We start from the raw sequence: 72,089 nt of genomic DNA on the forward strand, positions 1-72,089 counted from the left end.
AGAGGTTAAGAGCACTGCCTGTTCTTCCAAAGGTCCTGAGTTCAATTCCCAGCAACCACATGGTGGCTCACAACCATCTCATAATGGGGTCTGGTGCCCTCTTCTGGCCGCAGGTATACACACAGACAGACTATTGTATACATAATAAATAAATAAAAGAAAGAAAGAAAGAAAGAAAGAAAATGCTTCCAGAAGAAACCATCAGACAAGGATGTGATGGCCCAATAATTATACAGTTTTGCTGGGACCTTGACTAACTTTGAAAACCTATTCCCAAAGTTGCTCTATTGCTAGAGATGCCTATGGTTACTGTAATCAGAATAGGTAGGCATTTGGGGGTGGGTGGGTGGTGTTTGCTAAATAAGAGGCAGCTGGAACAGCCTTCGCTTTTAAACGTCTGTGTTAATTAGGCTACAGGGAACTTCTTGGTAAGCTCCTTCCAACCATTCCAGTACATCGGCAAGGAGGAAATAAAGGCAAACGGAGACTATTGTACTGATTTGATAAATGGAGAGAATTGTACTGATTTCATAGATAGCACAGTGTTTCTGTTTTTCCTCTTGACCAGTGCCATAGCACATTAAGAAGCATTCAGAGAAGTAAAAAATATACCTCAGTGGCAGGTTTTTCCAATCAAGGTTAAGGGTTTTTGTTACTGGAACACGTGACTGTCATCGTTGGCCTGGTTTGGAGCATTGCAAATTCCTGCTATGTGATTTGTCCCTGCCAAGCTCCAGAGAGACTTCTGGAAGCTAAATAACATGCTCCTCTGCAGAAACGAGCTTCGCACTTCAAGATTCATTCGCTACGGAGACACTGGACTTGTCTACAGGCTCTTATTAAGTTGCACAGATGCACAGACACACACTGGTCTGAAATTCCTGGTGCTCCTTGAAAGAAGGCTTCTTGTTGTACAGACGTGGGAAACATCAGAAACACCAAAACCCCTGCAGCTCTGATAGAACCTTTAAGCTGCTTCCCAAGTTGCTTCAGTAGCTTTTGATCCCTGGAACAATGTAAGCTCCACTCTGCTCAAAGAATCTAATCAAGGACTAATAGCTGCATGAATCCTAGAGCTTCTTCACACATCTGTCCACAAAGCGAGGAAGGAGGGGCGTGTGTGGAGTTTTGCACAGGTTCTGAGAGCCATCAACAAAGTTACAGTACCAAGATTCTCAGGGTAGAAAACCAAAGGTTTTGCTGGCAATGGCAACAGCCCAGTCAATAGTTGACAGGAGTGGGAACATATGTTTTCCTGCTTCAAGTATTCCTGTAGATAAGACCACTTACTGATTGTAACTGAAAATATCAATCATGCATGCTGGATAGAGATGCCAGCAGGGTTATATAGTGAGTCTCTCTCCAACATATATACTGCCCAAATAACATATATTTATAATATGTACAATTATGTATTACTTAATAGATAGCTGTATATCCATATATATTATTTGCACAGTAATTCCTCAGAAATTAACCAGTGCTCCCTCATACTTTTCCATATTTTACTCTTGATTTGAACATTGTAACTTCAGAGAGTCTACTTTAATTCAGTATGGAGATGATTTACTGTTTAGTTCTTCCTCTAAGAAGGCCTCGGCATTTGATTCTGTTCTGTTACAATTGGCTTCTCAGGGTTTAAGACTAACTGTGACAAACTTTACTTCTGAGGAGAAATGGGGCCTTATCTAGGCCATGACATCAACCAAGGAAACCTTTCTGTCTTCTGAAAAATATGAATATCATTCAACTTTCTCTTCAGACTGAGATGGAAGGCGGCACAGAAGATTCCCTGGACTTCCATGCATTGAGGGCTTCCTGTCCCCAAGTTTGCACTGACCAGTCCACAAACTAAAGAGAACCCACAGGCAACTTCTCTTCAGGAAAGAAGACACAGGAAGGTCCTTGATAAACTTAAATGAGCATTGCAAAGTCCTCCTGGGTTGGAACTCCCCAACTCTAACTCCTTTGTTCTGCCTGCTAATGAAGCAAACCAGCGGAGGAGTCACCACTTTCAAACACGTGCAGGAGACACACCCAGCCTCACATCTGAGAGATCTAAAGGATCAGATTCCAGGCTTCCAGGGAGCCAGGAAGGCACAATCACTTATCTCTTCAGTTGGCTAAATATTGGCTTTGGGATCTTGGTTTGCGATACTGTCAGACTCTTGGTCTTATCTACCAATTGATTTTTGTGATAACATTTGTTGAGCACCAAGATTTGTCTCTTCAGAGTCTTAAATGCTGGCCAGTAGCCATTGACTCAGCAAAGGATGCCCCCAGAGCACCAATAAACAAAAGCTACAGGGAGTAGCAATTTGGGAAGGCCTGTTAACATTCCCCTTTGTTGTCTGCTAAGGCCTGAAGCACGTGGTGGTGACAGAACTGGTAATAATCTGGTCACATTCTCAGATCAGCCCAGAGCGGGGACTTTATAATATAGTAACAATGGGGGGACCACAGTTTGTTACACCCCTAGGCCATGCCAACCCCTAGGTATAGGCGCAGAACAGAAACTGTGCCATCTTAACTTCCTTGGACTGCAAGCTCTAACGAAACATACTTAAGCTTCTTCTTGCCACCGTGACAATTTGAAACAGCTAGGTTTGGGCAGATGAGCTTGTAAAGCTCCACTTGCTTCAAAAGGATACAGATTTTTAGGGCCAGTCCCAAGAGGCATCAGCGAATTGCTTGCTTTAAGCCTTAGAAACTGCGCAGAAACTCTTGAGAGCCAAACTTTGTTTCTCATCGTCACAAATTGTTCTATGTGTGCACAACGCACTCTGGTCTTCTTTAGGCCTGAAGTGGTTTTTCATCTGGGCGTTCCTCACGGCAGGGAGGGTCTCAGGGTAACTCCGCTTCACCTGGCAGCTCTCCTCAAAGGGAAAAGAAGTGCGAGTGCTTGTGACTTAGATCAGAAGGCTCCTGTGTGTGAAGTCGGTCAGGGGTTCAGCTCAAAAGAGAAGACCCGCCCACCATCCTCTCATTCACCACCCCAAGAGAACACTGAAACATTTGTGGCTACATTTCATTTATCAGGCATGGAGAGGACAAGTCTAAATCGAAAGGCCAGAAAAGCTGTGCGGAGAAATTAGTCCACTATTAGGCTGTAAAAGATACCAAATGTTTGAAAACGTGTAATGGAGACAAGGCCAAACCAGAATATACCTAATTATAAAATTGTATAAAATTGTATAAAATTAACAAAGGTGCACGGAGTCTCCAAACGCTTAGCGAAACAAGAATTATGTGTCTTTCTCGACTTCTTTTGCTCAAAGGACAGAAAAAGACCACAGGCATTAACCTTGGGTTTCGCAAGTCACTGCTGCCTGTTGGTAAACGGACAGACTCGATGAAACGAAAATGTTCTCTTTGCTGGGGTCAGCTCATGTGAAGGAAGGTGAATTTGAGAGTTTTGTGGGACTAATTGAGAGAGGTCAGTTGAGGTCAGGGCTGGGAAGGGCTTGCAATTAACTGCTCCCCAGGTACAGGGAAGCACCTGCAGTTAGCACCGCTGGGCAGCTGATTGGTGTGAATTGGCCATCACTGCTCAGGAAATTTGGGTTTAGCTAGTACACCTCAGGCCCTGGGAAGGTCGTAGTGTGTAAGGTACAGGCCTCCGGGTCTTCATAAAACCTGAAGAGGGTGGCTTAGTTATTATAAATGTACCTTTTCTGACAGTAAATTTATTCGTCCTTTCAGGAAATAATGAATACTCTTGTGTGAATACCCTTGGGCTAACAGACTATGGAAAGTGTCATCAAGTAATTGGAATTTTCCTGGGATTCTCACACTAGGAGAAGAAACTTGTCTCCTGGAAAGAGATTTTACTGTTTTGACAGCTGGTCAAACCACCTTGCAGGAGATACTGGAGCTGAGTCGAAAGGATTGGGACTTAAGTCCCTTAAAGGGTCTGCTTAATTATGCATACCTCCTGCCCTTTATTTAACCTTAAATCTCAAATCAGAACCTGAAGATGTACATGGGTTGGTCACTGGACCTCTTTGTTTCTCAGAGCAGGAGGCCGGGGCTGCCTTTATCGGTGCCACCAGGGCCCAGGTTCTGACTGTTAGTCTGATGACAGGAAGAGTCCGTGTATTTGTAGTCCACAGGCAAATGGCTGTGTAAGTCAGTTATTGTGTGTGTTACTTATTTTATGTGCAGTCCCTTTTAAACACAGCCCCTGGCACTTAGCAGATATGTCTTAATATTGTTAATATTGCTGAATGAGCTGTTTCATTCATGTTCTTTTTTTCTTTTTTGAGACAGGGTTTCTCTGTCGCTTTGGAACCTGTCTTGGAACTACTTCTTGTAGACCAGGCTGGCCTCAAACTCACAAAGATCCATCTGCCTCTGCCGTCTAAGTGCTGGGGTTAAAGGTGTGTGCCACCACCGCACGACTGTAAGCCATATTCTTTCCTGGACTTTTCTTAAGTAAGATTAACTCAGAAATATGGATATTTTATATGGATTACCAATTAAAAATTAACAGTGGCTCCCTGGAGTAAGCATAGTCTCTTGTTCAGTAGTTCAGGCTATGAGACACACTTCTTTCTGTCCTTTTTGGGAAATCTTTTGTCCTAATCTGCATTGAATTTATGATTATCAAACCTAGCTTTATTTTTGAATAATAAGGGGGCGTGGCTCTGGAGAGCTGGCTCAAGGGTTCAGATGACTTGCTGCTCTTCCGGAGGACTAGGGTTTGAGTCTCAGGATCAACATGACAGCTACAACCATCTGTAACTCCAGTTCCAGGGGATCCATTACACTCTTCTGGCCTCCATGGGCACTGGGAACACACATGGTTCAGACATATATTCAGGCAAAACACCTATACACAAAATAAAAATAATAAAAAGATCAAAGAGGGGAGGAACACAGTTACACAGACACACACACACACACACACACACACACATTGTTTCTGAGACAGGATTTTTCTGTGTACCCCTGACTGTCCTGGAACTCACTCTGTAGACCAGGCTGGCCTCGAACTCACAGATATTCTCTTGCCTCTGCCTGCCGAGTGCTGGGATTAAAGTTGTGAGCCACTACCACCAAGCTACCTGAGAAATATCTTAAACACACACACACACACACACACACACACACACACTTGTTATGGTTGCCGTGCCATGGTGGGAGGCTGACATAGAGGGATTGCTTGAGGCCGGGGACTGGAGGAAAGGCCTCAGCTCTAGAGGCAGGTGAGAACAAACCAACAAAAAAGATCCTAAAACAATTGTTTTTTGTTTTGTTTTGTTTTCTGTAATCTTTACTGGGTCATAATATCCCACAAAGTCTTAGGGGGCCAAGGGTAGGAAGACAGAGAAAATTAGGGAGACAAAGGAAGAAACTTTCACTTGGAGTCTGAGGAAGCCTCTCTCCGTCTAAGAGTCAAGAACTCATCTCAACTAACATTTGCTGAGAAGACTGTCTACACAGAGAAAATATTGCTTTCATATACTGAAGAAATCCCCATGCACAGCGAGCCCTGAGTTAAGCATAAACAGTACCCAAACACCTGTCTTCACAAAGATTTTTTATTAAACAGAAAGGAAAATTAGAGTGGAGACCTTTGGAGCCAGGGAGAAAACAGCAGCAAATGACCTTGCAGGCGTAGCTTTTGACAAGAGAAAAAGGAGAGGTCAATGTTAGGATGGGCCAGGATGGCATATTTTGATTGTGCATGCCAATTAGGTGAGCCGAAGGAGACTTTTGATGGCTGGATGTCATTTCTTTGATAGCTGCATCTTGGTAGTCAGCTTCAGGAGGAGGAATTGGCCAAGTAAGGGAATAGACCTTGGGAGCTTGCTTTAGGGTTATAATCTCTGGTTTACAAAGGAGAGGGAAGGAGGAAGGGCAAGGGCTGCTGGAGCCCTGTTTGCCAGGCCTGGGCCTGCCTGGGTCCTTCATACACCTTACATGAAACTGTAAAAAGAGCAGCTAGTTACCTTTCTTGCCCCACTGTATATGGCCTTTCTCATTTCCATGTGTAAACCTTCCGTCTTCCAGGAATTTCACATGAAACCCCATTTACCATAAAAAAGAGCATCCTAACTATCCAGTGGACTGCTTGCAGCCCCTGCTTTGATCTTATCACATTGAAATTCCACCTAAGGCGCCATTGGAGTCACCCTATAATTTCATCTAACAAAAAAGGGGAATAAAAGAAAAAAAAGTTTCTCATCAGTCCTTTGAGTTGTAACTTGTTAGGCACCAAAATGGTATGTACGGTACTGGCCAGACACGGCTCTGAAACACACACACGTGCTTCGTATTAATCCTCATATTTAAATCTACCTCGAGAAAAATGCCTTTTTAATACACTCCACCGGGGCTTCACACCGTCCTATTCTCAAATTCCTTCCTGCAGTGTTACCCCAGTGGAGGTCCCTAAAGGACAAAGGCCTGCTAAGTAAGGCTTTTGCGTTAGAACACAGGATCCTTCTCTCCTGACCAGCAAAACAATCGTTTTTAATTATCTTCATTTATTTGGTGTGAGAGCAAAAAATTCCAACCTCAGGCCCCTCATGGATAAGAGATAACATTGTATTCCACAACGTTTAACAAAGGTGAGCGGCCTTCTGCCGTTTACATAGTATTCCCTTTACTTAGTTTTTTGTTTTTGAGCTCTTTGGCGCCAGGAAAACTGTTGCGGCAAGCAAACAAAAGGAGACACACTGTGGGGCCTTGGGACTCTGATACCTTAATCCGGAGGGAACTATCTAAACCTTCGGAGATTGGGTTGGGGGAGGGCATGCATGACTGATAGGAAACTCTGAGGAACACTAAGTACCGGGCTCAGGGCCACTGGATAGCGCCTCTGGTCTGGCAAAAACAAACCTTGGTAGATTTAAGATGCATTGGAGCAGAAGTATCCTATCTTATTCACCTGTCTCCTTAAAGTAAATAAGCGAACCCATCCAATGGACGCAAAGTACAGTCTGTAGGGAGTTGCAACACGTCCCGGAGGTGATGGGCTAGACATCACCTGGCTGACTCGATTAGCTAGCTGCCACCCCAACCTGGGCAAGTCGAGAGAGTGGAGGCGGGAGAGGATGCGGCGCCGGGGTTGCACAGCACATCCGGGCGAGCCAGCAGCGGGCTGCGGACTGCATAATTGATGAGGGCCGGCGCAAAGCTGGGCTGGCCTCGGGTGCGCCGGGAGCGTCTCGGGGGAGGAGGCCAGGGCGGCCGGCCCCTCCCACTCCGCTTTTTCTCGCGTGTCCTGTCCCCGGGACTGGCAGTGGGCGCCCGGTTACCAGCAAGTGTGCGTAGGGAATAAACGGAGACGGATCGCAGCAAGCCGAGGGCGCAGCAGCGACCAGGACCGACCCGCCCGCGCCATGCGCTCGCTCACTGGCCCGAGGGCGTTCGTGGCGCCCGGCTGCCCGCTGGTGCTTCTGTGCCTTCTGGTGGCGACGTGCCCGTATCGGGCAGAAGGCGATCCCACAGGTGCCTGGGGTACAGGGACCGGACCGGGGAGGGCTCTGGGCGCACGAGTAGGGGCGCAGTGGTCCCGACCCTCCAGCCGGAGGACATCCCTTGCAGCCCGCGCAGGGACCGAGGGGGATGCGGGCGCTGGCGGCAGCGGAGCGGAGGTGGCCTCTCATTGGCTGGGTGAGGGTTATCCTAGGAGGAAACGTGGGAGAAGGGGCGGCTCCAGGTCCGCCCGCTCTGGGGGTGATTCCGGTTCCAATATATCCCAGTTTGATCCCGGGAGCTGGTAGTGGGATAGGATCGGGTTTTTCCGACGAAGTGGGCTAATAGAGTGCGTGGGTTCGTGCGGGGGATGCTGGGGGTTTGGCTTCTGCTACTGTGGCTTTAGGAGTCCACATTCCCCGAGGCCAACTCCCTTCACTAGAGGCCACAACGAGGCCCTCGTATCACCTTTCCTCCTGGCAGGTGCTGGCTTTGAGGATGTTTTTTAGAGCAGATGGTTAAAAAAAAAAAAAAAGTCACCACACCCAGCCAACGCAATCAAGCCCAGATAAGAAAATTATCTGTGTGCATCTTGTCTTTACATCGTGGTCTTTATCAAAACAAAACTTTTTTCCCCTAGGGTGTTGGGTTGCGCGTTTAAGGCATGTCAACAGAAGGATTTATGTGAAAAACATTACCTAAAGTCAAGATCGAGTTTGCCGAATTAGCTCACCTGTTTATACTTTTCTGTGTCGCAAGCGGTCCTTGTAACCCGCTTTTCAGTGCAAGTTCTGTGTCTGTGAAGGGTTAGCTCCCATTTAAATCACCGCTAACCGCTCAAGCAATTGAGAGACTGGCCCACTGGGAACTAAGCCCAGACATTCTTCTACAGAAGGGTTTCAGCCATTATAGATTGTTTTCATGAGCTTGTAGATTGGTTCAATATACTATTAAAAATGATCAAAGGGACACACACATACACACACACAACTTGCATAAAACCTTTTGAATTCCTCCAGCTTCTGAATTTCTTGCTTCACATCTGTTTTCCATCATAAGACTTAAAAATAATTGTCCAGGGCATGACCCCCTTCCCTGCGCCCCTCCTAGAGTACACCTGATTCTTCTGTCTTCATCCATTCTAAATATTGTTTTCTTTTTTTCCAACCCACTTCCATTCCCTCTTCCCGTTTTCTCACCTTCCCTCCTCCCTCTCTTTTCCCTCCTTCTTTCCCTTCCCCCTTCCCCTTTCTTCCCTCTCCACTTCTTTCTCCTCTTCCTCAGTTCTGAGTGTGTAACTCTGGGCCTCCTTCGTGGAAGGAAGCAGCTCCATCAGGGAGCCACAAATCCAGCCTCAACTGTTGTTTTGAGAACCAGAGTATTTTGGGTTAGCCCTAGAAGTTTGGTTTTCCACTTGTCAGTGTGTGGGAATTATAGAAGAGCTTTCAAAAGATTGATACCCAGGTCTTGTTTTAGAAAAATCTGATTTATTTAGCATAGATGGCAGTCTGCCTTAATATCTTTGGAAACTCCGTATATGAGGCAAAGCAGGCAAAAATCACATAAGAGGACCCTGAGGGTGTATTGTTAGATACTCTGCTGGCATTTCCTTGAACTTAATGCACACACCTGGCTTCTAAAAGGAGGTTGAAGCTGTTAATAAATGTGCCCAGTGACAGAGGGGATCATGGGACTTCCTTACAGTCTCCACTCAGGTGAAAGTTCTGAAACAATGGGGAATTTGAAAAGCACGGCATCTGTGTCTACTTTGAAGCGGACCTTCAAAGTGGTTATACTTTCAGCGATGGAAGAGCACTGGCTACTCTTCCAGAGGATCCAGGCTCAATTCTCAATACCCACATGGTAGGGCATAGCCATTTGTAATTGCAGTCCCAAGGAGATCCTATTTGATGCCTTCTTTTTTTTTTAAGATTTATTTATTATGTATAGTGTTCTGTATGCATGCATGTACACCTGCAGGCCAGAAGAGGGCTCTATATATTATTGTGAATAGTTGTGAGCCACCATATGGTTGCTGGGAACTGAACTCAGGACCTCTGGAAGAGCAGCCAGTGCTCTTACCCTCTCCTGCCCCCATTGATGCCCTCTTCTGGCCTTTCTGGGGCACAGACATAGATCACACACACACACACACAAATAGATAAAGTAGTCAGGTCTACAAAGCTTTCTAGATTTAGTATTTTAATGAGATTCATCTTATTTGCTAAAACTACTGCAAGTTTTAATGGATGCCTTTTGTATTTATACTTTGAACTACTTAGAGATAGGTGTTCTGCTCAAAGAAGACCTTGGGGACGAATTTCATTAACAAACTGGGTACAAGTCCCTCTACTTCCGTTCTGTAAGAGATGTGTGCCAGCCCCTGTACGCTGCCGTGGGTAGCCTGATAAGTTAGATTTTATTTTCTCCAATTTTCAAAAGAGGAAGTTGGGGCTACCGTTAAGCAATTGCCCGAGTACACATAGTTAGTTTGGTGGTTAAGCAGAAAGTTTAAAGCTAGTCTGACTCCACAGCCTGTCTTTTTAAACACAGTTTTCTCTGAGATAACCGGAAGCATTGACCAAGAGTGTAGTGTGAGAGTCTGCATGCATGTTAGGAGCTGAGGGACACATGCAGTTTTGAGTCCTGGAATGAAGTCAGGGGTAAGGCACAGAGAGTGAGTTACTGGCTTTTTCAAGTTTTCTTTTCTTATTTTTTTAATTGTTTTATTTATTTTGTGTATGTATGTACGTACACGTGTGCTCATGCATGGGTACTACAGTCTGCTCCTGAACATCAGAGGCCAACTTGAAAGTCATCTTTCTTCTACCACGTGGGCTCTAGGAACTGAACCCAGGTTGTCAAGCTTGACATTGGGGTGCCCTGGTCTGCTGAGTCATCTCAGCAGCCTACCCCCTCTTTTTAAATTAAATAATAGATATAAAACTACCTTTGTGAAAGAAACATTATAACACAGGAATATTTTGCCATCATTATTATTATTATCACATGGAGCAAACTGAGGGAATGGGTTATTTTTGAAACCTTTTCAATGCTATAGTTTGGAACTTGCATCTTAACTTCCAAAGAAATAGCTTATACGCTATTTTGATTTGCTCCCTTCCCTGTTAGTCCCTATATTTTCTAGTAATAAATATTTGTGAGAATGTATCATATTTAAATGCCCACATTTGCCTGATAACGTGTTTGCAGAAAACACTAGCAGTTTTTGTCTTTAAAAGTATTTAAACTTCGGCTGGAGAGATGGCTCAGCAGTCAAGAGCACTGACAGTTTTTCTAGAGAAGACTCAGGTTCAGTTCCCAGCAACTACATGACCGCTCCCAATTGTCTGTAACTACATAGTTCCAGGGAACCCCAACACCCTTACACAAGCAAAAATACCAATGCACATAAAAGTATAAAAATAATTTTAAAAGATGCTCTTAAGAATGATATTTAAATTGCTTAAATGAACAGACTTATTATAAGCCCATCTTTATATTGGGGTATTTTAAATTGGGATGTTTCCACATTTTAGTCATGTTAATGTTTGTTAAGAACATGTTCAACCAACTTTCATCCTGGTCCTTCGTCACCCGGCCTCAGTTCCTTTCTCTTCGTGGTTTCCGGAGTGGGCCTATAGCCATTGGAAGAGCAGGAGCAGGAGGGATCTTGATTTGGTCTGGTAGGTGGGGCTGGCATCACAGAGAACCTGGTGAGGATGACTTCCAGGGAAGAGAGCAGATCAGGGAGGGAGGTTAGGCTCTGCACAGTGAAGGAGATGCTTCCACAAAAGTTTAGCTCACCCCTGGTTTCAGAGTTGAGCAAAGTGACAGAGGCTACTGAGCAGGGGCAAGGAGACTGGTAATATCTGACCCACGCTCCAGAGCAGACAAACACAGAAGGTCGAGTCTGAGTGAGAAAGGAGAGTGACTCTGGGGGGACGGATGTGGCAATTGCAGAGGGATGTTGTATACACGGGAATTGATCAAATATGGAAATCTATCAGGGGAAGCAGGATGCAGGTTTTCCATTAGGGTAGGAGGAAATAAAGAGGAGTGGGGGAGGGGAAAACCTTTGGTATCAGTATGAACTTATGACTACAAATTTGTCTCTTCTTGTCACAAATGTACAAATATGTGTATCATGTATAATGTACATGTTATATATGTGTATATTTCATGTTACAAGTATGTTGCTGTGTGTTTGAGTTTGCATACACATGTTGGTAGCTCTGCCCACTGACTTCTAGGTGTTGGCATCCAGCCCTATTCTTTTTAATAATATTGGAAAAATGGCTGATTTCTCCAACGTGTGGAGCAGTGTGTAAACCTGGGACATCCTCCACCAGAAAACAGGAAAGTATTCAAAGAATGATGAGCCATGTCTCAAAGAGTAAGGAGCCAGTTTAAGGGGTTCACACAGAACAGTTCTGGAAAAAACTGCGCATTCAAATAAATAAGAGTCCTAAATGATGATGGCATTTCACTGAGAAGGGTCTTGCTATGTAGCCTAGGCTATCCTTGTGTTTATGATCCTCTTGCATTAATCTTCTGCGTACTGTTATTAATGGATTATAGCTAAACGAGAGAGAAATTCATGAGTACAGATTGATTAAAAATTAATCAAATTGGTCGACTGTTTTCTGAAGAACAAAGGATTTCCTAGTTTTTCCTATAAAAATCTTACAAGTACGGCTGGAGAGATGGCTCAGTGGTAAAATTTTAAAATTATTTAAAAAGCTCACAAATAGCAAATATTGAAAAAATAACTTAATGTTAGGGAACTACATTTAAAGTAGTACTGGCAGTACTACTTTAATCAAACAAAGTGAAAGTCACTACAATATTTTATTAAGGAGTTTTCTTTTAGGGGCTGGAGAGATGGCTTAGAGCTCAAGAGCACTGGCTATTCTTCCAGAGGTCCTGAGTTCAATTCCTAGCAACCACATGGTGGCTCATAACCATCTATAGTGCGATCTGATGCCCTTTTCTGGCATAAAGTCAATAGGGTGCTCATATACATAAAATAAATAAATAAATAAAATTTTTAGAGAGTTTTTTTTTCTTTTTTCATTTTTTTTGTTTGTTTTTTTCCTTATGTCATCTGGTCTGATAGGATATGGTAAGAAACAACACAGTATTATCTTTGACATTACTGCCAAGAGTGCCTATCCCAAATTTAATCATGTTATAATAGCCTGGATAGTCCTGAGGGTCAAGGTTGAAGATGTCAAGATGAGAGCTGTTGCCAGGAAGGGGAATGGAGGGACGGGAAGCTGATGGCAGCGTGTGCTCCTGAGCCTTCTGTAGAAATGCCCACAGGAGAGAGACCTAGCAGGGGCTTGGCATGAGCTGGCCGTGCAGGCATGGCAGCATCCCTATTTCAGTGCAGCCTGGGATGATGTGGGATCTCTCTGATGCAGGAAACACTCAAGTAATATCTCAGAGAGGCCCGTTTCATCATGTCAGTAACGTTCCTTTCACGACGATCGGGGGAAGAAATGCCAGTTTTTGACATTTCCTATAAACCTGAGCTTGTCTGAAGAGAAACAAAATTTGCTCAGCTTTTTCGAAGGAAGCTTGACTAACCACAGTCATTCCATTCAAACAGTAGTTGAGAACTGGTCACCCGTGTGTTTGGTTCCATTTTTAAATTTATGTGTACATATGTACCTGTGTGTGTTTATATGTGCCATTAGGTGTTGGGGGAAGCTAGAAGTGTATTCCTTGGAACTTTAGTTACAGGTGGCTGTGAGCCACTTGGTGGGTGTGCATGCTAGCAGCTGAGCCCAGGTCCTCTGCAGGAATAGTAAGTGGCCTTAACTGCTGAACTGTCCCTCCAACTCCTGGAACTATTTTCTAGAGAACATGCCCTTAAACAGTAACAGTTAGATGTGTGCTGAGCCTGACTGCCTCCCTCCCTCTGTCCCTCCCTCCCTCCCTTTGTCCTCCCTTCCTTCGTCCGTCCTCCCTTCCTTAACTTCGTCCTCCCTCCTTCCCTCTCCCTCCTCCCCTCTCTCTCCTCCCCCTCCCCCCTTTCCCCTTGCAATTCCTAGGAACTACTCTTGGCTGCCGGCATCTCATATTTCATATTTCGCAATGATAAGGACAACCTCGCGACTAAACCACTTTGCACACATACATTAACATAGACGGGAAAGAAAAGACTCCTTTGCAATGTTTTGTTAAAAATAAACTCCGCAAGGTACCATCCTCATTCAGGCATAGCGGAATACCTCTGTAATGTTGTTTTAGGAACGAGAGACATTGTCTTTAAAGATGGTGCTGTTTGTTTTATTGAATACATTTTTTTCCTGTTTTTAAAGTTATTGAGGTTAGTGTAGCTAATGGATCCCTCCTAATCTCCAAACAGTCTTTTTTGAGGGAGGGTTTTATCTATCTGTGGTTGGCCTTAGACTCACTGCGTAGCCAAGGATGAATTTGAATTCTTCATTTCCTTGCCACCACCTCCCAAGTGCTGAGGTTACAGGCGTGTACCATCACATCCAGGCCAAGATAAAATCTTTTTTGGCCTTTGAGTTGCACAAGTTAAGAACCCGAAAGGGAATTTTGATTGATCTTAACACTCCAAGTGCCTCTGTCATATATCTAGGGGCAAGGAGCAAGCCATAGCTGGTTTCTTGTTCCACACTTCAGTCCCTCACCCAGCAATGGGGTTTCTTCCTAAAGCGATCCTCAGAGTAGACCCAGGGCAGGGGCAGGAGGCTGTTTGTCACCTGTGAATGCCAACTTGATATTTATGCTTTAAAATATTTATGTGTAAACTATGCAGAACAGGAACATGGGGTTACAGGAGTGTTTGTAGATTCTAAAAAGTAGCCGTACTGAATCAGGAACGGGGAACGGGGGTTGAGGATGTAGGTACTCAGAGCCAAGCTTTCTCGGTCTTTGCGTCATTTATTTTTTGGTCTGAGTAACGCTTGGTTGTCGTTGGTGTTATTATGGAATGCTTTCGGAGGTCATGTAAAAGTACACATTGTGCTTGTCAGAGTTTTATTTTTTAAAGCTCAATGATAGATGGCCTTTCTGTCCAGTAATTCCCTTATTATCTGAACCATACTAGTTACCTGCCTGGAATGTTCTTTGTCTGGAACTGTTAAAGGTTGACTTGTACCCTTGGCAGCTCATAATTTCCTCAACAGACTCTGGAATATGCCCACAACTCTGAGTATCCTGACACACCACCCCTGCTTTTTTCCCTTGTACTACAGTTATGAAAGAGGATAGAAATACTAGATGCCTAGAGATGCAATTCCAAATGCATTGTTCGTGAGCAGGATTTTACATGGTAATAAGATGTTTTAAAGCTGTAGGTAAGCCATAATACTGCAGTCCTATTCTTACATATGTTGTTTCCTTCATGAAGAAATATACTGATTTTTCATATTTTAGATTTTTCAGTAGTATATTTTACCTGTTCCTAAGTTGTAGTTCTTATAATTGTGTGTTTATACTATTGTGTGTCAGAATTTTAAAATAAAGATTTATCAAAATAATCTTAAGTATGCATATTTATAATAATAGATATGCAAATTATGCATAAAGAATAATATATTTAATTTAATAATAACTTAGAACTTCTTTTTTGCAATCCTGTAGATTGAACAGTACATGCTAGGCAAATGCTCAACCCCTGAGTTATGCCATTTTAAACAAAAAGTATTAAATCCAAAATATTAAACTGTAACGAGAAGGACCTAGAGAGATGGCTCTGTGGTTAAAGGTACTGCTCTTGCAGATTAACTGGCTTTGTTCCCAGCACCCACACAGCAGCTCATGACCATCTATACGCTCCATAGGGCCTGATGCCTCCTCCTTCTACTCTACATAGACTCCTGCATGCATGTGGCACACATAGTCACACAAGCACACATACATGCAAATAAACTTTAAAAAAAATCTAGAGAAGATGCAATAATAGAGAAATATTAGAGAGTACAGTCTTTAAAACAATTTTTTAGTAGTGGGGGTGAAACCCAGGGTTTTTCACATGTATGGGAAGTAATATCTACCACGGTATCTCAGCCCTCTTTTCATTGAATCTCTTGAAGCAGTAACTAATGGAGCTGCCCAGGCAGGCCTTACATTTGCAATCCTCCTGCCTCAGCCTTGTGAGTAATGGCAAAGATTACAGGCCTGCACTAGCAAGCCCGGCTTAGAGGAAGTAGTTATTCTTACAGGAGATGCACTTGAAGATTTCCTTCCAGAAATAAAAACAGTTCTTAAGACTCCTCCCCGTTTTTCTAGCATTTCTTCCTTGTTTCACCCTCTTCCATCTGCTTCTTTTAAACAAAGTTCATAGTTAAATATGTGAAACAACGGAAGACACTGTAACCTCTAGTCCACTCCATGGTGGTACTACTGTAAATTTTAAGCCCCTCTAGCAAGACCTGTTTTTCTTTTTTTCAAGACAGGGTTTCTCTGTAGCTTTGAAGCCTGTCCCGGAACTAGCTCTCGTAGACCAGGCTGGCCTCGGACTCACAGAAATCTGCCTGCCTCTGCCACCAGAGTGCTGGGATTAAAGGCGTGTGCCACCACTGCCTGGTACAAGGCTTGTTTTAAGACGTAATATAAAACCGTTTTTTTTTTTTTTGCATCAAGTAAAAATGGGTTGAAAATTAGGTTGCCACTCAGTTCTTTGATGCAGTATCTTTATGCACCATCTCCCCTCAGAGGGAGGAAGAAAAGTCCTCTAATCTCTGCAACAAGCGCTAGTTGTCATTCTTTTAGGTTGGCGTTTCATCAGTTACCTGGGAGAGAAAGCCAGGTGGAAAGTGTCCAGAAATGATTAAGAAAAGGGTGATTGTAATACCTTGAAGAATGCATGTTTTGAACTTGGCACCATCACTCGGGATTTGTGTGACTTTTCCTAATTCTCTCCCCGCCGCTTTCTCTAAGAATTGAGGTTTATGGTGGAGACTTTGTCATTAAAGTACTGAGCTATTATCAACCACATTTTGATACTTTAGGTCCCCATCTACTGGCCTGTCTCAGCTTGGGACGTGCGGTTCCTACCTCTTCATTTTTATTTCCTTTTGTGAATCAGCCTAATCCTTTTAGGGATGCATCCGGGCCACATCTGTCTAAGCCCTCCCCGCTGAGATTTTGGTGAACTTCAGCCTTTGAAGCCCCTTCCTCTCTTTGTTTTCTTGTAGATCTAGATAGGTTCTTCCAGAGTTGGTCCCTGGAGGTGAGGCGAGGAAAGCCGTCCCAGCCCTGATCTCCTGCAGTAACCTTGACCTTCATGCCCTTTCCAAAGTGAGGCTTACCTTCTGTACCCTCTGTAGATCCTGTGCTAACTTGTATGAAAGACGCAAGCTCATGACACTAATACCAGGAATAAATGTTTCAGAAATGTTAAGGACTCAACCACTCGGGGCTCAAACAGTTACTTTACCATCCACTAGCTTTTAGGGATCCAGTTTGCCCCACGTCCTGCTCCTTGCCCGCACACACTGTATATCAGGTACTTTTATCCTGACTTAAGTGGAGTCAGGATAAATGTGACACATGGCATTTTTTCCTGACTGCTGTCTCTCTCCTATAACTGACAGTGTGAATGACAGTCACCGCCACCAGAATGAGTGATGGTGGCCATCGGAAAGGGTCCCATGCTCGTGTGAAGACTAGGACATGCAATGAGAAATATCACAGTAGACAGCGAGGGCAGAAAGGAGGGCTTCCAAATGAGGGGATGTATGCTTTGCAACATTCCAGATCAGATGGCAGTCATGATAGCTCTTTCTGACCCACTTTTTCTTCCTAACTAGCACCGAGTGAGTGGTGTCTGTCTCGGACTTACTGTATTATTTCTTTAATATAATCTCCACATGAGTCATGCCCAAGAGTGGGACTAAGTAATTTTTATTAGAAAAAAAATGTTGACCAGACTTTTTTTAGCATGCATATGTATAGCATGCATGCACGTACACACACATTCAAACTCAGGTCACCAGGCTTGGCAGCAAGCACCTTTATCCACTAAACTATCTGGCCAGCTCCAAGGTGGTTTTTAAGTAATTATCTAGTCTTGGCGAGGATATTGTGAATATAACCACATGCAATTTGTCTTACAGATTCGTCTTTTACAAGTCTACCTGTTCGAGAAGAAATGATGGCAAAATATTCAAACCTTTCCTTGGAGAGCCATAATATATCACTGACAGGTAAGAGGATCGCGTCTCAAATAGAAAAATGCCAAAATAAGTTTTTAAAAGGTGTTAAGTCACTGTTTTTGTCTTTCCCAGCTTTGGTTTTCTTTTTTGGTTTTTTTGAGACAGGGGTTCTCTGTGTAGCAGCCCTGGCTGTCCTGGAACTTGCTTTGCAGACCAGCCTGGCCTCGAACTCACAGAGATCCTCCTGTCTCTGCTTCCTAAGTGCTGGCATTAAAGGCATGTTCTACAACTACCTGGCCAGCTTTTGTTTTCAATATGTGAAATGATTACAGAATTTTTAAATTAATAAGAGTGGTTTGTTCCAGAAACATCAAAACAGGACAATTAGAATCTAAACTCTTTTCAGTCTGTTTATTACATTAGTAACTAATACACTGCCATTAGTAACTAATACATTGCTTTTTTTTTTTTTTAGATAGTTTTTTACTATTTCACCAGGCTTGAACTGTTTCTTACTTTGTTTCATGTGACCAGAAAATTTGAGGCAAATTTTCCAAGCCAATGCCAGTGAAATGTGTGTGCTGAGTTTTTTGATAGAACATTAAACAAAAAAACAAAAAATTTTATCAGCTTTTGTTTCTCCCCAGATATTCTCGATCCAGCATTTGGAATTTATTCTTGCAAAAGTCAGCCCCATATTCCTGTGTCGTGACTCACTCTTTTTGTTTTGTGTGTATTCTAGTTGTTGGTTGCCAGATGAATCAATTATTTAAGAGGGACGCAGGTGAGAAACATCGGTTTGCAAATTCTTTGGCCAGGTTGGCAGAGTGGATTGCAGGACACAGGGCTCACTCAGCACAGCCTGGTGCCAGGAAATCAAGGATTAATGCTCAGGGCCACAACAAGGAATACTTTATTAACTAAATTGTGCTAGGTATTTACCTACGCTACTGAAGGTTTACCACTTAGCTTTTCGTGATTTAACTCTTAGCTACTCTGATTGTTCACCTGAAGCCAGATTCCTCCCCTCATGAAAGGGCTCATTGTTCACAGTCCCCCATGGTTTGTTTGTTGCCCTGATTTGTGCACATGTCCGCCTGGCTTTTCCCTTCCTTGTACTCCCCCCCACCCCCCCTGCCCCGCACTTCACTTTGTCCAAGCCTGAACAAGCACCAAAATGCATCTTAAGAACTGGCGCCAAGGCTTGTTCATGACTTCTGTGTACTCGGCTGTTTGTCTGCTCTCCCTCTTAATGTTTCGCAGTCTGCCTGTCGTCCCCATGAAAGAAAGCCTTGTTTGACATGGAGACACTTGAAGACTTTGACTTTGAAGCTTTCTTCTGTTGCAGCAGTTCTTATGAAATAAAGCCTTTATAAAGGTCTGGATTGATGTTTATTTAAGAAAAGCAAAGATCTGACAGCAGTTTTGGAACTCTGTCTCTTCCGAGCTGTGATTATGTCTTCATGTAGCCTTTTTGCTTTGGTTGCCATTCCGTCAAAAATTCTCATGTTGGGAGCTATGTTTACTGGTTCACGGAATTGAAATAGGAACCATAGGCATTTTCTTACTGCCAGGACTGACTGACTGACTGACTGACTTCCTTCCTTCTTTCCTTCCTTCCTTCCTTTCATTAAGGGTATGCCTAACGAAAATTGGTTGATCTTAAACTTCACCTGTCTTGCCTCCCAAGTGCTGGCATAGAGCTGTGCACCACCATCACTAGTTACCGAGCAGACTCCCTGTTTTCCATGAATGGTCCATTCTGCCAACAATGATTTCTTCATCACCTTTGTTTGAAAATGGTCCTCATGGCATCTTCCTATTGCTGGCTTCCTGTTTTTCTTTCCCTCTGGACATTTAGAAACTGGCATTACTATTAGTGTGTGGGTTTTTTTTTTTTTTTTTTTTTTTTTGAGAATCAAGCAGAATACCTTAGTTACAAATCCTGGATCAGAGGACAACTTTGGCTGTACTCAACAAATTTATTTAGTGAGAAAGGGGCCCTGTGCCTGGAGAACGAGAAAACATGGCCTTTGGTTTAAAAACAGAGCAACAACAAAAAAGCTGGTTGTTCACTTTTTTAACGTAAGACATTATTTACTTGAGAAATTCATCCTGTTGAGTGTGTGCTGTGTGCATTTTTTTCTGTATAAGTTTTACCCTTTATAACAATTCTTGGAGGTGAGCACTGTTGTTATTTCAATTAGTAGTTGAATACAGAGACATACAAAGAGGTTGAGTGAACTGACCAAAATCCCAAGTGGGAATTGGGTTTTGAACCCAGGCAGTCTGGCGCCAGAGTCTCTGCTGGGCCAAGTAACTTTTTAATGCCGGATTATTCCTTTCTTTTAGCAGTATTGCTAAAACAACTATGCCTGCTTTAAGGTGGATGCTATAGGAGCTTTGAAGTGATATATTCAAAATCTATGAAATAAGGTCATACATAGTAAATGCTTTAACCCCAACTAGTTTAATTTTAGAGACCATGTTTCCTGAATAATTGATAATTGATGTTACTAAGGAGGGAAAAGTCTCTTCCCCTCTCTGTGTCATTCCTGGGCTTTTAAAACCTGTCTTTGATAATGGATTTTTTGGCAGTCTTTGCTTCCATGTCTGCACTTTAGAATGTTTCTATATTGTTACTTTCAGTGTTTTCTCTTTTCCTCTGCAAATGGTGCTGGTTAGTGTAGCAATGTTGTCCTTTAAACAAGGCGATGAAAAGCCAAACATCAGCTGGCTGCTTTCGTCATCAGCCTGGTGAGGGCTGAGGTGAGCTTTTTACATTGTTGACCCAACCCATGTTGTGTTTACCAGCTGACCTGGCAAGGCCCCCAGGAGGGAAGGAGGAAGCGTTGTCAGGTTTGGTAATGTCACTGGAGATGAGGAAATACAGCCTTGTTGCCTAGCCACAGGCAGGCAGGACCTCACACGTGTTGTAGGGTCAGGAGTGGAGGAAGGCGGGGGAGGTCCTGCACATCTGGTCTCCTGGACTGCTTGCTGCAGGGAAGGTCCTAGACTACTTTAATGACTGGAAGCTGTTCGTGACCTTTTCTGGATCTAGTCTTTTAAGGACAACAGAAAGACTGGTGATGTACAAGGAAGGATAACATGAGTGGGCTTTAACATCCACAGTGAGGAGAAGAGGAAACAGGACACAGCTCCACCGTAGCAATACATAGGACAGCAACAGCAGGCAGCTATTGACCTCTAAGTAGGGTCTTTGGAGCAGAAATCCTGACGTTTTTGGACTGGATAGTTCCTTGTTGCCTGGGGAGGGCTGTTTGCGGCCTTGTAAGATGTGTAGTAGAATCCTAGGACTCTATGCTCAAGATGTGAGGCCATATGTTCATGGGGGATAAGTTTGTCCTTTGCGTATTAAAGAGGGTGGTTCTTTGTCTCACCTAGCTTCTTGTAACTGCAGTGAAACTCCTGAAGAGTTTAGTCAGTGTTGCCCACAGGAGATATGGCAGCCCTGTGGGAGGAAGCATCTCCTTTCCTTGAAAATGGACACAGGGAGAGAGAGCTCTGTGAGACCAGATTGGCTGCTTGACTTCTAAAGTTTCATCAAGAGCAACCTAATTTCACTGTAGGGGCCCTAGTGATCCGAGGACCACAGATAGATGAAGCTTACTCTGTAGATCAGGGTGACTTCAAACTCCAAGATCCACCTGTTTCTGCCTCCCGAGTGCTGGGATCAAAGACATGCGTCACCACAGCCTTAAAAGTTCCATCAACTTAACACTCTCCTGGATCCTGTCTCCAGCACATGGACCTTTGACTGACAGCCCGCATCTAAGTTATAGCACCCTGCGGCTGTTTCAACTGTAGTATGGGACAACACGTGATTTAAATATCACAGCCTTGTGAACAGTTAATAAAGCTTTTCGCCAGGAAGTTAGGTGGCAGAGTTAGGCACAGGGAACAGCCTAAGTGGGGGATGTGAGCAGGGCCAGCAGGATCCCACCTCTTCCCTCCTCCTTCTGGTGTTCAAATTCTGTCTTTCTTTGAGAATTAAGCCAAAAGCCACATCTTCAGGAAAACAGAGCCTTTGTATTTAATAAGATTTATTGTTTTCAGTTTGCAACATTGAGTTCATTTTGAAACATTCTATCCAGCAGTATAGTAAGTTAATGATGGTGAGCCTACCCACTCCTGCCACTCCTAGGCATATCTGAAATAGAGTAACTATTCTCTTAAGTGTACACTAAGTGCACAGGAAGGAAAAGATAAGGTTCATCTCCATCCCCCACCCCCCGCCCTGCCTCCCTTCCCAATCAGTGACCAGGACATTGTACTTCTAAATTCATGTTCTGTTGTTTCCTTGTGTTCCGGCCATGATACTTGGCTTTTAGAGCCATACAGACACACAGCTGTGAACACACACAAGGTAGGAGAAATCAGTAGAAGCCTCAGAAATCTGGAGGTTCCTGGTGACACACAGTGGAAAGATTTGACCTGAGAAGAAGAGCATCGGCTGACAACACAAAGGGAGGACAAGCTGGCTGCTGCTTCATTTTGGCTCCATTCAGTGCTAAACACACAAGACTCCTAACACTGTCAAAGAGTAAAAATACGAAGTTCTCCAAAGCCCACCTCAGAGAGGTTTGGGGTGCGTATTTCTAATAGTTGCACTGTCTAAGTGCCTCCAAGCTGAGAAATAGCCCAGGAAGGAGCCCTTGCACGATTGTCTTCCCCAGGAAAGCCATGAGCGCTGCAGGAAGGCGGCACCTCCACCAAGCTGTGCAGTAAGTGTTGAGAATGTGACATAAGGCGTTCAAGGGGCTTCGGGAATCCCCTGATGTCCTGTGTGTAGCTAGCGTGGTGCTGGGAGTGGTATTGGTAGGAGCTACACTCACTCCAGGCTCTGAAGCTGACCGATGTGGTTTCCCGTCTGCTTGAACCGCAGCCACGTCCGGGGACGAGATAATTTTTGATCCTATTATGAGCAAAAAGAAAAAGAAGAATCCTTTTATGTTAGATGAAGAAGGTGATGCCCAGACAGAAGAAACCCAACACTCAGAAACAAAAGAAGTAGAGCCAGAACCAACTGAAGACAAGGATGTGGAGGCTGATGAAGAGGACAGTAGGAAAAATGCTTCTGATGACTTAGATGACTTGAACCTCTTTAATCAAAAGAAAAAGAAGAAAAAAACCAAAAAAGATATTTGATATTGATGAAGCTGAAGAAGGTGGAAAGGATCTTAAGATTGAAGGCGATGCTCAAGCGCCAGCTGAGCCGGAGGATGACCTGGATATTAGGCTTGGCAATAAAAAGAAGGAAAAGAATGTTAGATTCCCAGATGAAGATGAAATACTAGAAAAAGATGAAGCTTTAGAAGACGAAGACAGCAAAAAAAGACGATGGCATTTCATTCAGTAACCAGACTGGGCCTGCTTGGGCCAGGCTCCGAAAGAGACTGCACAGATGAGGAGTTGCTGAACCGAGTGTTCAACGTCGTGAGAGAAAAGAATCCCGATATGGTTGCTGGAGAGAAGAGGAATTCTGTTATGAAACCTCCACAGGTTGTCCGAGTAGGAACCAAGAAAACGTCTTTTGTAACTGTAAACTATTACATCGTCAGCTCAAACATCTCCTTGCACTTTTTATTAGCAGAGTTGGGTGCAAGTGGCTCTATAGATGGTAATAACCAACTTGTAATCAAAGGAAGATTCCAACAGAAACAGATAGAAAATTATAAATTTACGCAACGATGAGCACACTACGGATACCTCCAGGGGTGTAGCTTTGTATGCGTTGTGTAACGGATACTGTGAAGCAGCATTACTGAGTTAGACATTATGTGCGCTTCTGATAGCTCCTGAGAAATTGTCCTCCAGAATAGCCGAACAGCTTGTTCTTTCCCACACCCACGGCGGAGCCTAGTTTTCCCTGTCTTCACTAACATAAGATACTATCAGGCTCTTTGAACTTTGTTCTTTGTGAGTAGCAAAACCGAAGCACTGTTTTAATTGGCATTTTGGATTTAGGCATAGCAGTTTGGATTTAGCCAAACCTCTCTAGGGTGGGGACTTTGGAGGACTTTTGTATTTTACTCTCTTGAATTGACGGTGATAGAAGCCTTGTGCTTTTAACACTGAACAGAACTAAAATAAAGAAGCCAACTTGTCCTCCCTCAGTGCTGTCAGCTTTTGTTCATGCCTGTGTATATTTGTCTATTGATATCTTTTATTAATTTTGTTATTTTTTTAAATTTGATAGAAAAGAGGTAGGAATGCAGAACATATTATTTCTGTGTGTGCTTTTTATAAATTAAAATATTTTTTCCTATTACGTAGTATTTTCTCTCCCTCTCTCTTTTCTCTCATTCTGTGTGTGTGTGTGTGTGTATGCACATTTGCATATGGAAGTCAGAGGTCGATGTTAACTGGCTTCCTTAAACTTTCTCTACCTTATTTTTATTGTACGTTGTCTTTCATATTTATGGGCATTTGTCTTCATGTATGTCTCTTCAGCATGTATGTCTCTTTAGCATGTATGTCTCTCCTGGTGCCAGTGAAGACCTGAAGAAGACATCAGATCCCCTGGACCAAGACTTGCAGACAGTTGAGCCCCTATGTGGGTGCTGGGAATTGCAACTGGAAGAGAAACAAGTGATCTTAACCACCGAGCCCTCTCTCCAGCCTCTTTCCACAGGATTTCTTACTGAGCCTGGATCTTGCTGATTGTCTAGACTGGCTGGACATCAAGCCCCAGGATCCTCCTCTCGCTCCCCAGCCTAAAGATTAGAAGTTTGTCCCATTGCATCCTTTTTGCTTTATGCGGATGAGAGGAATTCGAGGTCAGGTCTTCATCCTTGCACCACAAACACTCCACAGATTCAGGCTTTTCTCTCAACCTAGTAATTTTTGTAGTTCTTTCTTTAAACATTTCACTTATTGCTTTCCTTGTTTTTACCCCTCCCTTAAGATTTTTTTCTTTTAAATTTATTTTACATTTGTTAGTGTCTGTGTGTTCATGCATACAGGTGCACATGTGAGTGCCACAGAGTTCATGCAGAGGTCAGAGGATAACTTTGAGTGTTTCTGTGTGCTGTAACATGGCAGGTAGGGTGAGCAGAGCCAGTCGTGGGGAGCAAGTCTGTAAGCAGCACTCCTCGGTCTCTGCTTTCGTTCCTGCCTTGAGAACCTGCCCTCACTTACTTTCCTGATGGACTGTAATAAGGACATGAAAGCCAAATAAACTCTTTCCTTCCCAGGTTGCCTTTTGTCATGTGACTACCACAGCAGTAGAAAGCAACCTAAGAAAAATAAATAAATAAATAGTTAACTAAAGTGATCTTTAAAAAAAAAAAGAAGGAAGGAAGGAAAGAAAGAAGGGAAAAGAAAAGAAAGAAAGCAGTCTAAGTTAGTGTGCAAACTTGAAACTTTCCATCAAGGTAGAGAAGGTTGAAGTAGATAAGAAATTGGAAACAAGATAGTGACCTGGAGATTTTTGTTTTGTAAAAGAGAGGGGAAAGTGTAGAAAGATGACTTCCAGTAGGATGGCCCAGGGGCACAAGGTCCAGGGACAGGTCCTGCTCTGAGCCCTAGATAGAAGCCTGTTGGGTTACAGACCTTCTACCTGCCATGCTTTCTCTCCCAGAAAGCTTGCCTTGTCCCCTCCCCTCTGCCCTCTTTCTTCCTGGAAAGAGAGAGGTGATGAAGCTTGCTTGTCCCCACTCCCCCAGTCTCCTCTGCAGAAGGCAGAACCCCCGGAGCTCTCTGCCCAACTTGGAAAAGCTTGCCAAAGTCATACCTAGCTGTTGTTTACCACATTCGTGATGTGTCTGAAAGTTCTGAGTTTCTAGAACTTTCTAAGTTTTGGTGGTTGAAGTCCTATTTCTTTTTTCCTTTTTTGTTGTTGTTTCTTTGTGATATTGTTTCTTTGTGTAGCCTTAGCTATCTTAGAATTTGCTCTGTAGTCCAGACTGGCTTTGAACTCTCAGATCTGCCTGCCTCTGCCTCCTGAGTGCTGGGATTAAAGGTGTGCACCACCACCACTCTCTACCTGGCTTCTGAAGTGTTATAAGAGGCCTTGCTCCTTCCAGGAGGGGATGCTTCAATTTATTGGACTTTTAAATCATATTCGAAAGCACTATTTTGTGTAGAAATTTTCAGTAATATTCTTGAAAATATTGTCAATACTGGGTTCCAAAGGGTCAGGGTAGATGTACCCATTCTTCCTCTTAAGATGGCGAGTTGCTAGAAGTTTCTCCCAAAAATGTATGACTACACAAGAATATTTATACAGCTATAAATTATTATATTGGATTACTATTAGGAACTGAATTTTATAATTCTTGCTGAAGATAAATTCTTGGAATGTAGCCTAGGCTAGCCTTAAGATTATGTTCCTTCTGCCCCAGCCTCCAAAGTTGTGGAAATCACAGACATTTTCAGATATTTCAGAAACTAAACATATTTCTTCACTCCTAGAGCTGCGGACGTCATGTGTGTTTTTGCAAAACTTCAAGACGGTGGAGAGGTGTTACCCTTGTGCAATGCTAGGGAAGTTGAAGTGTTGTTTTTCTGAAGCTCACATTCAGTTTCTTGCTTAAACCCCAAAAGATTTTCAGGGGAGGGATAGCATTTCCTGTGTAGATGTGCTGCTCTGATTCCTTGGCAGGAAGCAAAGCAAACTGCCAAAATGTCCTAGGAAACAGTGAAGTACCAGGTGCGGAGGGCGGCCTGTGAAAAGCCATGCTGTGGAAAGGCTATGCTGTACTTAACACCAGGGAAGAACATTTAGTTGCGAATGCAAGTGCTTTAAATGTGTTTGTCTCGACAGTCAGCTGTCATTTTGCCCCCTTAGGTATACTGCTGTAATTTAAGCTCCATTTGACATCTGTCATTACATTTGAAATCTTGCGTTCAAACCGTTTGATGATGAAGAAGTTGATAGTCTTTTCATAAGAATTCTGGATCTCTGAGAGTTTGTATTGTACTCTTGGTTAGGGGAGAATCTGGACTTAGGCACACTTACCTTGGAAGGTCAGCGCTGCCTGTATCTTGATGTGTTACTTTGGGGGAGGGAGTTTCCTCTTTGCCTCATGTCTGAAATAGGAGTGGTTGCTTACCTCATCGACGCTGTCATGACAACTAAATGATGTAGTCAGCATGCAACTTTTTGCACCACGCCTGGGTTTGTTATGTTCAGGACCAAGACAGTGAGAGGGAAATGCTCACTGAGCGTGACTCCCCGGCAGCCATGGTACCTTTTGTACGCTTCATGTGTATCAGCCCATTTTGATATCAAAACGAGGCAAGAAAACTGGGGGGCGGGGGTGCTCAGGATATAGTTGATGGTATATATAACCTTTGCCTAGCAGCCTAGGATACACAAGAATCTGGATTGACTCTCCATCAACACACACATACACACAGAGCACCCTCAACAACCCCAAACAAACATGACTCTCCAGCAACACACACACACACACACACACACACACACACACACACACACACACACACACAAAGAGCGCCTTGAAGAACCCAAAACAACAATCGGTATCCATTACAATGATCCTTTGCTTCACAAATGAAAGGTGTCTAATCAATTGGATAGTGAATTTTTTTGTGTGTTATAACAAAATCCCTGACGAAAGCAACTTGAAGAAGCATTTATCTTGGCTCACGGTTTGAGGGTGCAGAGTCGCACGGTGGAGAAGGCTTGGAGGAGGAGGCTGATGCTGTTCTTTGTGGTGTTACTGTAGTTAGAAAGCAGGGATGGATGCCGGCCGGACTCCACTTTCCCCTATCTATTCATGTTTGCTTCCTGGTCCATAGAATGGTATTGTGCACATCCAGGGTGGCTCTTCCTTCAGTGAAACATCTCAGAAGCTCCCCACAGACTGTCCTAGAGGTTTATCTCCCAGTGATCACAGATTTGATCAAGTTGTTAATCTGGATTTGCCATCGCACCAGGGCAGCTAAACAACCTGAGTTCTTCTGTTAGCGCACAGCCTTGGTATGGTTATAATTTTCTAAAAAATTAGAAGAGGAATAATCCCTCTTTTTTTCTTTCCTTTCTTGCTTTTTGTGGTTGTTGTTGATGCTGCTGCTGCTGCTATTGTTTTTTGAGATAGGGTCTCACTATGTAGTTGTGGCTGTCCTGGAGTTCGGCATATAAACAAGGCTGGACTCAAACTTACCGAGAGCCGCCTACCTTCCCCCTCCTGAGGGCAGCATTAAAGGCCTGTGCCACTACATCCGGCTGAAGAGAAATTTTCAGAAGTGTGGAATCATTCTCCTGGCCCTGGCGAAAGATGACAAAGGCCTGTGGGGAAGACAGTTGGAGGGAATGAGACAAATTTGGTCGACATTTCAGAGGCAGTGTAGTAAAATAGGATGCTATTGCATTTGAAATCAATTAGTATCCAAGGAAAGGGGGAACTATTGCGCCACCCTGGGCCAGCCTGGGCTTGAAGTTCCTTTGGATATGAGGGTTTCGCTGCTTAGAGAGCATGTAGAGCCCTGGGTCAGTGATCAAGAATGAGGTTTTGAGGGGGAACTTTGTTTTTCAAATAAAATGTGTTGAGGGTATTAGAGGTTAATCATGGAATTCAGCACAAGAGTGCCAAATTGAGAAGGGAAGGGACCAGAAAGCAAAATCCCCCAGAGCTTGAATACTAAGGAGCCTTGAAAGGACTTGGTGTGCCTGGCATATGTTAAAGTGTACTGAGAGTGAAGTAGATGCAAAGGCAATGTCAAAGAATGAAAGACCTTGGCAATATCTGATGTTTTGTAGACAACAGATGATGTGAGCTTTGGGGAATTGAGAGATGGCTCAGTGGTTAAGAGCCATGCTGGTCTCGTAGAGGGTCCTGATGGGTTCAGTTCCTAGCACTCTGGCGGCTTGTGACCGTTTATAACCCTGTTCCAGGGGACCCATCACCCTCTTCTGGCCTCAGAGGTACCACACACATGCATACATGTAGGTGAAACACTCATACATAAAAAGTAAAAAATGTGAACTTTGGGGGAAGATCATTAAATAATTTAGCTATTAAGTTTTTTAAAAATTCATTCATCCTGCATATGTGTGTGTGTGTATTATGTGTACATACTGTGTTATGTAGGTCAGAGGACAATTTGTGGGAGTCTTCATCCCTTCTACCATGTGGGTGCTGAAGCTGGATAGACTGTCAGCTTGGTGGCAAGCCCCTTTCCTTACCAAGCCGTCTTACTGGCGCTAGACTGTTTTTAATGTAAGAAAGAACATTTTATGTGACATCATGGGTTAAGATGACAGAATACATGCTATTAAAAGGGGAATATAGGGAAAAAAACCCAGATGATCTAATGTTTGAAGAAATTGACTAAGGTAAATTTTTGCTGAGAGAACTCAATTTTAGGAATACCCAGAGCTAAATGTGAGAAAAATATATAGAAAACATAATTTCAAAACTGAATATAGTTGACCTTGAAATTCCTTCTCATTACCAGCCCCTATATGATTCTGGTATGTAGGTGGCTCTCAGCAGATACGCAGGAATGTGGAGATTCCTTCAATTGTCCTTACTCGGTCTTCCCCCTGTATACAATTTGACTGTTCTTAAGGTCTTTCAGTGCCTGGGAGAGGAGTAAGTTCAGTTCATCTATTTTGCAGTTAAATGATAGTTACTTCTCCAGTCTTCTCCCCAAACCCTTCCCTCTGGCTATACTCTGGCTTCTCTCTGGCTACCCTTTCGCATTTGTAAGTTCTGCGCCTTGTACTACTTAGGAAAGCACATTGTCTAAAGTTTTAAGTATAGTTAAATGTCATGAGGTACCTCACGTATGTTCTGTCCACTTGTCCTCTACGTGGTGCTGCACTCCCTAAGAATGAACTAGAAATGAGTTTCTACAATAGAGTCTCTCCTAAATACAGCACCCTCTGTGCCACTGCGGACTATCATTGCTTTGATATTTGTGTAGAAACTTCCTTCTTTTTCTGTATTGTTTTATTGTCCAACTACAGTAAATATGGCACCCCAAGTACAGTATTTAGCTTTTGAGGAGCGGGGTGTTTGAGGCCCAGGGTTTCTCCGTGTAGCACTGACTTTCTAGAACTCACACAATATTTTGCTTTTTTAAATAAAGACATTTTATTCATTTTTAGAGGTGTTTGTCACCCCCAGGTTTCTGAAACATGTTGCTTCTTCTATCTTTCACTCTCCTGCAGCAAAGAACCTGACTCTTCATCCTGTAGGATTTCTCTACAATCTCAATTTTGTTGGCCGCTCCCCTGGGATACTGGGAGACAGTTTAATAAGCCCTTTCTGTCTTTACATCCAATAACTGGAAATCAGACAATCTATTCCTGAGCCTTTCCCCTCTCCCTCCAGCTTCCTTTCAGGTGTTGAGGAGTTGGCATTGCTCTTCACCACGGCTATGGGACCGTGGTGACTGTTACAGAATTGCCTTGATTGGAGTTCAGTAGGTGTGTGATTATCTGCTTACTGATTTCCTGAGAATCCATAAGTAGAAATTTTTCTCTCGCTTCCATTTGATTGGTCAGTCGCATAGATCGAAACAAGACACCCATTTGTTTGATATTTTCACTAGACCTCTCCTACAGGCAAATAGATATCGAAGTGCCACACACTGATCCGCTACACCATGGAGCTTTCCTGCCGCTAAATAAGACTTGCCTTGGTCTGAGGTCTTGACTTTACTAGCTACAGACTCTGGATAAGCAGGACTGGTCATGTGTTTTATCAATCTCTTCTGTGTAGCCAGATTTATGGGTAGAAAGATCTTTGTTTACAGGTTCCTGGAAATAACCCAACCAAAGACAGATTGTCAAAGAAAGAGATAGGTTTGGTTATAATTATAGTAGTCATTGGAGAAAAGTGACTTAAGGGAGCAGTTAGGGTTTATATCATACATACTCTTTTTTTTAAAAATTAGAAATTTTAATTGCTAAAATAGTCATACCGTTTATCAGATACAGTGAGATATTTAAGTGTGCATATACTGTCAATCTAAAACAACAATTTTGCTTAAAAGGAATTTTTTGAGGTAGTTATAAGAGGCCACAGTGGCCCAGAACACAGATTCAAGTTACCCTAAGTGAAGTACTCCATAGTGGAAGATGGCACATAAACTTCTGTTGTCACACAACAAAAGAAAGTCATGAGCCAATGTATTTCCTGTTTGCCTTGGTGGAGCCATTAGCTAGAGCTGATTATCAGAGTGAGGAGGGCATCTTCACTAGGATACACATGTTATTCTAAGCCTTCAAGTAGGTGGAGACTAGCAGTGAGTCAGGATTCACTGAACACCTAAGATTTTTATCCAGAAGCACAGAGGTGTCAGATCAAATGCAGTGGTGGCCAGTGAGTGGTTACCAAAGGAAATAAAGATGGCCCAAATAACTTTGCTTTTTGGTTTGCAAGACTCTGTCTGTGCAAATGGACAGATGATGTTCGACACTAGAGTCAAATGGTCTTGATGTTCTTCTGAATATGGCTTAAGAGACCTTTACATGATACAAGGTAATCGAGTCAGGGTAATTGCCAAATCCATTCCCACTTCAAACAAAAATCATGTTTTGGTAGCATTCAAAAATCTACTAGCTGTTTTGAAGGTCACAGTTAATTGCATTTTCTGGTTATCATTCTGAGGTATAGAGCATTGGAATATCTACCCATACCCCAATGCCTGTTAACTGTCCTTTGCCCTCTCCTTGCCTCCACCCTCCTCAGCCTCTGATAATGCTATTTGTGTTGAATTTTTGTCAGTTTGTTACAAACTGGAGTCATCAAATAGGGGATCCTCAGCTGAGGAGTTGCCTCCTTTGGATTGGCCAGTGGGTGTATCTGTGGGCCATTTTCTTCCTTGATCATTGACATGGGTGTTGTTACCTCTGGGTATATGGTACCAGGTTTTATAGGAAAACAAGCTAGTCAACTCCAGGGAGAGAAAGACAGTAAGCAGCATCCCTCTGTGCTCTTTTGAGTCTGTTCTGCCTGGCTCCTGCCTTGGCTTCCTCTGATGGTGGATGTAATCTATCAGCCAGATAAACCCGTTCTCTCCTAAATTGCCTTTGGTCAGAAAGTTTTATCCCAGCAACAGAAAACAAACTAGGATTCTATTCACTCTTCTTGTATAAAGTCAGCATTTCTTTAGTTCACACAAATAAACTGTTTCAGTTTAAATTTGCATTTCAATTCTTGTGCTTGACATTCTGCTTAACATATTTTTTTGTCTCCGCATTTATGTGTTTAACATCTTAATAGTGGAAGGACAGGGAGCAAAAGGCTATTTATGGGAAGATAAAGGTAAATCATCTGTAGGAGAATCAATAGAACACATGATAGGTTTGTGGTCATGTAGGCTTCAGGCGTGGTGTAAGAGTTCTCTATTGCTGAGTGTTCCTTGGCCCTGAGGAGAAGACTGTCAACAGTCAAGTCATTCTGAGTGTTTACCTAAAAGATTTCAGAAACTCATACTCTTTGCTCAAAATAAGTTTTGTATTTTATTGTTATATTCTGGACCCCTTCAAAAAGTACATGTGTGTATATTTGCATATTCATATCCATATATGTATATGAAAGTTTTCTGTGATAAGAACAGGAGGAAGGCGTTATTTGGCTTCATGGTTTGAGAGGCTGGCTCCATTGTTTCTGAATCGTGGTCAGGCAGAACGTCATAGGTGAAGAACATATGGGAATGAAGTTGCTCACTTCCTTGTGGTCTGGAAGCAGAGGTATAAAATGGTACCAAGAATAAAGTTTATAATCCCAGGGAGCAGTGACATTCTCTCAAAGCCTTGGTGGCATTTACTCCAGCAAGGCTACACCTGTCCAAACAGCACTGCCAGCTGGAGACCAAATAAGGGGACACTTATCATTCAGACAAGCACAAAATAATGAGAATCCACAGGGGCCAGTTTGGTAGTCACAGCAGTGGGTTCTCACCTACAGCCTATATCTGTCTCCCCACAGATGCTTGGACCTGGTAATGCTGCCAGGTTTGGTTTCATTTGAGGAATGGGCCTTAAGTCTGTCTCTAAGCAACTGGTTACTCCCACCGCATTTGTGCCACTGTGGTGCCAGTTGGTGTAGCTTGCCAGGCAGGTTGTAATGTCAGCTTGTGGCTTCCACAGCTGGGCCAGATTGATTTCTTTCCTCCTCCAGTGGCACGTATAGAAGCTTTCAGCACTGTGAAAGCGAGCCGGTGACGGTGAAGCTCCAGGCCAGAGCCGGGTTTTTTAAGTCCGGGACTCAAATATATGATGCTCTCAGCAATAGGGTTTTTCTGTCGAGCTCTGGAGCATAACCAGGACTATGGCAATCTTTGAGGACTTGTCATATTTGAGGGTCTGTGTGACCTCACTGGTCAACAAATCCCATAAAGGTAACCCATTCCTGTCATGAGCCAATATTATCTTAAACAGAGAAAAAGAGAGAAAATAACCATTTCTACCGAAATCAGGAATAAGTCAAGGACATAATCTCCCTTGTCTCCTGTTCAACATGGTACTTGATGTATGGAAGCGATACAAAAAGGAAGAAGTCAAAATATCTTTATTTGCAAATGATATGATTCTTAAATAAAGGACCGTAAAGATTCTGCCAGAAAACTACCTTTGATAAACACATTCAGCAAAATAGCAGGATACAAAATTTAAACAAATACAATAACAATCTGTATTTTTATATGTAATAAAAATACATATAATATAAGATAAAAATATTATAATACGATGAACACACTGAGTAAAACATTGGGGAAGCAATATCATTAATATTAACCTCAAAAATTAAAGTATCTTGGAATAAATCTAGCAAAGGAAGTACACAACTTGTATAATGAAAATTTGAAGGCACTGAAGAAAGAAATTGAAGATGCCAGAGGACAGAAAGACTTCCCATGCTCATGGTTTAGTAGGATGTATATTGTACAAATGGCCATCCTACCAAAAACAGTCTACAGATTCAGGGAAATCCCCTTCAAAAATTTTTTTTGCTGTTATTCACAGAAACTGAATGTGTGTGTGTGCTATCGCGTGTGCGTGCGTGCATGCGCGTGTGCAGTTGTGTGCTCATTATTTTTGGTGTTTCAAGACAGGGTTTCTTGTGTAACCCTGGCTGTCCTGGAACTTGCTCTGTAGACCAGGGTAGCCTTGAAATCAGAGATTTTGTTTGCCTCTGCCACCAAGCCCTGGGATTAAAGGAGTATGCCACCACTGTCTGGCTGAAAGAAAAAAAATCATCTTTAATTTTATATGAAAGCTCAAAAGACCCGGGATAGCCAAAACAGTTTTCCATATCTTTATGAAAATGGAGAGTGAGGGAAGCTAGCCCATCAGTTCAGTCTTCAAATATTACAGTAACTGCCAAGGGTGTACACTTCCTGAGCAGAGGGAAATCAGTGCTCGGGTCTGCCCCTGCCAGTGCGTGTCACCTCATGTGCAGGACGTCTCTCAGAAGCTTTTTCCTCTGTCTCATTCAGGAGACAGATATGACAGCCTTAGGCTTTTGGACTCCCATTAATGCCACAAGAGATCGTTTCTTCAGCTTTGCTGATAAAGGACAGTAAAGAAGGGCAGCGGAGCTGTGTTGCCGAAGAGCTGGTCTTCAGATACATGAAGGGCGTTAAGTGTTTGCCGGTAGACCGCTGCTGAAAATTTATATAATTTGTATGCATGTTATTTATAAAAGGCATTCATATATACAGAGCCGTATATTGAATTCGCCCGCAAAGATAACTTTTCATAACACATTTTCTTGTTTCTTTTTGTAATGAACAGAAGAGTCCAGTTCACCAGTAGAAAAAAACATTACTTTGGAAAAGCCTTCTGACCTGGAGCTCTTATGCCAGTTCACGCCATCTGGGGATTTGAACTCAGTGAATGTGACTTGGAAAAAGGATGGTGAATTACTTGAGAATATTGATGTTTTCAATACAACCAAAGTGGGGAACACCTTGTACAGTCAGTACAGGTATGTACACGAGGGTCTACATAGCCAGCTTAACTACACGTTTCTACTGATTAAGCATTTGTCCTTTTTGAGGGCATTTGAATGTTATGCTAGCATTTTGATTTTCCTGTTTACAGAATTATTTGTTTTAAAAGTTTGATTAACGACTTCAATTTTATTAAATATTTGTAAGAACCAAGCTTGTATTAATAACTCTTATTATCACTAGGTTCATCATTTTTAATAGCAAGCAAATGGGAAGTTATTCTTGTTTCTTTGATGGAGAAAAGGAGCTCAGAGGAACATTTAATATCAGAGGTCAGTATTTATAACTACAACTTTACGTTCTCAGATTTCTATGTCCTTTGAGTTTTAAGTAATTGCTATAATAATAAATGTAGTTCCACTGAAAGAAAATCATTTACTTTGTACTGAGTTCTAGGAGATAACCTTGAATGTGGTCTTGCCTTTCCCAACCCATCGCTTTCTTCCATCTTTTTCTTCTATCTTTTAATTTAAAATACAGATTTTAGTTCAAAAGGTCAGCTGCCAAAGTTTTCATAACTCTGATAAATGTCTTAAATTTATTTGTTAGCTTCTATTTCAGAATATTACTCTAATGATGTAAAAGTGTGCTACATTTATTTATGCTGCACTTAACAGTGTAAAGATGTGTTGTATTGGTTTATGTTGCATTTGTTTAGTTGCGTAATTGTTTCACCTTGCCTGCCTAAGGCACCTGATTAGTCTGATAAAAAGCTGAATGGCCAGTAGCTGGACAGGCGTAGCTGGTAGGTGGAGAGAATAAGTAGGGGGAGAAATCTTGACTTGAGGGAGGGAAAGAGAGGGCCACACCTGGGGTCAGAAGCCAGGCAGCCTTAGCCAGGCCAAGACAAGAAGCAGGAAAGTAGGGCAAACAGAAAGAAAGAAAAGTAAGAGGTAAAAGGCCTCGCGGCAACATGTAGATGAAGAGAAACAGATAAAGAGCCAAGATAAGGTCAAGTATTCATAACTAATAATAAGTCTCTGTGTCATGATTGGGAACTGCTTGGTGGCCTAAAAGAAAGCCATCAAGATTATGAGTTGCTACATTCCCAGACTGAGATGATACACAATCGCTTGATACTAATATCAGTGTCTTCAAGACTTGGAGTTCAGAGGACTGTAAAAGTCTCATCTACCTCTGATGCGCAGTGGTGCCTGAGTGTTGCGTCATTAAGCATGGGTATTTCAGAACACAGTCACGTGTCTCCTAGAGACAGAGATGCTTCACGTGCACCAATTCCCCGTCAGCGTTCTGTGTGTGAGCCTGGGAAGAGTATTGGCCCACCACAGGCCTTGGCTGCGTGGTAGCGTCTGCAGTGCCTAGGCTAGAACCATATCCAGGAGGTCACTGTGCAGAATAACACGAAGAAAGACGTGTTTATTTAAACATATAAAATACGGCATAAAAGATGGATACAGTCCATGTGAGAAGAGCACTTTTGTGGATAAATTTGCTGGACTGGAATTGATCCGGCAAAGGAGAAGTGAGTGATTCTGAAGCCGTGTGCTACCATAGAACTTTTTAAAACACAGCACACCCATCCACGGCTAAATTTAATTAAAAATGTTTCTAAGTTTATAATTTATTATATTTAACTTTTAACTTTTTATTTTGTAAATTAATTTTAAAAAATTGATCTTTATAGTGGCAGCCTAAACCATACCCTAGTTTAGTAGTTTTGTTCTTTTTCCCAAGACAGCATTTCTCTTTGTGTATCCCTGGTTGCCCTAGAACTTGGTCTGTAGATCAGCCTGGCCTCGAACTCATAGAGATCCACCTGTCTCTGCCTCCTGAATGCCGAGATTAAAGGTGTGTTCTACCACTTCCTGGCTTAATAGGTTTTTTTAACCTTCATAAATAGTTTCAGTAATAAAAAAATACTCCAATTAAGTACATCACCATCTTTATTTATTTAGTTTCTTTATTCATTAATGTTAATCACAGCATACAGAGGGAAATCCCACATCACCCTGTATATTCACACTCAGGATATTTTTTTGTTTTAAATTACTCCAACTTGAAAATTATAATACATCCTTGTAATTATACAGTTTGGTCTTTTCAGTTGCAGAAATTGCTGTTATACCTTGTATGTATCAAATTCTAGGCCAGCCAGGGCTACCCAGTAACAACCTCTATCACAAACACACACCGCCTATCTATCTGTCTGTCTATCATCTATCTACAATATAATATAAATATGTATCTAATATGTATAATTCAATTCCGTACATGAAATTATTGATTATTGAGAATCATACTGAGCAGAGCAGATGAAAGCTGGACAGCTTTAGAAAAAGCCTCTTTTGTTTAGCCAGACTCTAAATCTCTGTTTGATTGGCACAGAAGAGAACAGGAGAAAGGGATTTTGGTTTCAGTATTTCAGTTTCTCTGCTTCTGCATCGTCACCCAGTGTCATTTATTTGGGCTGCAGCCATATCCCAGCATTCAGATGGCCTTGCTTAATAGCACATCCATGGTTTCTTAGCCAGCTCTTATAGGGTGCCCGATTCTTGAAACACCCTTTCTCCCTGCCCATTATGTGTCCCGAGCATCTCCGTCATGGAACTTTACTGAACAGTAGAGTTCCTCCTGCTCCCCCACCCTTAGTCACAAAATTGACTTTCCCACTTTTGATTCTTAATTTGTGAATATGCATTAGTCTCTTGGTTGTATTTCAACATCCAATTCCCTGCTAAAGCACGGCCTAATCTTGAGGAAGAAGCATGTCGTGCTAGCTAATTTTCTGTCAACTTGACACAAGTTAGTTATTATGAAAGTGGGAACCTCATTTGAGAAAATGCACCTACCAGATTGACCTGTGGGCAAGGCTGTGGTGCAGTTTTTCGTTGTTGGTTCAATGTGGTAGAACCTTGGTCACTGTTGGTCAGTGGTTCTCAACCTGTGGGTCATGACCCCTTTGGGAGGGGTGGTCACCTATCAGATATCTTGTATGTTAGATATTTACATTACAGTTTATAACAAGCAGCAAAATTAGTTATGAAGTGACAAGGAAATAACTTTATGGTTGGGGGGTCACTACAACATGAGGAACCATATTAAAGGATCGCGGCACCACTACCAGAGGTAGTGTCAACCCTGGTTTGGTGTGGGTACTGTAAGAAAACAACCTGAACAAGACAGAAAGCAGGATCCCTCCCCAGCATTGGCCACGGTTCCTTCCTCTAGGTTCTTGTCCTGCTTTGAGATCCTGTCCTGATTTCGCTTAGAGATCCAACAGTTGTAAACTGAAATAAACCCTCTTTCCGGATTTGCTTTTGGTCGCGGTGTATCATCACAGCCATAGATACCCTAACTAAGACCCATGCCGAGTTTGAGAAGTAGAGTGTCCAGAAGATAGAGTGCTTGGGATAGCAGGACCGTGGCCCTCACTAATGCTGGCTTTAGAAGCTGTGCTCCGGAGCAGTGTTTCCCTACTGGTGAGCTGAGCCTGGCACAGGAAGTCAGTAAACCAGTGCTTTCAAAGCACTGGTTTGGAGGGGACCTTGTGGTTTCAGAAAAGGATAGGCAAGTTCTGATCCCCATGTTTGATCTGTAGCTTTTTTTAACTGAAACCTTTCAAAACAACAGTGAGCCCTCTGCTCCCTAACATGAACCACCAGCACTCAAACATTTGGTGTTACCATATTTTACATCAGTTATAGAGCTCACCAAATGCTGGATAATTTGTCCAGAAGCCCGGTGAGAAGGTGGTGTGGAGCCAGGAGGTTGAGGGTGCTTTGTCAGGATGTCTGGGAACAACTGAGTCTCGAACTTTCCAGTCTTCCTTCTTCATAGCAAAAACCACAGATAGGGAACCATGCATAAAAACGGAGCTAGATCATGTGATTATTTTCTAGCCAGGAATATAAACCATGCTTGTTTCAATTCTTGGGAAGACTTGCCAGCGTGTGTAGCTCTTTTGCTTCCTTTTTTCCTTCTTTCCTTCTTTCCTTCCTTCCTTCTTTCCTTCCTTCCTTCCTTCCTTCCTTATCCCTCTGTCTCTTCCTTACTTCCTTCCTCCCTCCCTCTCTTCCTCTCTCCTTTCTTCCTTCCTTTCTCCTTCCTTCCTTCCTTCCTTCCTTCCTTCCTTCCTTCCTTATCCCTCTGTCTCTCCCTTACTTCCTTCCTCCCTCCCTCTCTTCCTCTCTCCTTTCTTCCTTCCTTCCTTCCTTCCTTCCTTCCTTCCTTCCTTCCTTCCTTCCTTCCTTCCTTCCTTCCTTCCCAGCTATGGCTTACTAGCTTCAGTCAAAGTAAAACAATCTGTCCCTCCACAACCCGAACTCAGTTTAGTGCTTACAGCTATGGAGAAGGGAGCGCATTCATCCGAACTGGGAAAAAACAAGAATCAACAGGGATGGAATTACTTATGTCTCTCAGTTCCCAGTTCTAGAGAACAGACGAGTCCGCGTGCTGCAATATGAGTAAGTCTTGCCAGTTCTGCTCTCTGAGGCTAGAAACCGCAGTGTTGAATGAAAGGAAGGAATTTATATAGAATTTAATGGAGACCTTAGTCCACAGACCATTGCCCAGCCTTTGGCGGCTCTCGCCATCAGTTTTTAGTGAAGAAATTGACCGTGCCCTAAGAAACAAATCAGAATAAAATGTTCTGGGATTCCACCCAACTGAGCCTTTAACATTTTGACATTTAATCATTTTCTTTTCCTCAATAACTTAAAAATATCCTTGTTACATCAGTATCAAGACAGATGCTCTGCTATTCCCTTGGATCTGAGAACGGCTTCCAATTTCTCATAGTGCTTGTTTTCCTCAGCTTCGGAACCATCTGGATTTATAAACGAGTTCTGAGGCGGTAGACAGATGATGTTGGCACATAGTAGCCTAACTTAGGGCAGAACACCTACAGGAGAGATGCCTCTTAAACACCCCCTTTCCATTTAGGTACATTTAGATTGAAATTATTTTCTTAAAATTTTAGTTCTTGGTTTTATCAAATTGCTAACGACTTTTTTTTCTGTCTTTTTCTCATTATAAACAGTATGTTGTAAGTGGGGTATTTCTGTTTTACTTTTAGGTTTCATAATCATATGTAAAGTGATTTTTTTTCCCATGTATCCTATCTGTGCCGCATATTACATATGTCTAGAAGGAGGCTTGTTTTGATCTTTTTATCCAGTTTGATTTCTTGTTATGAGTCAGCACCTAGCTGGGCATCCTGGTTTAAGTTGTTATAATTTATGCAGGACTACAACATGCATACATAATCTTACCTAGCACTTAGCTGTGTGGCCAGAACAGTAGGAGAACTTGTCCCATGGCTTCACTGAGGGGTTGTCTCCTTTGTGGTATTTGAATGGACTAGGGACTCACTGGGGTCCAGAGCTAGTATTTCCCACTCTTCTCCTTTCCCCCCTATTTACTCATCGCGTTTCATCTTCATCATTGCCCATTCCAGATGGTGCGGGTGATTCACAGAGAGACTCAGTTTAAAGTTCTCCCTGTTCTTGGGTGATTTCAGACATCGACACAGTTCGAAAATATACATAGATGAATTTTCCCTGTAGACCTTATCTCTCCTCTGCTCCAAAAAGACTAACTGACCTAAAAATCGCACAGGACAGTAATTATTCTTATTAAGATGGCTAATGGCATTACGTGTAAAGGGCATAACCATTAATAATAGAAAGCTTGATTTAAGGGAGCTGTGCCATGGCATAATCCCAATAAAAGTTGTAACTTTGGGACAGTTATTATGTACCAAGCACTTTCCATTTGAGGAACTCTTATTTAAACCTTTACAACAACATAGCAAGCAAATAATGCACTACCCATCAGATACCTTTATTTCAAAGCTGTCATTATCTGTCAGATATTTATTTCCTGGCCCTAAATCTCTTCATCACGTTATTGGAACATTGTGTTGGCTTCCTTCCCATACACGTATATCCGATCTTTGAAGGCTGTCATAAGGATCTACTGTTGAGCAGGTGTCAGTAAGGCCTGCGAGGGAGTAGTTAGCAAAAGGAATGCCGAGCTCCTCCAGTGGGGTCAGCTCTGTCTCTTCTGGGTGGGATAATGGGAATCCCAGCTCCTTCATCTGGTCGCATACACCCACCATCTCTAATCCTGTCTCGTAGTTATTGATAAGTAAAAATCCCCAGGTTAGTGAGTAACTCCCGATGAAATAAGACAGATCAGGCCAAATTAATAAGTCTAGGTTTAACCTGAGCAAAACATGGCCAGGTGGTCCCAGGAAAAAGGAGAAGGCACAAGGGGGAAACCGTGAGAACGCTCCAGAGGAGGGGGCCTTATGGGGTCTTAAATGCCATCTCGGGGGAGGAGCTGACCGTTGGCGGCCTTTCTTGGGGGCAGGGGAGTGGGGGAGAGCTGACCATTGGCCGCCTGTCTGGGGGGTTAGGAGAGGGAGGAGTGGGAGCTGAGGCAGAGCTTCCTCCTAGACAGTTAGGTCATAAAGTGCTTGCCTCTACTGCAATGCCTGATTGGTAGTTGGCATCTTTTTGGTTTCTGTAAAATTATAGTCCATTTAGTTTAATCAAAACATGTTTCTGTGGTTGTGAAAAGCGTGAGAACCAGTGCCTTAGTTTCCTCCTGTCAGTGTGGCAACACCATGACCAGGACTTATATACAAAAGAGTTGATGATTTGTGCTGGTGGTGTTCGAGGTTTAAGAGTCCATCATGGCAGGAAGTGTGGCATCCAGCAGCAGGCATGGCGACTGGAGCAGAAGAAGTGAGGGCTCTCATCTTAAACCTCAAGCAGGAAGCAGGGAAAAAAAAGGCAAACTTCCGGGGTGAACGCCTTTAAGCTCTCAAAACCTGCCTCCAGCAAGGCAACCCTGATCCTCCCCAAACAGCCACCAACTGGGGACTGAAAATTCAAATGCCAGAGACTATGTAAATGCCAGAGATTCAAACCTTCAACCCTCTGATTTAGAGATTGCCTGTCTGTCATTATTTCCTTGTGGAAGCACTTATATCTTCATGGGTGGCCTCCTTCATTATCCACGTATTTCTTTAGTATTGACATTGCCTTATTACACACTGCTGATCAGTAGCCCCAAAGAGGACAAGGATGAGATACATATATTATATACTTGTATCAAAACCAATGATTTTGGTTCTCTTTAAACAGTAAACTACAGCAGTCTGGTCTCTGTCGCTGGTGCACGGCTTACCTGAGCACAGAACCCGCAGAAGAAACTGTTGTTGACCCTTGCTCCTTGTCTGATTAATTAACATCATAATTTCTTTTTCAGTCATCACTGATATTTTCCCCTTTTCCATCTTCACAGCTCATGCGTCATGCAAACGCTCAGTTATATCAGTAGTATAAAATTTAGAAACACTTGGACAACATGTTTAATCTGGAGACTTTGCTGTGGCAGCTGAAATCTTTCTAATTTCTGCACTGAAAATTAAAATTACCTATAAATTTTCACACTACAATATGGTGTCGAATATGACATTTAGACATTGTAGTGTTATCTGTTGCTGACTAATTATATCTAGCTGAGTTAGTTTTATCTATCCTTGCTGATTAGCTTAATAAACCCTTGGGAAACACAAAATTAAAAAGGACTTAAAATTAGAGAAACTAGGAAAAAGAAAAATCAACAAATATCTTTAAGGATCCATCTTCACAGTCAGTGTGGGAACGATGAGGGACGACTGTCACCTCGTGACTTTTCATTGACAACACTTCTGTTCATTTGTCCTCTCCAGCATTGTTTCGGATTGTATAGGCTTCAAACTTTCTTGACGAAGAAATTTGCCATCATAATGTTAGTATGTGTCCTTTTGACATGAAATAAATATGTATCTAAATCTCATTTTTTAAAATGCCCTTTAATTTTCCCCTTGACACTGCTGCCATGCAAGGCGGAGCTCTGTGCACTGGAGGCCAGCGCTCTACCGGCAAGCCACGCCCTCTTCCCCTTGATTTTCCTTTGTTCCTTTGTGTTATCACTTTCTCTAACTCTGCTGGCTGTTTACAAATTTGCGCCAATTAAAAGATTTTCTAGCCTGAATGTTTTTTGCTTTTTTACTTGTGCAACGTGAGGGTAAGGCTATGAAGAAGTGTCCTGCTATCGAAGTCAGTGAGAAGAAAGGGCAGCCTTGGAAACAGGAAGCTTCTTATCTCAAGCATGTCATCCTTTGTTGCAAGCTTGGAATGGTTCTAATTTTAATCACTGGAGGCTGTTCCTTCCGTGGAACACTGCAGACAATCCCACTGGGGTTTTCCAACCACTTCTACTACCACTGCTGCTATCTCCAATGGCGACAAGGTGGTTTCATTGTATGTACAATCAGAACTGCGTGACGAAAACGGTGCATTGGTTGATGAAGTAGAGAGAGTCAAGTTTAGTCCATTTCTTTTGATTAAACAGTCTCAGTAATAAACACTTTTCTCCCTTCCTCTTAGTACCCGGCGTTCATGGGAAAAACAAGCCGTTGATCACTTACGTGGGGGATTCTACCGTCCTGAAGTGTGAATGTCACAATGGTCTTCCTTTAAATTGGACTTGGTACACGAGTAATGGAAGTGTACAGGTAAGATCGTGTGTGCTGGGGCTGGGAAGGCTGTTCAGTTGGTCACAGTGCTTGTCCTTTAGTAGGAGGGACCGGAGTGTCGATCCCCTGTACCCATATAAGAAATGGAGCATGCCTATGATTCGAGCATGAGGGAGATGGAGACAGGGCGATTCCTGGCTTGCTGAACCAGGTTAGTCTTGCTGGTGAATTTCAGATTTAGTGAAACACTCTGTCTCTAAAACGAAGTGGAAGCCAATTGAGGAAGGGCACTTGGTGTTTATCTCCAGCCTCCACATTCATCACACGTAAATGTGCTCAAACACCCGCACAGACATGTATACACGTGTGTGTGTGTATGTGTATATGTGTGTATACACACACACACACACACACACACACACACACACATGGAAGATGTTTTTTTCTTGGGGTTGAAGAAAAGAAAACAAGAAGCCATTTAGTTCATAAAGAGTATTCTAGCTGACTCAGTCCTAGGGAGACAAGCACTTCTGTTATAGTTTATAGTTTGCAAGAGCACACAGTGATAAATGGAGTTGATGAATGTTTTCAGCACATGGCATAGTATGTGTGAAGAAGATCTTAGTGTTTTATTGGATCCTACATTGTTTTCTTTTTAGGTTTCGAAATTTAAAGTCTTTGAAAGAAAATCAAAATTTGCTTTCAGGATGGGCACAGTGGTGTGTGCTTTTAATCCCAGTACCAAAGAAACTGAGGCAGGAGGATTGCCATGTATTTGAGGTAAACCTGCACCAAAGAGATGGTGCCAGTTAAAGCCAGAAGAGCCAAGGTTACAAAGCAAGTCTCTGCTACAAAACAAAACTTAAAGTAAAAGGAGAGAGAATTTTTACCTGGTTTAATGGATGTGCCTGTAATCCCGGACCTGTGGGAAGCTGAAGCTCGGTGATCATTGTGTTTTCAAGGCCATGCATAGAGGTTTCAGTGTTATCCCAGACTACATAATGAGGCAAAACCAAAACATTTTTAATTGACCAGGCTAGAAGTAATTTCACCAGAAAAGCCCTGCTTCGACTTCTTGTCACTAACTAGGGGGAAAAAGAAATCCCAGGCACTTTTCCGGTTTGTCTCCTGAAATATCTGACGTGGGAGCCAACGTCTCGGCACCATTTAGAAACAATGAATGGAAATTTGGTTTCTTAAACTGAAATCTTAGTTGTTAAGTGTCCTCAGTCCTTTGTACTTCACACATTGGAAAGAAGTGGATTTCAAGGCTCATACATATAAGACAATTGGCTTCACAGAGCTGATCTGAAGAAAACAAGAGTATTCAGTGAATAAAATATTGCTGATGTCCTGTCCTTTCCCAGCTAGCTTCAAAGAGCTTGAAACATGGGGCATGGTGCTGGGGGGGGAGTGTCCCTTTCTTGCCGTGCTGCTAATGAGTATTCAAATTAAAGTCCTATTAACGAAAAGCTGTAATTCTAGATGAGACATATGAAACAGAACCAGTCTTTCAATGAGGTATTAGATTCCCACTGAAATAAAGTTGGGACTGTGGACAATGGAAGAAGGGCTTTGGAAGGAGCTCATCTTTTCTGTGCTAACTTTGCTTTAATGTTTCAAGAAAATAGCTCTAGATCATGCAGGGGTCGGCATAAACAGTGAATCCTCTGCCCTTTGTCTTATTGGTGATCAGGACAGGTATCTACAAATGTTTTTAAAATATAAATTATAAAAACAAATAGCAGTTGTGATGTTTGAAATCTATAGCCTAATTTATTCATGCGTGTGTGTTAGCCAACAAAGTAGAGCCTAAGTCATTTTATATTAAAGTTGTTTTCTGGGTTTGCTGTGTGAATCATTCTCCTCTTCTTTTAGCATTTAGCCTGATCATGATCAATTGTAAGACAGGGGCAGGGAGGGGGTCACAGGTCATCATTTTAAGTCAAGTACCATTTCAAAATGTAAGTCACCATCTGTATTACAATTAGCTCTGTACTTTCTTAAAATTCAGCCCTTTGATTTATTATCTCTGATTTATGTGGTGGTTTGTGTCATGAATATTACAGACTGTGCTGACTGTGTATATATTGATAGGTCATGGTCGTTCTTTTTCCTTCCCTCCCTCCTTCCTCCCTCTTTCCTTCCTCTCTTTCTCCCTCCCTCCCCCTCCCTTCCTTTCTTTCTTCCCTCCCTTCTTTTGGCAAATACATTTGTAGAGAATTCGTCCTTGGATAATTTGAGAACATTTGTATGCAGATTAGCATTTCTTGAACATTTCAGTTGAATGATAGAACAGTGAAGACATCAAATGTCCTGAGAATAAAATTTAATTTAGATTAAGTATAACAGCTTCCCAGTATGACTTTGGGAGCAGGAGGAAAACCCAGAAGCTCTCAGAAGCCAGTTTACCTAAGAGAGAAAGAAACAGGGACGTGAAAGGAAGGAACAGAGGTCTAGGACGAGAGAGCTGGTCACTGGAGGGCATCAGCTTAGAAGCCTTGAAGATTTCAACTGCACTTTTAGTGTAGGGAACTCAGGTGGTCAGCTTGGTGGTCTATCATCAGGACTGATCAGAATAATATCTTTAGAAGTAGGTGTTTTGTTTCCTTATGTGCTTGCCTCTGTTTGTGGAGAGCTAGTGATATGTGAGAAATGGAAGCCAAGATGGTTGGGAATTTTCTGCCTTGGATTTCCACCTAACGTTTACTAATGACGACCTAGACATATATATGTAGATTCAGGGCTGAGTCCTCATAGCGGAGCAGACTTTTTCTCTTGCTTGCTGCTGGAACACTAACCTCCTGCAAAGACTCATAAATTTTAATATGCTCCTTTCCAGTAAGTGGTTTTTCCTTGGCTCTGACTTATAGCTTTGCCCAGAATGAGATCTCATGGGACTTGTCTCTCTTTTTGCATTCTGTAAGGATTTTAATGTCTCCTTGCATTAGGTTCCTATTGATGTTCACAAGAATGATAAGTATGTTATAAATGGATCCTATGCTAATGAGACACGACTCAGGGTAAAGCATCTTTTGGAGGAAGATGGGGGCTCCTACTGGTGCCGAGCGGCCTTCCAGTTAGGGGAGAGCGAAGAACACATTGAGCTGGTTGTGCTGAGTTTCATGGTGCCCCTGAAGCCGTTTCTCGCAATAATCGCCGAAGTTATTCTCCTAGTGGCTATCATTCTGCTTTGTGAAGTGTACACACAGAAAAAAAAGCATGACCCAGGTAGGAGTTCTCACTTTTTCTATTACATTATCGCTTCATTAAATTTATTTTCTTTAAATGATCTTTTTTCATTTTACATACCTAACACAGTTTCCACTCCTTCACCTTCCCCCCACCCCACCCCCATCCACTCCTCAGAGAGGATAAGGCTTTCCATGGGGAGTCAACATTCTGGTAAATCACTTTGAAGCAGGGCTAAGACCCTCCCCACATATTTAGGCTGAGCAAGGTATCCCCCCCACAAAGGAATGGGCTCCAAGGTTAAGCAGCAAGGATAAATCCTGGTTCACTGCAAGTGACCCTACATACTGCCTCAGCCACACAACTGTCACCCACATTCAGATGGCCTAGTTTGGTCCTATGCAGGTTCCCCAGCTGTCAGTCTGGAATCAGTGAGCTCTCACTAGCTCAGGTCAGCTGTTTCTGTGGGTGTCCCCATCATGGTCCTGACCCCTTTGCTCATACTATTGTTCCTCCCTCTCTGACTGATCTGCGGAAGCTCGGCCCAGTGCTTAGATGTGGATCTCTGCCTCGGTTTCCACATTATCACTTCATTAGGATGTGTATTATGGCCTAACACATAGTCTCTTACAAGTTCTGGGGCTGGGTTGGGGAGACGGCTCACTGAGGAAAAAGCATTTGTTGCACAGGTATGAGAAACTCCAGAACTTATGTATAAAGCCAGGTGCATAGCATGAGCAGCTAGAATCTTACTGCCCATGTGCAGAGGAGGGAGGTAAAGGCTGCAGACCCCTGGCAGCTTGTAGGCCAACTAGCCTGGCATATTCAGTGGAAAATAGCAGGAAGGCCCAATCAGCGCAGAAGCCAAAGACTGACAGACACCTGAGGTCATGCTGTGACCTTCACAGCCAGACTACAGTGTGCACACATGTATCCACACTATATAAATGTGCACATACACAAATATACACATGAACACACACACACACACAATAAGTAAAAATGGTCTGTAAAAAAAATTCTTATTTGGACCAATATCTATACTTGTAACCATGATGGTAATGGTCTCTGAGTCTGGATTCTTGGCCTTTGTTCCATCTGCCTCAAAAATGTTAGTGTTAAAATTAAAGTGTTTCCTCTCTTGGTGCCACTGTGCAGCAGTTCAAGAATGTTGATGTTGGAATATTATGGAAAGACTGGATTTTTTTAATGTAAATGGTCTCAGATTTTTTTTTCATTTAGATAATTCATTTTGATCATTTGCATCAGGGGGATTGCTTTTGTTTTTGTGTGGGGGTGCTCATATGTGTGTGTGTGTGTGTGTGTGCATGTGTGTGTTTGGAGGTCGGAGTATAAACTTATTTAGGAATGCTCTCTCCACTCCTTTTTGACATACGGGCTTTCATTACCCTGGTGCCTACCAATTAGGCTAGAGCGGCAGCTACTGCGCTCCATGGGTTGTCTTGTCTCCCTCTCCCTGTCTGGCTTTTTATGCAGGTTCTGGGAATTGAGCTCTGGGCCTTATGCTTCTACAGCAGACACTTTGTGACTAAGCTCTCTCCCCATCTCCATTTTAAAAGTATTTTATCCACTCCCTAGATTCTCAGTGCCTAAAGTCCAGGTTGCCATAGGGTTGCTCTTTTAAACCCTTGTCTGTTGGACTATTGGATGAGAAACCCATGATAGAAATTGTCACGTTGTGTTAGTTCGGGCTTCTTTTGCTGTGAGAAAAACACCACGACCGAAAGCAAGTTGGGGAGGAAAAGGTTTATTTGGCTTACACTTCCAGATCCCAGACCATCACTGGGGGAAGGCAGGGCAGGATCCTGGAGGCAGGAGCTGATGCAGAGACTGTGGAGGGGTGCTGCTTACTGACTTGCTTCTCCTGGCTTGCTCAGCCTGCTTTCTTATAGAACCCAGGACCACCAGCCCAGGGATGGCACCACACACCATGGGGCTGGGCCCTCCCACATTGTTCAATAATTGAGAAAACGCCTTACAACTGGATCTAATGGCAGCATTTCCTCAACTGAGACTCCTTCCTCTCTGATGACTCTAGCTTGTGTCAAGTTGATACAAAAAACCTGCCAGTAAACATGTTTTCTGTATTCTTTTCTGATTTTCATACATATATGTATGATTTTCATATATGATGCCATTTAAATATATGTTTATGTATGTGTGTATGTGTATATATATGGGTGTATGTATACACACATACACGTATATGTATGCTTTTCATGTATGATGCCATTTAAATATATATGTTTATGTATGTGTATGTATATGTGCGTGTATACACGTGTGTGTGTGTGTGTGTGTGTGTGTGTGTGTGTGTGATTTTCATTATATAGTTTTAGGGAAAAAAATCCCAGGGTGCCAAACAGTTTTGACCAGAGACTCAGATAGTATCTGGTGTCCTGTTACAAGGGAATTAGGGAGGCACAGCTATCAAAGGTGGCACTTCTCCCCTTTCCATGGAAAAGTTGTTAGGAGCAGGTTGAATTGAACATGTAACATAGCATTGCATGCTTAAGTGTCATATCCTTTTTCTTTGTCTTTATACAGATGATGGGAAAGAATTTGAACAAATTGAACAGTTGTAAGTAGTTTTTTTATTTCTTTTTCCTCACTCGGGTAAAATACAGATAAATACAAAATTATGTGAAGTGTGTACAGATAGAAACAAGAAAAAATGCCAAGAACGTATTGGTGTGCATGCTGTTTTCTGTATACATGTTTGGGATATTGAAGTGTGATACCCAGAGTCTACCCCTCCATTAATAGCTGCTCTGTGCTTCTGGTTTCATCTCTGCAAGACAGGTTCATCATGGTGCTCCTACACACATTTGTTGAATTAGTGATAATTTATGTATGACTGCTTGGGACAGACTTTGGAGCACAGTAACCATATGTATTAATTTATTTAAATGAGTCTTTACCTTGGTTGTAGTTTTGATCACTGAAGCTTTTTAATACAATGTTCTTGAGGCTAGAAAGATGGCTTGGTGGTTTAAGAGAATTTGATGCTCTTCTAGAAGGCATGGGTTCAATTCCTGGCAGCCACATGGCAGCTCACAACAGTCTATAGCCAGTTCTAGGGTATCTAGTGTGTTCTCTTCTGGAGGCATGTGCACACACATGGGACACACATGCACCATGGCAAAACATCCAGAGGGAGAGAGAGAGAGACAGAGAGAGAGAGACAGAGAGAGAGAGAGAGAGACAGAGAGAGAGAGAGAGAGAGAGAGAGAGAGAGAGAGAGAGAGAGAGAGAGAGAGTGTTAGTTCAGTGTTCAGGCCTCACTAGATCCCCCAGATCAGAAAGAACCACTTAGGTTGGGTATGGAACCTGGATTTTCTGAAAACATCTTCCAGTGGTTCTGATTTTATCACAATGAAAATCACTCACCTAGGATTCTTTGAGAATTACTTTTGAGAGAACTCATGTTTTTTTCTTTTACAGATCTCTTCAGAGATAGCTGGGAATAGCTCTGAGTATAGCTGGGCAATTGATAAATAAAAGGGCAATTGATCTACTTTGGTTTGGGGATGGTGGACTACTTCTTCCAAACTGGAGAATAAAGGCTGCCAGGGAAGGAACTAAAATCTGAGAAACAGAATAAGAGATCAAACTAAGACAACTGAGAATTTGACCTTGAAAGGGGCCCCCATGCCCAACAAGATGGTGGATGTGTGGTTCTTCATATACTTGTAGCCATAGTCAAAGAGGCTTTTGGCCCCAGTTCATACATAGTAGGTAAAAATGAACCAACAGGATATGTGCTTCCAAGTTAAGGACACAAAATTATAAGTTGAAGTTTAAATCACCCCAATTCTTATTTATTTATTGGTCATCTTATTTTTTAAAGTTCATAAAGCGTGTGACAGCCATTCATGAATATGAAGACAGTTAAACTGCGTTCTCTTAATGTCTGCTCTTTCTGCTCATCCGATCATGGCCCTTGCCTCTGACCACTCCTGTGGTCACTAGGGGCTGGGGCTGCATCCTGATTTGCTCTGCTGCCAGAATGGACTATCAATTCTCTGTGATTTAATTTTTATTACCACAGCTTACCCCACTCAATGACCCCCAAACATCTTAAAAGCAATGTCAACAAGATTTTATTTATAATATAAAGTTATTTTATACCTTCTACTTTAAATTGGAATAACATACATGTTCTCCCTCTTTTGTTCCATTGTTATAGTTCATTTTAGGTAGCCTAGTTAATTTAGTTAGTAACTAATTTTTTTTCACAGAAAACATTTTGTTGTGTTATATAACTGATATGTTTTTATGTATATTTATGTGCTTTGGTAACCCTGGTCTTTTGTAGTTTCTTGGTAAAAATGATTTAAACAATAATAAATATATAACATCAAAAGCCATGGCTTCTCTCAAGGAACTCAATGAGGAGTAAACTCATTTATTTGATTATTGTCCCACCATCCATGATTTCTACACTCCAGTTTTGACATGCATGGTTGGTTGGCTGATTTTACTTGATGACAACAGCCTCATGAGCGTGGGTCTGCCCACGTCTCTAGTGGTATTCACTGTGCTCAATGGTTTGCTCGTGCAGTCATGCTGAAGAATCCAAAGTCCATCCTTAATAGTCTTGTTCTGATACAAAAGGCCATATGCAGCTTCTAATTTAATGTAATAGCCGTCAAATTATGACTTCTCTCATACAAATTGGCTGAGCTCCCTACTGACTGTTACCTTGCATGTTTTAGAATACTGTGAGAGACCACAGTTGCGTGCATGCCCACGACCCTACTCTTGTAGTTCTCCCTCTGCTTAGATCACGCAAGTCTTTGCTGTCATGCCCATGGCAGTAGGTTCTCCCTAAGCATTGGCATGAGAAAAGTCAACATTACAAGTAGAACACTGTTAGGAAGAATGAATTGAGTGTGCACTGACATTTTAGAGTTTGCATCCAGTGTGGTGTAAAATATTACACTGACTTAATTGTCTGCATCGTGAACATCTGGTGATTCTCCTTTTTGTTTTTGATACAGGAAATCAGATGATAGCAATGGTATAGAAAACAATGCTGCCCCCAGGCTCAGAAAAAATGTAAGTTACTTACTTCTAAACCATAGGAAAAGGCGAAATTAAACATATTAGGCTATTAAACTTTACCCTTTTCAGATTCATAGAAGACCTAGTTCACCGTGCTTGAGCACACTTATTTACATTTATTTAGGAGAAAATATGGACTTTACAAAAATTAATGGTATCCTTTTCTACCAGAGAATAGGTGGTAGCTCTCCTTTCTCAGCTCCCCTGAGTGCTGGGATTAAAGCTTTTGTGTAATTTTAACTTTCTCAGCTCAGACTTTCTGTATTCTTTGATTTTATTCTCATAGACTTCCATATGGTTGATGCAATGAATTTGTCCATCACAGATAATTTCCTTAATTAATTCTTAACGGTCTTAGTTCATCAGTGTTCGCACTTGCTTTGCCAGTAGATGGCAAGCTTGCTTTCTAGCACTCCTTTGCTTTGCTAAAACGATTGGAAGTTATTATAGAATCGCACGGCAGTAATTGTTGCCTTCTGTTTGCTTTAACCCAGGAGTCGGTGGAACAATGAGCGAAGACTATTCCGCCTGGAGAAGATGTACAAAGAGTTTGTATTCCTGCTTCCTCTCAAGAATGTGTGAATTTTAGATTTTTAGAAGACAGAAAACTTCCTCAGCACCCACAGCGGTAGCTTTATAAACAATATAGGCCATCTCCTACCTAAAGATGTATTTTCATTTTGTAATTGCTTTTCATTAAAGCAAGGCGAATTGTTTCAGGTGTGTTCTGCCTGCTGTAAGCTAGATAATAAATTTTATCCTGGTCCGGGAGATCAGGGGCATGGGACAGACAGCAGCAAAATCAGTGACTAATCCACGAAGAAATATCACTAAAGATGTGTTTATTACCAAAGAATGCATTAAAGAGAAAGCGTTTGCCTGTTGTCTTACAAGTGTTTCCCCTGCTCATGCATGACTACCTACAGAAGTATTGATAACAGCTTTTCTGTGATGTGTATTCTGCCATGGTATTGAAAGTGTTTTCCCTAGAAAATAGGAACTATACTTTCGATAATGGTGACTTCTCTGTAGGCTCTACTCTAAGGTATACTTTTGCTCCATGAGTAATGGTGTCCACTAAGGGAGTACAAACCGTATATGCTAAGAAAAAGGGTTTCTTAGTCTTCAGTAGGACATTTTCCTCATTCTTTGCCACGGCATTTGGGCCTCATCTGTCCTCCTGGTGTTGAAGTTTCAGAGTACAGATCCATGTGGTCACAGTCCGACACGGCTACTTTCATGGCTTTGTGGCTCGTGGATCCTGGAGACCTTGATTTGCTGTCTGGTTTCTCGTGCCATTACTGTCCAAATGTACAAAAATGCGTTATTACTGCTTTCCAATAATAATTCCTTTGATTGATAAGCAGGCGTGCTAGTACCCTATTTTTATGTTGCTGCAAATGTCTTAGACTTAGCTTTTGAAATGGAAGGATTTCATTACATACATAACTGAGATATTTTATATAAACTCAATAAAGCCCAAATCAATTCAACTTTGAATGGACATAGCCAGTTGTCACTGACTTTAAGTTAAGTAAATAAATAAATAGATAAATAGATAGATAAATAAAGCGGTGCCTTGGGTAGTAGATTAGGTGTCCCTGGTGCTGCCAAATTTGTGACACACTGTTTCCTGATAACAGAGTTAAGGACAATGACAACAAAGGGACCAACTTGGGATGGTAGTAAAAGAAATCCATGGTTCTTGGGGATTGACAGTTTAGAGGCTGGGTAGAAAGAATCCACTGATTTAGCATTGAAAATTAGAAGTGTATGCCTTGCACACTAGCTAAGAAAAATATCAAATTCTGATAGGGACAATTCTGTAATGTCTCAGCTAATGTTTACCAATATCACTAGCTAGAATAGTACATATAAAATATTATGGCAGCTGTGTCCTGTTTTGTTGATGCAACAAAGTTCAGTATTTTCTAATACATGTTAACTGTACGTGTAGATCTTATTGAATGAGAATGCACCTCTTGGTAGTAGATGTCCTGTTTTCTTCCTTAGTCTTATGAATGGTACTTTTGTTTTGCTTTAATCTGTGCTTAATTTGACAAGATCCTCTTGATGAGCTCATGGCAATCAATATGATTAGCCTAAACATTTTGAGTTGAGAGAGCAAGTCCCACTCAACAGTATAACAGTGACTGGACACATCCAAAACCCCAAGTAACTTTACTGACAAGATTCATTCATTTGCTTTGCCACCACTAAGTATTTAAGTTGAAATAGCTTACATGGAAAAAAAAAAGCTACTCAAAGGTAAAATAATCTGAAATAGTTATGTTCCACATTGAAATACTAGCAGGTAATATGTGTTAGTTAGTTTTCTAAAAGATAAGTTATCTTAGTAACTTTAAGTAGAAAAAGTTTTCAAATATTGAAGTTGATTTTTGGCCTTTCAGGATCTCTCTGGAGTACTTCTGAAAAATTATTCCATCCCTATTAGATTAAAACGGACTGATTCTATTAACTAGCCTCACAGAGACGATGAATGGATTGTCTAAGGACCCACTGTAAACTGACTGCAAAAAAACAAAAATGAAAGTAGGAAAACTACCCTATGTCATAGACACCTGGGAAACTCTACCAATCTTTTCAGTTGATGTGTTTTTCAATATAATAATTAGATGTACTGATGCCATAAAAATGTTCAGATAATCTTAAATTCGGTTTGCATTGAAATATAAATCTCCTAATCCTCCCCCCCTCCCCGCCCCCAGCTAGCGAGTCCTTCAGGCTTGAATCTAAAATTGTTTTTTTGAAGGTAGCTGTCCTGGAACTCACTCTGTAGACCAGGCTGGCCTCGAACTCTTACAGAGATCTGCTTGCCTCTGCCTCCCTGAGTGCTGAAATTAAAGGCATACGCCACCATCACCTGGTTTCCTTTAATTTTCTTAACCTGTCATTAATCCTCCCAGAACCCCTCCCACTTCACCTTCTGTAAGGTTATGGTGGTGTAGGGTTCCCTACCTTGGCCTCATTGTGCATTCCTCCATTTTTCACGGTGCTTCTCAGTCTCAGTCTTCCTTCTTAAACACAAAGATCTCACGTGACCTATCAGGTTTCAGGCCAGACCTTACGCAGTACATTGTTGCCATTTCTGCACATCACCTAATTACCGGTCTCCTCCCAGTGTCTTGGATTAGCCCAGAATGTGTCTCGGATGCTTGTCCGTCCCACTAACTCAAGATTACCCTTCAGTATGTTAAAGTTTAGGGGAAATTCATGGGGTAGGGAAAATACCGTGCGCTAAGAAATCCATGTTGTCAAGGTAGTTTTCCTGCTTCAGTTGTGTGCCCCGTATTTCGAACAAGGAAAAAGTTATAGATGATGTAAAATGTGTATCCCTATCTTTAGAAAACTAATTTTGACAGTTAAAGCTGCAAAACAAATTTTTACAGAAGAACAAATTATGCAAATCCTCCAATTGTACAGAGTACATCACACCTATTCTGGTGGGTTAATTCCTGTCACACGTAGAATCCCATGGTCAGTATGCGCAGAAACCTTTTATTTAATAAGGTGACACCTTGGCCCTAAATACGCAGGATTTTAATGATTATGTTCCTTTGTGCGGCGCAGAGAGCTGGCACTGCGCTCACTCCACTAACATACCCGTTCCACTTCCCCAAGTTTTGTACGCCTTTGAACATCTCAGAATTCACTTCAGAATGTAATATTAACAGCAGCATGTGACAGAAAGATTTATCATTACATTTTGAACACTGAAAGCATACTTTTCATCAAATTGATTAAAAGAAGGGGGAAAAAGTCTTTCATTTCTACCTTTTGGTTTCTGGTCCTCATCTTTGAGACAGTTTTGATTATTTGCCACCTGTTAGATTTCCCCGTATGAAAGTGAACCTTTGGTAATTAAGTAAGTCTAAGGAAAGAATTAGGGAATTTCTGCTCAGTGGTTCAGCTCTCAGAAAGGTGTCCAAGTGCCCCGGTATTAATAGCACAGCATGGTGACCTGTGTGCCGTCGCACTCAGAAAAATATTGATGGCATGAGTGGAAGTGGAAGGAAGACTTGGTTGGTTTGTGACTTTAAGTCACACACACTTAGGTACTCAACTGATTTAATGACATCTTATCACCCTTGTCTGTCCTGGAGAGGAAGACAGCTGAACTGTGTGTCCCGTCTTTACTTGCCCTGCATCTAGGCAGTGGCCTGTTCTGCTTACCAGTCGGATTCCTCATTAAAGACGCGCCCCACTTGTTCAGTACCAGCGGCAGCCATTTGTTGAGCGTGTCGTGTGCTAGGCACTCTAACACATGCTTTGACGTTTTCTGTGTATTTCACGCGTACCATAAAAACAGTCCTCTATTTTCACCAATGCACAGTCTCAAGCCCAGAGACCACAAGAAAACCACACAAACCCACGATGTACATTTAACTGAAACCCAGATTTGGCCTCAGCTGGCCAATTCAACAGCACTGAATGACTAGTTATATACATCCTAAAAACTGAGGTCGTTATCAGTTACCTTGTTTTGTTTCGTTTTGCTTGTTTTTTAATTTCACTCTTTTTAGGTGGTCAGTCATAGCACAAGATCCATAATCTTACTGTAGTTGGGACCCACTTTTTGTCAGTCTGTGTCCCCACGCAGGTGCTGGGAAATCAATACATACTTAAGACTTTTTTTTTTTTAGTTGTCATTTGTGAGAATGACCATGAAATTTATCATCCAGACATAAAACGAGAAAGATGCTATGTATAACTTCACTGAGACATGGAAAGCAGGCCCTTTGGTCTCACATTCAGCTCCTAGGGAGGAGGCCACTGCTCTGTGTGTGGGGGGGGGAGGTCCTGTCACAGAGGCCGCAGCAAGCTGAAATGATTGATAGAAATGAACTTTCAAGGAAATAGCCAATTTTAGCTAATGCGGGGAAATCACCATTTTCAGTAGGTGTCAGGGGAATGCCGCTGTGGAGAAGTGCCTATAACTCAGCGTAAAGTTTTATTGCTTTAAGTATCTTAGGATGACTGTGGTGTGTTGGCATTGGGAAGATGGATGCGCGGGTCATAAGAGAAGTTGGCGAAGAACATCTTGCTTGCGCTGCTGGGTAGATGAACTGGCCAGTTCCTTGGATTTGTGCACCGCTTGGTTCCTGTGTGGTAGTGGTCATGTTTGTGTGAATCCAGTGAGCCAAGAATGGCAGATCCTTTAGGACCAAATTTGCCAGTGAAATGATTGAAAATCCCACATGAATAGAACAAAGTACTTTCAGTTTCACAAACAGTTTATGGTCTGCATTTCTTGTTCCTTTGCAGCTCGCTCAATGGGAGCATGTTATGGAAACCTGTTTAGGGTCTTGGTTAAAGATAATGTTTTTGTCTGGTGTGTTTTATGTTTTAAGGCATTTTATTAAAACAAATATGTAATTTGTGGAAAATTATCACATTATTTTTCTAAAGTTTATTGATAACCATGAAAGTAATAGATTTATTACATATGTAATTAACTGTAATGCTACTTAATATTGCAAAAGAATAGCTACTTATATTTTTTAGCTTTTAGAATAGATATTTGATCATAAATGTTTAGTTTTGCTTAAATCAAGGATCGTTGATTATATTTTTTTAATAGCTGTGTTTCTTTTTACATGTGTGTTTAGATTCTCATCGTTGACTTTCTATATCATGTAACACCAGAAATGCCAATACAGGACCATTGTGAAAATTTCCATGTTGCATATAAATTTAACATACAATTAAACTCAATAAAATGTATTCTGAGGATTAAAGCTTTAAGTATCGGGAAATGTGTTTTCAAAGTTTTCATTTGATTAATTCATTTTGTGTATGTGCGTGCACGCGTGTATGTGTCTGTGTGTGTGTGTGTGTGTGTGTGTGCACGCATGTGTGTGTGTGTGTGTGTGTGCCTGTGCAGACCAGAAGAGGACCTGGGAACTCTTGGAACTGTAGTAGTTAAAGAATGTTGAGAGCTGCCCAGTGTCGGTGCTGAAGACTGAATTCTAGGTCTCTGTGAGAGCAGTAAGCAGTTCTAGGTACTAAGCTACCTCTTCAGCCCAATATTTTTTTTATTTTTAATGATTTAAAGCTGGTTATATAGGCACTAGACAATAGAAAACAGTGATTATTTTCCTCTATGTACCAAAAAGTTTAACTTTTATTAAACAACTCATTGTTCTCAAGCCCAACACACAAAAAGACTTAGTCAAGTCTGTGTTTCAACATACTAAGTTGAAAGTCAGAAAGCAATTTTCAAAACACTAAAATATGTTTTGAAAGTTTAAATTACAACTATGACCGTGACTTTTAAAAAAGCATTTAAAATGAAATTGGTGACTAGATTAAATTTGCTTGGTTTCCTGGGTCATTTCCTTTTAGCTTTTCATTATCAAGTTAGATTAATTCAGTGAAAATTATTGTAAAATGCTTCAGGTTTTTATTTTAAACTAAAAATTTTCAAACAGTCATTCTATAGAAATATCTAATGTGAAAAAAGAGTCAGTATCTCAACTAGGGCAAGTTAATGACTAATAGTTACAGAAAAGATTATTAAGCAACACACTGGATTAGTTTAGTACATATTATATTTGACTCCGATCTATCAAAGTAGCTAATATCAGCATGATTTATAGCTAATAAACAAGTGTTCATCCCTAGCATGTGAAGTCAATTTACTGGATATGAGTCATTGTGATTAAAATTTTTATGATTAATTTAAAAACTAATGGCTGGTGGTCAACTTGTAGACATATAGAACAGACATATTTTTACTTATTTTACCTATTTTTATTTTTCTTATTTTTTATTTTACTATTTTAATTATTACATATTTATTTATTCTGGTAATTTACTTATTCTGGTCATTGCAGCTGATAATGTTAGGCCTTATAAAACATAAAGAAAATGATTCTCACTTTATTCAAACACTACTGCCAAAATAATTACTCAAGCTGGTTGTTGTAGCACGTGCCTGTAGTCCAGCTGTCAGGAAGCTGAAGTAGAAGACAGGGAGTTGGAAGCCAGGCTTGACTACCAGTGAGACCCGGTTCCCCAAAACAGAACAAAGGCAACTTAAGGGAATAAACTGAACATATTTGGCTAATGGTCTTGATTTACATAGTCACCAAAATGAGGACGCCTCAAACAGAATAAGTGGAGCGAAATAAGCAGCAGGATACATGGTAATCAAAATCGTGGAAACCACATAATCTCGCAAAACGACTTATTTTGTATTATGTCTATATCTTGTAAGTGCACATGCTTTTATGTTCCTGCAGAGGCCAGGAGAGGACATTGCGATGCACACCATGCCAGTCTGAGCTCTATGCACTACCATACAGTTAGTGAGCTTCAGGCAAGGGGCTGGAGGTTGAAAGACACAAATTCACAGGGATAGACAGACAGACAGAGACACGGACCTCTAGTCACTGATAAGAAGCCCTTTATTCAATAGCACCACCAACAGTCAGGTGGGCCAACAGGTGAAAACCTTATCCTCTGATCCTCAAGGCAAGGCAACACGTGCTCGTGAAGCAGAGCTGGTAAACAACTTTGACACAGCTTTCAGTAACTCAAATCAGAAGGAAAGTAAAGATCTCTAGTAGGGAAGAGCAGCTGGAGGGCAGGACTCCAAATGGTCCCAACAGGACATCGAATCCCCTGGAGCCAGAGTTACAAGTGAGTGTAGACTCTCCAAGGCATGTGAACTCTGATTTTGGGGAAGAGTTGCAGGCGCTTTCAACTGCCGAGCGTGTCTCCAGCCCCAAGACAATAATTTGGACCGAGGCCTTCTCTGGTATCTCTTGGGAAAGGACAAATTGATCAACAGCAGGTTTGTGGTCAGAGGCCAATGGCATGCCAGCAGAACTGTCACAGTGTTGAAATCAGGTGCACACTGTTGATTTGGAATTCTGTATGTCTGGAAATGATCCTTCAACCATTAAAAACATGCAGGACCTTCTAAGTGGGAGATCACAGGGGATGACGCTCAGCGGTGGGGCACTTGTCAGCAATAAAATCCCTGGACTCGGTCCTCAGCCCCATAGGAGAAACAAATGACGCTCAATGAGGATCAGCTAAGCACCTTCATCGCTAGTAGGCCAGCCTGGAAAGAATGTCTAGAGAAAGTTCTCTTGGGGGAAAAGGAATGACAGGGAATCTTGGAGCAACAGGAGAGGGGGAGAGCAGTAGGCAGGAACATTGGCTGCAGATAAAACCAACACTTCTGTGTTTCTGTTGTGCTTGCCGGGGAAAGCACAAATTGCAGGCCTGCCCTGCTTGACAGTGCAATACAAATGAAAAGGGGATAACTTAGTGTTCTTACCAGTGGAATAGAAAGGACATCCAGGAAGGCAGAGTTCCCATAACGCACTTCAGCTGGTAAAATGTCAACAGTAGATTGAAATCATGTAACCTGTGATGACTTATATAGCCCATAGAGCACCTGCTAAAGGAAGCTGTACAATGAAACTATTAGGGGATGGGATGGGGGAGATAAGGGAAGGTGTGTGGCAGAGAATAAGTAAGCAGGATGCATAACGTACATGGATGAAATTGCCAAACCAACAAAATGATCAATGCTAGATGTTCTAGTTTTTCCCCTGTAATGCAGGTGAAAAAAAAAATCACATCAAGAAGAAACAAGACAAGAAATAAATGTGCAAGCCCAGGCCTTAATAATATCAATAACACTGTATGTAAATCTCAGTAGGCTTTTATATCAACAACACGGGCATTTGCAGAACATAGATAGTTAAGAACCCAACTCTGCAGTGAGAATCTGAAAGCAAAGGCCTGGAGGTGTGTGTCACATGAAAAACCCTAACTGAAAAGAAGCAGGAGAGGCTATGTTGATATTAGATGCACTGGATGTTCTGTGAAGACAGTTGCCAGAGGTAGGAGGGACACTAGGCACTAGTAAAAAGAATTGACACACCCAGAAATGTGGGCCAAATGAGGGAGGTGCAAAACACAGCAGAGACTCAGCAGTCACTGATAGGACTGAGGGAAATCTACAATTTCAGTCAAGAACCTCAATAACAAGTTGAGAGAACAGCAGCAGTTAGCTGCCTAATGCCAGCAGCTCGGGAGACTGAGACAGGAGGATTACTGTAAAATTGAGTCTATTCTGACCCACTGAACAGGACTACTTCAAAACAACAAACACAGCCAAAGAAAGACACGAGGGGAAGACAATATGAAACTCCACACATGTGTGCTCACACACACAAAGCTGTAAGCTAAAGAGAGACTTTAAATGGAAATTAAAAAATTTATATTTGGCAGAAAAACGTGTAAGGTTCATCAAAGGCCACATCAAGAGAGACATTTGTGGTCTTAGATTCTTTCATTAGAAAAGAGGAAAAGTTTCACATCAACCTTTAAGGAAGCTAAGAAAGAATGGTATAACCCAACACGGTTTTACTTTCCCAGCTAGTGACAGGCATGGCCACACTCTCCTATTGCCGGGAAGTCCCAGTCAGCAGAAGAAAGCAGATAGCGAAGACAAGGAGAGAAATCAATGAAGCTGAGAACACAGGCCATACAGAAAATCAATGACATAAAAATCCATTTGAAAAATAAAGATGAATAAGTTTGGAGAACTACCAGTAAGACTAAAAAGGAAAAAGAAATGTCTCAAAAATGAACCAGGCAATAGTGTTGTAAAAGGCAATAGAGAGTACAACTAACTCTTCAAAAAAAAATTTAAGATTATAATATTTCCTCCCTTTAAACTGTACCATCTACCTTTCCACTCTCAAATTTATAGTCTGCTTTTTACTACTAGTTAATATCTATCTATCTATCTATCTATCTATCTATCTATCTATCTATCTATCTATCTATCTATCTTTCTATCTAGATATAGATATAGATATATCTAGATAGATATAGATATATCCTAAATATAGCCATTTCAGTCTGTATAATGTGCGTTTATCTTCGGGACTGACCATTTGGTACTGACAACCAGTTTTCTGAGAAAGACTACCTTTCGCACTCCCACTTTTCCTCAGTTTACACAACAACTCCTAAACATAGATTAGCGATTTAGATGACAGGAACCTTACAGCTACCACACAGCCTGACTACCGAGGGCCGTGCAGCGTGCGAAAAGTAACCGGAAAGCTGTACCACTCCAGGTGGTCTCCACTCAGGATGCTGGAATTGGCATTTAGCACCTCACGTGTGCAGGCAAGTGCTAAACCCCTATTCCTGAAGTCAAAGATTTTTTTTATGCTTTTCAGCGATGCTCAAACTAGTTACATCCATCTAAAAGTGCACGTTCAGTTTTGTGATGTGTTCTTTCCTGGGGCTACTGGTGCAGGGTGCATTGTGCTTAGCCCACACTGAGCACTGGCAGTGAGCTGAGACTCTGCCACCCACAGGAGCAATAAGACAGTGGACACTTTGTACTGTGCGTAGCAAGCCCATTAAGTCCTATGGTCTTATAAAATTAGCTTTGTGGGGACTGGGGAGATGACTCAGTGGTTAAGAGCACTGGTTGCTCTTCCAGAGGTCCTGAGTTCAATTCCCAGCAACCTCATGGTGGCTCACAACCATCTGTAATGAGATCTGGTGCCCTCTTCTGGCCTGCTGGCATACATGTGTGCAGAACACAGTATTCGCTTTGTTGTAGGTGGTTTTGGCCAACTAGGCTTATGCCAGTGATCTGGTCGCATTTTAAGTCAGTTAAGCATAACCCTGAGGAGTGGCAGGTTAGAGCTGTTTAATGCATTTCATTTCACCTCTATGAGTGTGGCATCGTCCCGTTGTAATCAAGCGCTTGGAGATGACATGAAGTCATTCAGCCTTCTATCTGTTGAGGAAAAGAAAATTAAAATCTCAGCGATCACAACCATGGTACATACAACAGAAAGACAAGGAAAATACACTGAAAAATGAATACGGGGTGAGGGTGCCCTGAAATCATGTCTCTTGCACACTGCTTGTGGGAAGATGGGGCCACTGTGGATGGTGGCGTGATTGGTTGTTAAGACAGTAAACACACTGGGTGACTGAGCAGTCTCACTTCCAGGCTTTTGTTTCAGAGAAAGGAAATCATGCCCCCGACAAAAAGCTATTCAGGACTGTTCATAGAACCCCAATAAACTCTCATAAAATAGGTGACTTGTAAAAAAATTCTAGTACATAGCCAGAGTTTAAAATATAAATGTTCCCCCCAAAGGCCCATGTGTTAAAGGGCATAATCCTCACTCTTTTGGCCCTACTGAGGGTGTTGGAGACTTTAGAGGTGGTGCCTTGTGGGATACCCTTCTCATCAGAGCCATGTCTTGAAGGCAATATTGAGAGTCCATTCTGTGTTTCTTTCTTTTGCATTCCTAGCCTAAACAAAGCAGTTTAATCATGTCCTCTTTGCCATGTTGTATTATTTAGCTACAGGCCCAAGGTGGCTGGATCAGTTAATCAAAGACTAAAGTTTTTGAAACTACGTGGGGAAAAAAAAATGAGCCTTTTCTCAATAGGTTATCTCAGGTGCTTATTAGAAACCTGACTAGCAAACCCACGGCATGTACTGCCCAATGAAGGGGAACAGATTGCTTAGACACACATCACATTAAATGTCAAGAATATTGAAAGCCCATCCCAGAAGCCACGAGTGTATTTACATGAGGTTCTCGAAATGACAAGGCAATAGCCACAGGAGTTTTCCAGGGCTAAGAAAGCCGGGGCAATGAGGCAGATGTAAGTCACAGCACAGTAGCTACAGGACATCTTTATGCTGATGGATTAGTTTCAGATTTGGGTGATTTTTGTGAATCTGTGTGACACAAGAATTATGTACGTATGTTATACCAATGCTATACCAATTTTCTTCTTTTGATATTGAGCTATAATTACTAGTAGAAATGTCATGCGAATCTAATTGGTCTTATTAATAAAAGCCTGGAGACAGATATTAAGGGTGAAAGCTGAAAGATCAGAGAAGCAGAGCAGCCAGCCATTAGTTCTTACCTGTATAAATTCCTGAGACTGAATGGGGTATCCTGTCTCTACAAGTCCTCAGACTGAATGCCATCTCTGCAACATCTCAGTCTGAATCCCGAGCTCCTGTCTCCTCCTGTCTTATATTCCTCTCTCTGCCCAGCCAGATAACTTCCCATCTCCACCTCCCTAGCTCTGGGATTAAAGGTGTGAGCTGTCAACACTTGGCTCTGTTTCTCTTTTAGACTGATTCAATTTAAGGCAGCTCAGGATGACCTTAAACTCACAGAGACCCATCTGCCACTGTCTCCTGAGTGTTAACATTAAAAGGTGTGTGCCACCACTGCCTGGCCTCTATAGCTAACTAGTGTGGCTAGCTCTGCACTCTGATCTCCAGGCAAGCTTTATTTTTTATAGCACACAAACAAATTATCACCACATAGGGAAACAAGCTGAGGGACGTGAGACCTATAAGAAGGATCTCTGCAATTCTGTAGCTTTTCAAAACTAACCATTCAAAAAACATTTGAGTAATAAAGCACTGGATGACTAGCCCTGGACTGGAAAAAATGTGGTACAAATGTTCTCTTCTTTATGTTTCAGGCAGAAGATCAGCCTCCAAGATTAGCTAGAACCATTGGTAAAAGCAAGCTACAGGATTAGTGGCAAGTCCCAAACATTATGATGATAAGGTCTTACCAGTTAGCCTTCGCAAAAGAAAATAACACATTAAATGTTCTGCCTTATCTTTGAATAACTGACAGTATCAATTTAGTAAAATAAACTGGGTATAGGATTTTTGTTCTATGTTATTGTCGTCATATACAAGAGGAAAATGACATACTTTAGGTTGCTCATACTTTGCCACAGCTGCAGTAGACACTTTATGATGAAGAAAAATGTTATTTTATTTCCGAAATAAAAGAACTCTTACGGGCGAGTTCAAGCTGTGCACATCTACAAAAATGTATCTGCACATAAAAAGCAGCAGGTTAGGTATCCATATATACGTCCATGTCACTCCCCAATCATAGCTGCATTTATTCATGCTTGCTTCTTAAACATGATTCTGCCACTATTATGTGGGTTGAGTGTGGAACAGGAGACAGGGTGCAGCCAGTTGGGCTCACAGCAACTTGCAGAGGCAAGAGGCACTTTGTGGGTACCCACAGCACCCTGCAGTGTGTTTGAGAGGGGGCAGACATCTACTTGATGAGGTCGTGACTCTTTATGATGACTACTACAGCAATCATTTCAGTTCTATACAATAAATCTATTCGATGCTTTAAAAATTCTCAAGATTCTGAAGAGCATCTAGTTCGACTCTTGAGTATGTTCTCGAGTGTCCTGGATTGGTAAAAGAGCCTTTATCTGAAGAGTAAAATGTAGTGTCGGCGTGCTGATGTGTGTGAAGAGAACCCAAAGTTCACGGGTTTGTTTCAATTTTTCCTCGTCCGTTTGGGGTGATAGAAGACCTTAGCTTGATCTTGCCCTGTGGAAGATGTTTGCAAGTGCACATTGCAGTGCTAAGTATAGGTACACTACGTGCCCTGGCGCTGTGATTTAGCCATCTTATGAAACGGAAGATTCATAGCTTTTGAACAACAACCCATTATCGTCCAGGAAATTGTTTGTGTTAGATATTTCATATAAGTGAATCAAACAGGACTCCTAGAACTTGGCTCCCTGTGACTGTCTCACTTAACATGTGATCCCCAGATTCACCCATGTTCCTGCATGTCAGAATTTCTCGCATGTTTGTCTTTGTTTCTTTTCAAGTTATGGTGGTAACACACCCTGACAGAAGTCATTCAGGGAGCAAGGGTTTGTTGTAGTGGACAGTTCCACGTTTCAGTCCATCACAGCAGGAAGGCGCAGCAGGACAAGGAGGAAGTTGCCCCTCTTACGTCTGTAATCAGTAACAGTGAATGTGCGCATGCATGCATGGGAATGCTCAGTTAACTCTTCTCACTCTTGCACAGCTTAGCACGCCCTGTCTAGGGAATGGAACCACCCCCAGCAGGTAAGTAATCAAGAAAAGTGCCCATAGACGTGCATCCGACCCACTGTAAATCTCGATGATCCCTCACTATGACTTGGTCCCCAGATAATTCTGCACTATGGTCAGCTGGCAGTCAAGCACTAACAATTCTGGCCCATGTCTCAGAAGGTAAAGCCCGACGGCCTGAGTTCGTGCACGTGAGTATGTAACTTCCAGAACCTACACTGTCGAAGAAGATAACTGACCCCTACAAGTTATTCTCTGACTTCCACACTCTCCACACACACATACACAAATAAATGAAAGATAATTCAAAATTTAAAACTAACCACCACAGTTTTAAAAGCTGGATAATTTCCTCTTAACTATTAATTTTTAAACTGCAGTTATCCCCTCTTCCTGTCCCTCTTTGATATTTCTAGAATGAACACATTCCCATTTGATGACATCCTCTAGACATTTTAGATCTTTTACAATTCTTATTTCTCTTTATTTCTTTGTCAGTTTTTTTTTTGTTTGTTTTTTTGGACTGGGCGTTTACCCAGGAACTTGCTGCTGATAAACAAATGCTCTTCTTCTTGAGCCACATCTTTAACTCTTTACCGTAAGTCTTGGTTTGAGACAGTTTTATTGAGTTGTCCAGGCTAGCCCTGAACTCACCTAACAAGCTAGGCAGGCCTTGGACTTGTGGTCCTCCTGTCTGAGCTTCCCCAATAGTTGAGATGGCAAACCATCACCACTGTTCCTCATAATGACAGACTAACTTTGAATGGCCTGTCTTTGAATTAATTCTTTTTATTTTTGACTTAATCAAGTCTCTCTCTCTCTCTCTCTCTCTCTCTCTCTCTATATATATATATATATATATATATATATATATATATATATAATATTTTTATACAATTGTTTCCCATCTCCCAACTCCTCCCACATTCTCCCGTCTTCTCCACTCACCCAAATCCAAACCCTTTCTTGCTCTCTCTCATTGGAAAATAGGCATCTAAAAATAAAAAAATAAGATTAAAAATGAACAGAACGGAATAAGATAAAACAAACAGAATACAGGAAAAGCACAAGAAGTACATATAAACTCATAAATATGCAAAATGAGAAACCATACTATAAAAGCAAAAGACATGTAAGGTTAAAAAAATACCCATACAAAGCATCATGAGACGAAAACAAAAATTCCTCCCCAAATACCACTGAGTTCACTTTGTGTTTACAATCTACTGCTGGGTACAAAACCTGGCCTTAAGTATGGTTTGTATACTCAGTGAGACTTTGTTGGAGAGCACTAATTTTTCTTTTGAGAGCATTTTATTGTTCTTTTTAAAAATATTGATGATGGGATGGCCCCGGGCGGCTTGCGGAGCAGCTTCTAGTCTCCAGGGTGGCAGCGCCATGCGGCCTGAGGAGTCAGGCGGGCGGTTACGGTGGATAAAAGGCTCACAAGACATAGTAAATAAACATAAGGATAAACATTTATTATTTAAAAAGAAATAGAAAAACAGAAAGACAGAGATAGACAAATATAAAGCCATAAAGACACAGAGACAGAGAGAAACGTGTGTACACGACAGGAGACAACCACACAAGAGAGAGCGAAAGATGGCGAAGGGGGAGGTCAGAAGTGGCTGGGGTGGGTTTGGTTAGTTCTTAAAGTGACAGCAGAAGAATAACACATTTAACAATTGGAGCTAGCTTATGGCTTAGAGATGGGGGCTTCTGTCTTCTGTGTCAATCAGCACTGGGACCCCATCTGGCTTAGACCTGTATAGGCCCTGTGCATGCTACCACAGTCTTTGCAATTGAAGATGTGTATTAGTGATGTTTTGTCTGGAAGACAGTTTCCTTGTCGTATTCCTTCCTCATTGGCTGTTTCAATCTTTCTGCCTTCGGATATGCAGAGTTCCCAAACAGTGAGGGGAGGGATTTGATGGAGACATCCCATTTAAGACTGAGTGCTCCAAAGTCTCTCATTCTCCACACATCGTCTGGCTGTGGGTCTCTGTACTTGCTCCCATCTGCTGCAGGAGGAAGCTTCTCAGATGATGACTGAACAAGGCACTGGGCTCTGAGTATGGCAGAATGTCGTAAGGAGTCGTTTTGTTGCTACATTCCTTTAGTAACAGAGCCGTGTTTGGTGTTCCCCTAGGTCTATGGCTGATCTAATCTGAGGCTCTCCACCTCATGGAGTGGGCTTTAAATCTAATCAGACTTGGTTACTCTCACAGCTTCAATGGCATTATTAACACCAGCATATCTTGCAGGGAGGTCATCATTGTAGAACAATTTGGAACTGGGTTGGTGTTTATCTTTCTTTTCTGGTAGAACACAGAGTACCTTCCAGTACTGTGAAAACTAGTCATTAGGGTTGAAGGCTCTAGGTAGGCAGCTGTAAGACTTCTCGATGTTCAATGAATTTTGTAGGTGTTGTCTTCCACAACAGGCCCTTAACATCAGTTTATGGAGAGGAATCAACAGCCTTGGAAATAATGTGGGATGGCTGGGGGCTTCTGTGGTGCACCTTTGGCCTACAACTCAATTAGTTGAAACCCATTCCTGGCAATGGAAGTTTCTTCTGGTGGGGAGAGATGTCTAGTCAGGGCTTTGTCTCCCCTGCTATTTTCAGATTCTGTTTAGATATCTATCTTATATGCCTGTAACTTAAGAAGCATCTTTGTATTGGGTTTCCATAATACCCCTTCAAAAGCCCTTGATTTTAGCCCTTCTATTCTCTTCCTTATCTTTCCTGCTTCCCCTCCCCATTAGGTCCTCCCATCCAGTCTTGAATGTCTGCTATCCATTCACAACTACCTATTCTATTTCCCATTCCAAGGGAGAGCCTTCCCTTTCACTTGGACCCTTACCCTAACTAACCTCTATGGTTATATGGATTGTAGCCTGGTTATTGAAGACTTAATAGCTAACACCCACATATAAGTGAATATGTATCCTATTTGTCTCCTTTTGGTCTAGCTTACTTCACTTAGGATGATTTTTTTCCTAGCTCCATACAATTACATATAAATTTCATGATTTAATTTTTAATTGCTCGGTAATATTTCATAGTGGAAATGTCCAAAATTTTAAAAATCTGTTTACTTGTTGATGGACATCTAGGTTGCTTCCAATTTCTGGCTACTTACTGTGAATAACAATAAACATGGTTGAACAAGTGTCTCCTGTTAGGATGAAGTGTCCTTTGGGTATATGCTCAAGAGTGGTGTAACTGAATTCTGAAGTATAACAATTCCCATCGTTCTGAGGAACTGCCACACTCATTTACAGAATGTTTGTACAGTTTTGCACCCCATGAGCAACAGATTACTGTACCACTTACTCTGCCTTCTCCCCAGAATGAACTGCCATTTGTTTTATTGTTCTTGGTCATTCTCACTAGTGTAAGATGAAATCTCAAAGTAGTTCTGATTTACATTTCCCTGCTGACTAACGATGCTGAGCATTTCTTTAAGTACTTCTCAGATACCAGGTGGTGGTGCAAGAAGCAAGTGGATCTCTGTGAGATCAAGGCCAGCCTGGTCTACAACGTGAGTTCTAGGACTGTTACAAAGAGAAGCCCTATCTTGAGCCCCCCCAAAGGTACTTTTCAGCCACTTGTGTTTCCTCTTTTGAGAATCATATGTTTAGCTCTGTATCCTGTGTTTTGAATTAGGTTTTTATGGTTTTAGTTTTTTTGATGTTCAGGTTTTGGTTTTGTTATATATTTTAGATATTAGCTCTCTATTGGATGTACAGTTGGTAAAAATCTTTTTCTCTTTTCTTGGCTGCCATTTTTTCCAAATGGTGGTATCCTTTGCCATGCAGAAGCTTTTCTGTTTCCTGAGATCCCATTTATCTGTTGTTCTTAGTGCCTCTGCTGTCGTTGTTCTGTTTGGAAAGTCTTTTCCTGTGCCGATGAGCTCAAGACTGTTCTCCATTTTCTTGTCTATCAAATTTATTATAAATTTAGTATAGCTGACCTGAAGTTGAGGTCTTTGAACCATGTGGCATTGAATTTTGTGCAGGATGATAGGCATATATCTATTTGCATTCTTCTACGTGGGACTGTCTAGTTATTATAGCTCTGTAGTAACATTTGAGGTCAGGGATGGCAATACCTCCTGCAGTTCTTTAACTATTCAGGATGGCTTTAGCTCTCTGGGGATTTTTGTCTTTCCATATGGAACTGTAAAGCGTTCTTTCAAGTTCTATGAAGAATTGTGTTGGAATTTTGATGGAGATTGCCCTGTATCTCTAGATTGCTTTTGTTAGGATGAGCATTTTCAATCCATTAATTCTACTGATCCATAAGCATGGGAGATCATTTCATCTTTTGGCGTCTTTTACAATTTCTTTCTTTAGTGTCAAAGTTTTTACTATATAAGATTTTCACTTGCTTGGTTAGAGTTACCTCCAAGATATTTTTTGAGGTTATGGTATAAGATGTTTCCATGATTTCTCTTTCAGTCAATTTGTCACTTATACACAGGAAAGTTATTCATTTTGTGCATTAATTTTGTATCCTCCTACTTTGCTGAAAGTATTTATCAGCTGTCGGAGTTCCTCAGTGAAATTGCATACACACTTATGTATGCAAACTTACGTATACACTTAAGTATAAAACACTTTGATCATCTACAAATAAAGATACTTTGAGCTTTTCCTTTCCCATTTATACTCCCTTGACCGTCTTCAGTTGTCTTATTGATTCAGTTAAGACTTCAAGTATTATATTGAATCGGTGTGGAGAGAGTGGACAACTTTGTCTTGGTCCTGATTTTAGTGGCATTGCCTTGAATTTTTCCCCATTAAGTTGATGCTGTCTTTGAGCTTGTTATTAATCACTTTTATTATGTTGAGATATGTCCTTTATAATTCTAATCGCTCCAGGACTTTTATCATGAAGAGGTGTTGCTAAAGGCCCTTTCTGCACACAGTGAAATGATCCTGTGTTTTTGATTTTGTTTCACTTTCAGTCTGTTTATATGGTGGACTACATTTATTGATTTATATGTGTTGAAAATGTATGGGATGAGGTCTACTTGATCATGGTGGATGATATTTTTGACATATCTTTAATTTTGGCTTGCAACTTTTTTGAGAATTTTTATTTTGATATTCATAAGAAAAATTGGTCTGTAAGTTTCTTTCTTTGGTGGGTCTTTTTATTGCTTGGGCATCAGTGTAACTGTGGTCTCATAAAATGAATTGGCCAGTGTTTTTTTCTGTTTCTATTTTCAGGACTACTTTGAAAAGTATTAGTATTAACTCTTCTTTGAAAGTCTGATAGAATTCTGCGCTGAATACATCTGGCCCTAGGAGTCTTATGGTTGGAAGACTTCTAATTATTGCTTTTATTTCATGAGGGGTTATAGTTCCATTTAAATTGCTTATTTGATTTTACTTTAAGTACTTAGTAGGTGGTATTTATCAAGAAGTTTTTCTTTTTCCTTCAGGTTTTCCAATTTGTGGAGTGCAGATTTTTAAAGTATGTTTTTATGATTCTCTGAATTTCCGTGATGTGTGTTATTATGTTGCCTTATGTTTCTAGTTTTATTAATTTAGATATTCTCTCTCCGTCTTTTACATACTTTGGCTAAGGGTTTATCTATTTTGCTGATTTTTTTTTCAAAGAACCAACTCTTTATTTCATTGATTCTTGTGTTTTTGTTGTTTCTGTCTTTGAGTTTATTTCTTGCTGTCTACCCATTTGGGTGTTATTATTCTCTTTTGTGCTAGAGCTTTCAGGTGTCCCATTAAGTTGCTAACAGGAGAGCTCTCCAATTTTTTGCTCTATGGACATAGTGCTCTAAGCTCGCCTCTTCGGATCCCCTTTATTTTGTGCCATAGATTTGCAGTTGTTGCATTTTCATTTTCAGTCAATCCTAAAAAGTTTTAAACTTTGTTCTTTGCCCATTTTCCATTCAGTTGTACATGGTTAAGTTTCAGTGAGTTTGTAAGCACTGCTGTTTCTGATTTGCAGCTTTAATCTGTGATGTAGGAGAGGATGCGGGGTGATTTGCAGCTTTAATCTATGGTGGTCGGATAGGATGCAGAGTGTTATTTCAGTTTTTGTCTTGTATCCATTGAGACTTGCTTTGTGGTCAGTTTTGGAGATATTTCAGTGATTTGCTAAGAAGAAGATCTACACCTCTGTGTTTGGGTGAAATATTCTGTAAATGTCTGCTAGGTCCATTTAATTTATGATGTCATTTAGTGCCAGCATTTCTCTGTTTAGTTTTAGTCTAGGTGTCCTGTCTATTGCTGAGACTCCGATATTGAAGTCATTCACCATCAGCTTACGAAGGTCAGCAGTGATTTTAGCAGCAGTAGTGTTTCTTTTATGAACTTGGGTACTTTTGTGTTTGGTGCAAAAATATTTAGAATTGTGATATCCTCTTGGTGGATTTTTCTTCTGATGAATATGCAGGGTCCTCCACAATTTCTTCAGATTAGTTTTAATTTGAGTCTATTTTGTCTGATATTGAAATGGCTACACTCTACACTGGTTTGCTTTGTGATTGTATTTGGTTGGAACATCTTTTGCCATCCTTTTACCCTGAATTGATGAACTAATGTCTATCCCTGATGTTAAGGTTTGTGTGTTTGCTTTTTTTTTTTTTTGTGGGAGCTTGAATCCTGTTTCCACATCCAATCTGTTAGTTCATGTCTTTTTATTAGAGAATTGAGACTATTGACTTTGAGAGTTATCGGAGCAGTGCTTGTGGATTCTTGTCACTTTTTGTCATGGTGGTTCTCCCTCCCTCATGCTGGTATGGAATAATTCATTCTTTGCATTTTCTTGTGTGTGCTTAACTTCTTCAGGTTGGAGTTCTCCTTTTAGTGCCTTCTG

The 72,089-nt window shown here is 41.6% G+C and overlaps 1 protein-coding gene and 1 pseudogene across 1 annotated transcript; both read left to right on the top strand.

Moving 5' to 3' along the window:
• The first annotated feature begins 7,177 nt into the window (after positions 1-7,177).
• Emb (embigin) lies at positions 7,178-57,060 on the top strand. The gene is made up of 9 exons (XM_048443059.3): positions 7,178-7,458; positions 17,526-17,615; positions 34,306-34,498; positions 34,707-34,795; positions 42,926-43,053; positions 45,966-46,245; positions 48,775-48,808; positions 51,231-51,288; positions 51,789-57,060. The coding sequence occupies exons 1-9, from the start codon at positions 7,350-7,352 to the stop codon at positions 51,804-51,806; spliced, it is 999 nt and encodes a 332-aa protein (XP_048299016.3). The 5' UTR covers positions 7,178-7,349; the 3' UTR covers positions 51,807-57,060.
• On the top strand, positions 22,464-23,587 carry LOC125406071 (eukaryotic translation initiation factor 2 subunit 2 pseudogene; annotated as a pseudogene).
• Positions 57,061-72,089: the final 15,029 nt, after the last annotated feature.

The sequence above is a fragment of the Myodes glareolus genome, chromosome 15 (assembly GCF_982192425.1).
Source record: "Myodes glareolus chromosome 15, mMyoGla1.1, whole genome shotgun sequence".
NCBI classification, from domain to species: Eukaryota; Metazoa; Chordata; class Mammalia; order Rodentia; family Cricetidae; genus Myodes; species Myodes glareolus.

What these genes read in the sequence shown, in the direction of transcription:
- Emb (XM_048443059.3), top strand. Translation starts at nt 7,350, where the DNA reads ATGCGCTCGCTCACTGGCCCGAGGGCGTTCGTGGCGCCCGGCTGCCCG. An exon ending in ACCTTGTACAGTCAGTACAG is followed by an intron (nt 34,499 to 34,706) that starts GTATGTACACGA and finishes TATTATCACTAG; the next exon opens with GTTCATCATTTTTAATAGCA. An exon ending in CGAGTAATGGAAGTGTACAG is followed by an intron (nt 43,054 to 45,965) that starts GTAAGATCGTGT and finishes TCCTTGCATTAG; the next exon opens with GTTCCTATTGATGTTCACAA.